This window comes from Nicotiana tabacum, chromosome 15, assembly GCF_000715075.1.
Source record: "Nicotiana tabacum cultivar K326 chromosome 15, ASM71507v2, whole genome shotgun sequence".
In the NCBI taxonomy this organism is placed as follows: domain Eukaryota; kingdom Viridiplantae; phylum Streptophyta; class Magnoliopsida; order Solanales; family Solanaceae; genus Nicotiana; species Nicotiana tabacum.
Genome location: NC_134094.1, coordinates 46,606,429 through 46,678,517, shown reverse-complemented (window position 1 = coordinate 46,678,517; position 72,089 = coordinate 46,606,429). Strand labels below are relative to the sequence as shown.

At 38.3% G+C, this 72,089-nt stretch overlaps 1 protein-coding gene across 7 annotated transcripts; it reads right to left on the bottom strand.

Moving 5' to 3' along the window:
- Positions 1 to 53,733: 53,733 nt before the first annotated feature.
- Positions 53,734 to 66,904, bottom strand: LOC107807431 (amino acid transporter AVT1A). 7 transcript variants are annotated; one of them, XM_075230815.1, is made up of 11 exons: positions 66,296 to 66,903; positions 64,030 to 64,313; positions 63,611 to 63,670; positions 63,456 to 63,523; positions 62,884 to 62,907; positions 62,614 to 62,794; positions 62,316 to 62,535; positions 62,102 to 62,237; positions 61,761 to 61,933; positions 54,781 to 54,884; positions 53,734 to 54,095 (listed from the first exon to the last, which is right to left on the bottom strand). In XM_075230815.1, the coding sequence occupies exons 1-10, from the start codon at positions 66,481 to 66,483 to the stop codon at positions 54,797 to 54,799; spliced, it is 1,422 nt and encodes a 473-aa protein (XP_075086916.1). In that variant the 5' UTR covers positions 66,484 to 66,903; the 3' UTR covers positions 53,734 to 54,095; positions 54,781 to 54,796. The 7 variants fall into 7 exon arrangements, with proteins under 7 accessions (XP_075086916.1, XP_075086913.1, XP_075086914.1 ...); XM_075230812.1 differs by having other exon boundaries at positions 63,456 to 63,670; positions 66,296 to 66,509; positions 66,610 to 66,902; XM_075230813.1 differs by lacking the exon at positions 62,884 to 62,907 and having other exon boundaries at positions 63,456 to 63,670; positions 66,296 to 66,509; positions 66,621 to 66,904.
- Positions 66,905 to 72,089: the final 5,185 nt, after the last annotated feature.

The following is a 72,089-nucleotide window of genomic DNA, read 5'->3' as shown; positions in this document are numbered from 1 at the left end:
GGAGAAGCAAAACTTGGAACTTGAGGACTTGAAATAAGTATTAAATCAAAATGATGAGACTATCCGCACCTTGAAAGATCAAATGAAACCATTGGTTGAGGCTCATAATGCTCACCAACTTGAGAGTGTTGAAAGATGACAAGAAAAGTTCAACTTCGAGGAAGAAAGTGAGCTTCATTTTGAGGAATCAAGAATTGAACATCCGCCAACCGACTTCATACTTGTTGGTGATGCCGAGAAAATTTTTGAATTAGATTCAATCGGTGTAATAAAAAATATGGTTAAAGTTGACTCTAGTTCGGGGGGGAAAAGGATGTTATGATTCGGGCAAAATTACAATTTGAAATATCTCATTCCAAGCATTTCTCAATATTAGAGTTGTGTGGTGATATTGTAACGACCTGGTCAGTCATTTTGGGTATTGTAGACCCATTCCCCTATGTATTGCTTATTCTGTGTTCATCTTTAATATTGTGACTTGCTGGGGTGGTTGGAATGGTTTCAGAGTGAATTTGATACTTAGTCCCAAGGTTGAAGGCTTAACTTGAAAGAGTTGACCGAAGTTTGACTTTTGTGTAGACGGCTCCGGAATGGAGTTTTGATAGTTTCGATCGCTTCGTATGGTGATTTTGGACTTAGCCGTATGTTCGGATGTTGATTAGTAGGTCCGTAGGTTGATTTGGTTCTTTTTGGCAAAAGTTGGAAAATTGAAGGTTTGGAAGGTTGAGAAGGTTTGGAAAATTGAAGGTTTGGAATATGTTCCTTGTGTCATTTGAGACTAGTATGCAAAATTTGAGATCATTTGGAGTTATATTGATATGGTTCGACATGAGTTTTAGAAGTTGGAAGTTCATTAGTTTCATTAGGCTTTAATTGGGGTGTGATTCCTGGTTTTGATATTATTTGATGTGATTTGGGGTTTCGAGTAAGTTCGTATTTTATTTTAGGACTTGTTGGTATGTTTGGATGGGCTCCCGGGGGCCTTGGGTGTGATTCGGGTGGTTGGCGGATCATTTTGGACTTTGGAGGGTTATTAAAGCCTAGGAGTTCTGGTGCAATCGCACCTGCGAGGGACTTGCCGTAGGTGTGATGCCGCAGAAGTAGCCATGTGATCGCAGATGCGGGCATGGCTGGGGCTGGTGAAGGTCGCAGGTGCGAAATATTTACCGCATGTGCGAGCCCGTAGATGCGGACAAAGGGATGCAGAAACGGAGGAAGGCTGGCAGAGCTAGGATCGCATATGCGAAAGGATTCCACAGGTGCGTACGTGCCAGCAGCGTGAGTTTAACCGCATAAGCGGTAGGTAGGAACTTAAGTGAAATGCACAGGTGCATGGTTTTGACCGCAAAAGCGGTACTGTAGAAGCAGAATTTTTGGATCTTAGGTGCGATTTCACTAGCAGGTTCTTATATTCAAAGGGTTTGAGTGTTTTCTAATTTTGGGAGATTTGGAACTCTGCTAAGGGCAATTTTTTATAGACTTTTTGCTACAACTAAAGAGGTAAGTGAGGTTTAATCACTTTTGTTAATAAATATTGATTACCCATTGATTATTACACCTACTTTATGCGAATTTGAAGTGAATTTTGGGGATTTTTGAACATGGTATTGGAGAGTGAGATTTTGCTATTTGAGGGTCCATTTATGGATGGAATCGGATGAAATTAGTATGTTGGACTCTTAATTAAATTGGTTTTTGGTGTATGTGAATTTTATCGGGTTCAAGGGTGCGGGCCCGGGGTTGACTTTTTAGGTAGACTTTGCATATTTGATTCAATGCTTTGGCCTTATTATTTGGAATTGTTTCCTACTTCTATTATTGATGGTATTAATTTATTTTGGCTAGATTCGAGCCGTCCGGAGATTGATATGCGTGGGAAGTGCTTGTTAGAGGAGTGATTTGGCTTGCTTGAGGTAAGTATGGAATGAAACTTGGTTGTGGCACTAGTTGCTTGAATTATTTGTAATAGCTACGTGCTATGAGTGGCGCATATGCGTAGGGTTGTGCCCATATGTGTGCACCGGGGTACTATTACATACTCGGGGCAGGGCTTAGGCTATAATACACCTTGAATTGATTGCTAAGCTTCATGATGTATTTTTTCTTCTATTTGTACCCCCTCTGTGAGCTATTTGTACCACGATTGAGATTACATTGAGATTATCCTCCCGATTGAACCTGATAAACTGCTATTTCCTTAGGAAATTGTTTGTTCTAGCTGTGATAGCACACATTGCACATGACCACACTATAGCATGTTGCTTTTTGTGTATTATGATCTGGACTAGTTGCCTCTAACCACGCCAGGCAGCTTGTGATTATTGGCACATGAGTTATTCGTGCGGTTGGTATTGTAGACACGTGAGTTGTCCGTACGGATCCAAATATTGATATTATTAGCATGTGAGTTGTTTGTGCAGCACGTGAGTTATTCGTGTAGTTGATATTATTAGCACGTGAGTTGTCCGTGCAGCGTGTTCATATGAATCCATCCCCTAGGGTCACCCTCTTATATTTCTCTCTAGATGGTGTACACGTGGATTTGAGGAAACTGATCAATGATTTGGTACAGATATGGAATTATTGAGGAAAATCTTGATAGTGTTGTTTTGGATTTGGCATTTAATCTTTACTTGAAATTTCCATGGTTAATTACCTGATTCATTTTTGTATCATCTTTATATGCTATATCATTGACCGGGCAGAGAACTTGAGTAATTGCACACACACAGAGATCGTTCTTTCTGTGCTCTATGACTTGATCATGTTATTGTTCTGTACTTGTTAATTTGATGAAATTGTACAGGTTATAGCAAGTATCATTTATAATTCTTGTTTCTTTTACCTCACAGAGGTTAGTTATGATACTTGCTGAGTACATTGGGTCAGTTGTACTCATGCTACACTCAATACTTAATTGTGCAGATCTAGGTGTCTGACCCAGGCATCAGTAACTGAGTCTTGTAGCAGCGCTGATCATTGATAGACGAGGTAGAACTGCATTTTCAACCATAGTCTTGATGTCTCTTTTCTTATGTGCTGTTGTCTTTATTTCAAACAGTATTCTATTTGATCATTTCAGGCTTGTATTTCCACATTAGAGCTCATAACTCTTTATTTACAATTACGGGGGAGTTATCATGTATTGGAACTATTATGTTATTTTGAGGTTTCAGACTTATGATATTTCTATAAATTCTGCTATTTTGGTTCTTTATTGTTATGTCCGAATTTCCTAGCAAGTGTGTTAGGCGTCAGCATGACTGCTTAGGTTTTGGGTTATGACAGATATGGGAATTGAATTACACAAAACAATGAGGGATTGCGGAGAGGAAAGGCATGGGTCGTACATTTTACAATTTGAAGGCGCAAGAAGGCAAAATGACATTCCTCAAATGAAAGCCAAGAAATGGAAAATAAAAATGGCATTTGGCTTGATCATCTACATACCACCCCTGCTGCTCATGGTAACAAACTTTATTCCAAGTTAGGTTCTCAATTCATATCCTCCGAGTGAAGAGAAAAGTGGTTAAGTTGGTAGTTGTCTTGCCACGACATTAAATGCGGCGCTTGATGTGAGGCAACCCATCATTTTCAAAACGATAAGTATCTTACCAAAACCTGGTTAAGGCACTAATTCCCTGAATTATTTGTTATAGCTATGTGTTATGAGTTGCGCATATGCGTGGGGTTGAGCCCATATGAGTGCACATGGGTACTATTACATGCTTGGGGTAGTGCATAGGCTATGATACGCCTTGAATTGATTGCTAAACTTCATTTTGTAATATTTCTCCTATTTGTACCCCCCTCCCCCCTCGTGAGCTATTTGTACAACATTTGAGATTACGTTGATATTATCCTCCTGATTAGACCTGATAAACAGCTATTTCATGATGAAATTGTATGTTCTAGTTGTGATAGCACACATTGAACATGCCTACACCATAGCATGTTACTTATACCAGTCCAGAAGGATGAGACATGATAATCATTGATTATGTACATGTATTCTCGTATATTGCTTTTTGTGTATTATGATCTGGACTGGTAGCATGTGACCACGTCGGGCGGATTATGATTATCGGCACGTCCGTGCAGTTGGTATTGTTAGCATGTGAGTTGTCCGTGCGGATCCAGATATTAATATTGTTAGTGCGTGAGTTGTCCGTGTAGTTGATATTATTAGAACGTGAGTTGTCCGTGCAGTGTGTGGATATTGATCCATCCCTCTAGGGTCACCCTCTCATATTTCTCTCTTGATGGTGTACATGCTGATTTGAGGAAATTGATATGTGCTTTGGTACGGTTATGAAATTATTGAGGAAAATCTGGCCAACATTGTTTTGGATTTTGCATTTCTTCTTTACTTGAAATTTTCGTGGTTAATTACCTGATTTATTTGCATATCATATTTATATGATGTATCATTGACTATGCAGAGAACTTGAGTAATAGCGTACACACACAGATGGTTCTTTCTGTGCTCTATGACTTGATCACATTATTATCTTGTACTTGTTAAATTGATGAAATTGTACATGTTATAGAAAGTATCATTTATAATTCTTGTTTCTTTTACCTATCCGAAGGTAGTTATGATACTTGATGAGTATATTGGGTTGGTTGTACTGATGCTGCACTCTGCACTTAATTATGCAGATCAAGATATCGGACCCAGTCATCAATAGTTGAGGCTTGTAGCAGAGCTGATTATTGAGAGACGAGGTAAAACTGCATTCTCGACCATAGTACCGCCATCTCTTTCTAATGTACCGTTGTCTTTATTTCAGACAGTATTGTATTTCGTTATTTAAGACTTATTTTTCTGTATTAGAGCTCATGACTCTATATTTACTAGTTCTGAGGGAGTTATCATGTATTGGCACTATTATGTTACTTTGAGGTTTCTGTAAATTCCGCTATTTTGGTTATTTAATGCTATGTCAGGCTTGCCTAGCAAATGTGTTAGGAGCCATCACGACTGATTAGGTTTTTGGTCACGAAAATTTGGTATTAGAGCCCTAGGTTCATAGGTATTACGACTCATGAGGAAGTTTAGTAGAGTCTGGCATATTGGTACAGAGACGTCTATACTTATCTTCGGGAGGCTACCGAACTGTTAGGAGACTTCACTATCTTGCATTCTTGTCGTTTGGGTTTGTTATTTCTGATGTTTTAAACTTGACACTTCTATTCTCTCATAGATGGTGAGGACACGTGCGACCAGGTCAGGCGGACGGCCACCAGTACCACCAGTTTGAGGCGTAGGAGGCCAGGCCGCGGTAGTGGCTGAGGTGGGGCTCGCACTATAGTCAGGGCAGCACTTATGGAGCCACCAGTTGCTCCAGCTGAGGAGCAGGTATTAGATATTGTTGAGCCGATGGGACTAGCTCTGGCACCAGCAATGCCTATTATTATTCCTGGACTTCAGGAGATCTTGGCCCAGATTTTGACTGCGTGCACGAGTCTGGCTCAGGCAGTTTTGATTCTAGCTGCACCAACCACCTCACACACTGGGGGAGGTGCCTAGACTCCCACCGCCCTGATACATTTTCGGTGCCATGGAGCTAGACGGCGCGTACCCCAGAGTAGCTGGCTTAGGGTCTTCAGACACTGGGGGTGTTACCGATCTAGCCGGTTGTCATTGCCCGTGCTGAGGTTTGTCCACCTATGAGTGATGAGGAGAAGAAGAGGTTAGAGCGGTTTGGGAAGCTCAAGCCTCCAGAGTTCAGCCAAGCAAAGTTAGAGGATGCTTAGGATTTCCTAGATAGGTGTCAGTGGATTCTTCGCACAACAGGTATTTTGGACACCAGTGGGGTTGCATTTACTTCTTTGCAGCTTACAGGGGAAGCTTACAGATGGTGGGAGACTTATGAGTTGAGCAGGCCAGGCGATGCAGCCCCACTTACATGGTATGACTTCTCAATTTTCTTCTTAGAGAAGTTTGTCCCGCAGACTCGCAGAGAGGAGTTGCATAAGGAGTTTGAGCAGCTATGCCAGGAGGGTATGACGGTGACCCAGAACGAGATGATATTTGCAGAATTGGAAAGTGATGCTATATGGTTAGTTCACATTGAGAGGGAGAGGATCAGGAGGTTCATTGATGGACTCAACTATAGTTTGTGTTTTAGTATAGCTTAAGAGGTTGAGACAGATGCTAGATTTGATCAGATGGTGGAGATTGCTAGACGTTTGGAGCAAGTTTGCAGGATAGAGCATGAGGAGCGGGAGGCCAAGAGGCCTCGTAGTTCAGGTGGTTTCAGCAGTGCCTCATCAGGAGGCCAGTCATATTACAGCAGAGGTCATCCTTCTAGACCCGTTCAGGCATCTCGCCATGTTCCTCGTGGTTCATCATTTAGACATTGTTCCTACAGTGTACGCCCAGCTCAGTCATAATTCAGTGCATTGGCATCACAGAGTTCTTATCATGCTTTATCTACATAGGGTTCCACAGGTAACTATTCAAATTATCATGGTCAGCAGCTTCGTCAAAGGAGAGGTTGTTTTGAGTTTGGGGACTTGAGTCATCTCAAGAAATATTACTCGAGACTATTGAGTAGGGTTCCATAGCAGGGCACTTAGCTTATCATTTCAGCACCCGCAGCTACACAACCCGTGTCGCGTCCTGTTTTCTTGAAAAAGCGGGTTTCGACATGCGACAACTCCTTTAAACGGGTATTAAAAGAGAAAAGTCGCCACCTAACGATTTTTAAGGTGCAATAGGTGAGGGATCAAACTACCTCAAAGAGAAAGGGTTAGGCAGTCTTCGAGGTCACAACTATGGTTCCCAGCCAAATTTTACACTATGTGAGGATTATTGAATTATAATTACCATATGTGATCATATCAATTAAAGAAGAGCGAGGAATCCAAAAAAACTAATTACAAGATGAAAGACGCATTAAGAGATTGCACATATGAAAGAAGTGGATTATACATTAATAAGTGATGGGTACAATCTTTTGAGTATTACAAGGTATAACCTAATTAAATAAATATGTGCACAAATAACAACATGTGTGGGGGGTCCTAAGTTTTTAGCCTAACGGATCACCACGTGCAACATAAATAATACTTCGCAAATCGCTTAGGTATAAGGGTTGCTCATATTATGGAGCGGGCATAGACTATCATCTCCTGTTATCCAATTACTATCTTGAAGTTGTTTACCTAAAAGTGTTCTAGTTCAATTCTAAACCGCGTCCTATACGTGCTTTACACGTCCCATGCCTATGGTCCAGGAGGCCTTTGGACATACAATTTTGGTGGTTCTAGACATTCCTTAGACTACTCAAAAATGAGAAAACTAGGCGCACAATAAAAAAACAAATAAGACTTCACGTAGACAACATAAAAGGGCTCAAATTTACCTCCTCGTGTAGACTTAGATGCAGGCAATTTTAGCAATCAGTTATGACTGAGTTCAGAATTTGTTGGCGGGAACCATAATTGGTAGATTTAAATTTGTAACATGCTATGTAGTTCAACCTTATAGGAATGGTTCCTATGTGATTAAACAATTCGGCAGTTAAAACAAAGTCCTATAGGCAGGATTTCTAGGCAACTACTTTTCGATGAAGTAGTTGTTTTTAATACATTGTTACATTAAAAGATCCTATAGTCATGCTTTCTAGGTGATTAATAGTATCATATACACATGATTTCTAAGCGATTTGCAACTGGCATTGAAGTCAATGAGAGCGCAGATTCGTTCATTATCCCTATAGGCATGCTTTTTAGGCGGGTTGTGAAATAAGAAGAGAGTAGCAGCAATAACAGCTTTAGTTACTTAAGTTGAGAGCCCACAGTCATGATATCTAGGTGAGTCACATAATTTAAAGAAGTCACCCAAAGCATGCATTTTCAGTTATTTGTATTGAACTCCTATAGGCATAACAAGTAAGTGCGACAAGTCCAATTCCAGATCTTATAGGCATGCTCTTTAACATTATAAGTCATTATATTAGCCCTAAGTAATGTTTCCTTAATGAATAGCATGTACACAGATAATTTCGAAGAATAAGACATGGAAAACAAAACAATTAGGATCCTATAGGCATGTTCTATACCCATTCATGCAAGAGATAAAATATCACAGTTTCCCCATTTCCACTAATCCCCCAACTGTTATTATTACAAATTATAACAGGCCCAAATAAAGAATACATTCTCGAATATGCCTAAGTTACAAACTGAAATAGACACAGGCCCAATAAACAGATCATGCCCAAGGGAAAATAACCTAGTAATGTTTCTAGTCCTTCAACAGGCTCACTCTTCACACAAACAGCAAACCCAGATCCAGGTATACCCCAAAGCATAAGAGTGTGTCAATTGCATGGCTCAAACTCATACATGGGCCCATACTAGGCCTAAATGGAGAAGTCACTTACCTAGCAGTTGCACATGAATGACTTAGCCATAAATTAATGAACTACACATGGCAATTAATTAAACAGCTCGAAAGCCTACTAACTGCAATTCCCATTAGGACATAGAGACAAGATTATATGACACATTGGCAAGACTCACCTAAGGCATATTCATACTTGCATTTTAGAAGCTAAGGTGACAGGATTAGCCATCAAGAGGTTACAAAATATTTTCGCATAAGATTACAAAACATGGCCAGGACTAGCCTAAGGCATTCTCATACAAGGGGTGTGAACATGAAAGCTAGGATAATCAATAGAGCTCAGTCCCAACATGATAAGTTTAACATGGAAAGACCAAAAATACATGTTCATGATTAACCATTTATTCAACATGGGAAAGAATTTAGCATGCTGAACATGGTCACAACATTAGATGAGTTCAAGAGGCATGTCGCTTGGGGTCAATAGGGTATGCATACATCTAAGCTAACACCAGTTGATATCATTTAGAGGATAATATTGAGATAGGCACTAAAAGCCTTAGGCAGCACTAAAGAATCTGTACAATCTAGAGAGTGCATATTTCAATTTACAAGCAGGAGGAAGAATGTTATGTTATTTAGTAGTTCAGGCAGTATTAGCACTTAGAAATCACATGATTCATGGATACACCAATAAGTTAACACGAAGATTGGCAGATGATCTTAGTGAATCAGACCCATATAGGCTTGCTATGAACGTATACAGACGAAATATCATCTGGATCTTAATGAGTGAAGCCGATTTCCCTTGATTCGGAGCTTGGTACTTGCAAATTACCCTGTACTAAGTAATACCATAATAATGTAAGTAACAACAAGGAAGAGCACATAAGGTAAGTGAATCATGGAATGATTCCATATTTAGGTCAAAATCGGAGAGGATTAGGGGAGGCGACTGCTAGGGTTTCACAAAAGAGAGAAGAGGAGGGTTGCATGTGTTTGGGGGTGGCGCTTTCCAGATAATGGGTTAGGGTTTCAAGGGTGTGGATAATAAAAAGAGGGGGAGGTTGTGGGCTGTTGATCTTGTAGATCAACTGCCATGATTTAATGAGAGGCGAATCAGGTTAGCGGATAGGTATAAGGTAGTGGGTCGGGGGTCGCGCAGATACTCAAGCTCAATGTACAACTCATCCCTAGGTTGCCTTATGAGGAATATGTCATTGTTCAAGCCATATGAGCCACATATACCGGAGAAAGAAAGAGTTGCTTAAGAAGGGTCTCAATACTAGGTTGCCTTACATTAGATATGATACCACGTAGGTAATTATTACGATGGTGTGTGCATAGGCACAGATGAGCAGATGTTATTCATTCGATTCAAAAGGTTCTATAAGAAATTCATCGGATATAGTCCCTTGTTGAGAATTTAGGGAAGCAAGTGGGATTTATTAATCCTAGAGTTATAACTCAATTCGAGGACATAATTATATATCTCAATTTCACAATAGGTTGTAAATAAGAGAATTTGTGTTAGAATGGATTCACGAATAATGCGTCTCGTTCAAAGAGTAGGTACATGCAACATTTTGTGATCCAACATTTTTGTTAAGACCATATTTATGTAGGCTCTTCAATATGGATGTACATATACAACAAGGTAAATAATGTGGTGTTCATAATGATGTACTAAGGAGTGACTCACTTGATAACTTTAGATTGACAGGACAATATCTTAATTGATACTCCTCTACTCCGCATACAAAACATACATTAGTACCATAGTGACATACCCCCAAATGACATCTCATAAACTTCACACAACAAGGATGGGGTCTGTTAAACTAACTCGCCCCACTTACCTGATACTTACCCTTTTTGCATATATCTTTAGTATTTCCCTTAGTCTCCCTCCAAGCCTTCATGGCGGGAGTAACAATATCTGCAACTGCTCATTGTATGGACTTTTGGAATTTTCCAAATCTACCACCCCTAACACGCTTCTGAGCATACTCACAACATGACGCAAATTATTTTCGCCCGCATATCGGACAGACCGTAATAGGTGTATCCAACCTAAGGGTATTTGTTCTTCTTATGCCCCCTCTTTCCACAACTATAACATATTTCAAGAATCATCCAACATAAACCGAGTGGCTAAACCCGAGTGGCTCTTCTTTGATATCAAACATTTCGGCTTATTAATGCCAATAATCCTCTTTCATTTCTTAGGTGCTCTCACCACATAAACTGGTGGCGGGGAAACATTAATAAAAAAAACAGGGACACTTCCCCTAGCAATCGGTTCTTTCATTCACTCCTCGCTGCCTCAAACTTGTGGGTTACTCATATGGAAAATGAGACATGATGAGGAAATTAGTTTCCTATCTTGAGCTCTATCGCACGATATGGAGTATCAAAGAAGTATGAAATTCCTAAATGTCCAAGTAGCCTCCCCATTATAGATGTGGTCGACAACACATTGATAAGAAGGACTCTACTAGACACAGCTCCGAGACATCCTAGGACACTTTAAAACCTTAGGCTCTGATACCAAGTTTGTCACGCCCCAAGCTCAATCGAGTTAACCCGGCCGAGCAAGCCTATTAGATTTTCTTCTACCCAAACCCATCCATGAATAAAGAGGAGATGCACTCCATTAATCAAACATTGAAAATATTTTTTTTTTATTAACAACTCCCATTTCATTCCATTAGCAACTTCATTCATAATTTCCAAAGTATTATAGATATAATGAAAAATATGTTTCCCAAATAAATATTATGAAATCCTATGGACGGTCTATGAAACAAATGGGTATATTGTGTTATGAAATCCTATGGATGGTCTATGAAATGCATAGGTATATTGTGTTATGAAATCCTATGGACGGTCTATGAATATTATGTTATGAAATCTTGTGGACGGTTTATGAAATGCATAGGTGCATGGTGTGTGAGAAGTATAGGTGTACGGTATGAATAAACACTATGGACGGTCTATGAAACGCATAAGTGTATAATATGATATGTGAACACTAAGGACGGTCTAATGAGACATATTATTAATGCAGACAATAGGTGCCACTTTCGTGTCCTTGTTAGAAAAGTCCGGGAGTCGAGATTGTCTCCGATGGAGAAGTATGTAAGTCGAGGAGACTACATTGAGGGGAAAAATGTTAAGGAAATAAAATATTCCCACTTGAGTGTATAGTTAAATAATTGTGGATCGAAAGGTACTCCCTTTATGTTACGATTTATATATGTGCAGTTATTGTCCAGATGCTACTTGAGATAATGTAATGCACGTAATGTTGAGATTCGTGATGTTGATATATACTGTGATGCATTGTTGAGTAATGGATATATTGTTAGGATTGATTTCTGAGATTCTCTGACAGGTGGATAGGCCCAGTTATAGGGAAACTCTGTCAAAATTTTTAAGGATTTGTAAAGATAGCCAAATCTTAAGGACCATAAGTAAGTTGAAATTTTGGAAAGAATGTATAAGACCGAGGTAGTCATAAGTTCCTATGTATAATGGTTGGAGGTAAAATGATGGTAACTCTATTCTTATAAGGGACTTGTAAAACATTCGAGGATGAATGTTCTTAAGTGGAGGAGAATGTAACACCCCGGAAAATTTCAAAGTACTTAAGCGTTATTAAGAAAGTCGATGTGCGCTAATTATATTATTTTATGTGTATACAAGGACTATTATATGAATGATATAAATTGATCATAATAATATATGTATGAAGTGCATTAAGAATGGTTTATGGTCTAAGAAGAGCCCCAAGGCTAAGGCAAGTTGAAAATTTCATGATAGAATAAAGTTTCAAGTGAGTTCGCACAAGACCTAAGTTCAAACAAGTATACCTCTCCAGATATGAAGATTTATATGTTGTATTGCCTAATAAATTATAGCCCTCTGAGTCCAGTTTCCAACACTTCAAATCGTTCGTCATTTGGACATTGCTACAAGAAGTTATGACCAAATTACCTAAGGCTGATAGAATGCGATATTTGCGACCAATTCTGCAACCATTATGTGATCCCAAAATGGTTATGCGACCGCAAACTAGTCGCATAATGGATCAGAACAGCCCAATTCTGGGCACCGATTTGTGCGACCCGCACACCAATTGTGCGGTCCATTGTGCGACCGCATAGCTAAGTTCGGATGGTTAATTTTTTTCTTTTCATAACCCGACCCCATTTTGATAAATAGGCTTTGGGGCTTATTTTGGGGTGTTTTTCTGAGGGTTTTAGAGAGAGGTAAGAGTATTTTAGAGAGATAAGGAGGGAACCTAACATTATAATCATCCAATCTTGCACCAATCTTCAAGAATCAAGGAAGCTAATCACAAGATCATCATCTAAGAGATAAGGTTCCATACCCTAGTTTGCAATTTTGAATTTGGGTAAAAGATGGTTGATTTGGAGTATGATTCTTGGGTATAAGAGCATTATTTATACATGCTTGTACTAATAAGATTTGTGGGAAGCTTGTTGAGCTCAAATAAGTAAAGAATGTGTTATGGAGTGAATGAAATCTTGTAGAAACCTTGTAGTTAAATTTGCACACCTAGTTTTTGATAAAATGCTCAAATGAACCGAGATCATGAATATCTTCCTAATAATGGTTCTATTTTGTTATGTCTCAAAATAGATTGGTATTGGTAGAATTTACGTAACGTTGTAGTAATTTAAGGAAAGCTCAAAGCAAGGTATGTTGGCTAAACCTTCTCTCTTGGAATCGAACTCCCTAATGTTCCCGTGAGTTTCAAAGTATGGGTTGCGTATTAAAATATTGTGGCTTGGAATCGTATTTCAAATGAAAGCTAGTATGCCAAATTGTGTGAGAAAATCTCAAAATTCTTAAGACTCGAAATTGCTCATATGTGTACCTAAAGTCTGGATTGGAAATGTATTATTGTTGATAACCTATAAAGGTGGTTGGAAATGAAATAAGTGAATTGAGGATATAAAGTGTGGCCAACGTGCCAATAGTCAAAGTTATACTTGAGGCCAATGGTGCCAATGAAATGAATTAAATGTGAGAAAGATTATGAAATGAGCTTTGACTCAACTATTCCAAAAATTGACTTCGATAATATAATTGGCTAAAAGCTTATGAACTCAAGTGATACCCATATGTGGTTGTTTTAGCTAATGCTATGCTTGTAAGTATTTTTCAATGTGTTTTGCATTCTTACATATTCGTGAGTGAAAATTGTGTATGATTTTAACTTGTGCTTCGATTGCCAATCATTTTACTCCATTTATTGGAAAGGAATCTATGGTGTTTAAAGCCTTCATTACTAATGAACTTATAGTTGCGGTCTCCGGAATATTCTACTTGTTGATAATTATGATGATGATCTATGAAAGGGAAGAAATAAAAGTGTGGAATATGAAATGCAGCCATTGCGCCATGAATAAAGAATCATATGTATGGCCAAGAGAGCCAATGAAATAATAATATTGTAAGTGGTTGAAAGTAAGGATTAAGTGATATGTGGTGTGAAAGGTTATGAAATGTACATATTTGTACTTTTGTTTCCAATGTGATATGAAATCCTGTGGACGGTCTATGAAACGCATAGGTATATTGTGTTATGAAATCCTGTGAACGGTCTATGAAACGCATAGGTATATTGTGTGATGAATCATGTGAATGGTCTATGAAATGCATAGGTATATTGTGTTATGAAATCCTGTGGACGGTCTATGAAACGCATAAGTATATTGTGTTATGAAATCCTGTGGACGGTCTATGAAACGCATAGGTATATTGTGTTATGAAATTCTGTGGACGGTCTATGAAACGCATAGGTATATTGTGTTATGAAATCCTATGGACGGTCTATGAAATGCATAGGTATATTTTGTTATGAAATCCTGTGGATGGTCTATGAAACGCATAGGTAATATGTTATGAAATCCTGTGGATGGTCTATGAAACACATAGGTATATTGTGTTATGAAATCCTATGGACGGTCTATGAAACGCATAGGTATATTGTGTTATGAAATCCTGTGGACGGTCTATGAATATTATGTTATGAAATCTTATGGACGGTTTATGAAACGCATAGGTGCATGGTTTGTAAGAAGTATCGGTGTACGGTATGAATAAACACGATGGACGATCTATGAAACGCATAAGTATATAATATGATATGTGAACACTAAGGATGGTCTAATGAGACATATTATTAATGCAGACAATAGGTGCCACTTTCGTGTCCTTATTTGTACAGGTTGTTTCAATTACATTATATTATGTGTTCCACGTATAGATCATATGGGTATTCTATTTTGAAAGAGTATTTCTAGCTATACATACTAGTGCTATTCGACAGTACTAACGTCCCTTTTGCCAGGGGCGCTGCATCTTTAATGGATGCAGGTGGTTCTACAGCAGGTGGCATTGATCAATGATAGCAGTCGCTCTTTTCAGCCGATTTAGTGAGCCCCACGTCATTTCGGGGTCATGTATCTTTTGTTTCTCATGTACTTTGTGGTTGAGGTATAGCCGTGGCCTTTTTACCGGCATTTCCATATTACTCTTCAGTTGTACTTAGAGGCTCCGTAGACAGGTTGTGGGAGGTGTATGATGTTGGGAATTAAACTATAAATGTTGCTACTTGGGAAACATGTCTTTCATTATATCTATAATACTTTGGAAATTATGAATGAAGTTGCTAATGGAATGAAATGGGAGTTGTTAAAAAAATATTTTCAATGTTTGATTAATGAATTACATCTCCTCTTTATTCATGGATGAGTTTGGGTAGAATAAAATCTAATAGGCTTGCTCGGCCGGATTCACTCGGTTGAGCGCTGGTTGCGCTCTCCGAGTTTGGGGTGTGACAATATTAAAAGCCAAAAGTCTAATCTGGTCATAAATCATGCATAGCACCTGCATATATGCTCGTCACCTCGCATATACCTCACTTTTCACATATACAATTAGACAAATAAGGTTTAATCCTAAGGGTTTTCCACACATATGATTAGGCAAGATACTTACTAAAGTGTGGCCAATGTGCCAATAGTCAAAGTTATACTTGAGGCCAATGGTGCCAATGAAATGAATTAAATGTGAGAAAGATTATGAAATGAGCTTTGACTAACTATTCCAAAAATTGACTTCGATAATATAATTGGCTAAAAGCTTATGAACTCAAGTGATACCCATATGTGGTTGTTTTAGCTAATGCTATGCTTGTAAGTATTTTTCAATGTGTTTTGCATTCTTACATATTCGTGAGTGGAAATTGTGTATGATTTTAACTTGTGCTTCGATTGCCAATCATTTTACTCCATTTATTGGAAAGGAATCTATGGTGTTTAAAGCCTTCATTACTAATGAACTTACAGTTGTGGTTTCCGAAATATTCTACTTGTTGATAATTATGATGATGATCTATGAAAGGGAAGAAATGAAAGTGTGGAATATGAAATGCGGCAATTGCGCCATGAATAAAGAATCATATGTTTGGCCAAGAGAGCCAATGAAATAATAATGTTGTAAGTGGTTGAAAGTAAGGATTAAGTGATATGTGGTGTGAAAGGTTATGAAATGTACATATTTGTACTTTTGTTTCCAATGTGATATGAAATCTTGTGGACGGTCTATAAACGCATAGGTATATTGTGTTATGAAATCCTGTGGACGGTCTATGAAACGCATAAGTATATTGTGTTATGAAATCATGTGAACGATCTATGAAACGCATAGGTATATTGCGTTATGAAATCATGTGAACGGTCTATGAAATGCATAGGTATATTATGTTATGAAATCCTGTGGACGGTCTATGAAACGCATAGGTATATTATGTTATGAAATCCTGTGGACGGTCTATGAAACGCATAGGTATATTGTGTTATGAAATCCTCTGGACGGTCTATGAAATGCATAGGTATATTGTGTTATGAAATCCTGTGGACGGTCTATAAAATGCATAGGTATATTGTGTTATGAAATCGTGTGGATGGTCTATGAAACGCATAGGTATATTATGTTATGAAATCCTGTGGACGGTCTATGAAACACATAGGTCTATTGTGTTATGAAATCCTTTGGACGGTCTATGAAACGCATAGGTATATTGTGTTATGAAATCCTGTGGACGGTCTATGAATATTATGTTATGAAATCTTATGGACGGTTTATGAAACACATAGGTGCATGGTGTGTAAGAAGTATCGGTGTCGTGTATGAATAAACGCGATGGACGATCTATGAAACGCATAAGTATATAATATGATATGTCAACACTAAGGACGGTCTAATGAGACATTATTAATGCAGACAATAGGTGCCACTTTCGTGTCCTTATTTGTACAGGTTGTTTCAATTACATTATATTATGTGTTCCACGTATAGATCATATGGGTATTCTATTTTGAAAGAGTATTTCTAGCTATACATACTAGTACTATTCGACAGTACTAACGTCCCTTTTGCCAGGGGCGCTGCATCTTTAACGGATGCAGGTGGTTCTACAGCAGGTGGCATTGATCAATGATAGCAGTCGCTCTTTTCAGCCGATTTAGTGAGCCCCACGTCATTTCGGGGTCATGTATCTTTTGTTTCTCATGTACTTTGTGGTTGAGGTATAGCCGTGGCCTTTTTGCCGGCATTTCCATATTACTCTTCAGTTGTACTTAGAGGCTCCGTAGACAGGTTGTGGGTGGTGTATGATGTTGGGAATTAAACTATAAATGTTGCTCTTTGGGAAACATGTCTTTCATTATATCTATAATACTTTGGAAATTATGAATGAAGTTGCTAATGGAATGAAATGGGAGTTGTTAAAAAAAACATTTTCAATGTTTGATTAATGGAGTACATCTCCTCTTTATTCATGGATGAGTTTGGGTAGAATAAAATCTAATAGGCTTGCTCGGCCGGGTTCACTCGGTTGAGCGCCGGTTGCGCTCTCCGAGTTTGGGGCGTGACAATATTAAAAGCCAAAAGTCTAATCCGGTCATAAATCATGCATAGCACCTACATATATGCTTGTCACCTCGCATATACCTCACTTTTCACATATACAATTAGACAAATAAGGTTTAATCCTAAGGGTTTTCCACACATATGATTAGGCAAGATACTTACTAAAGCAAGCCCAAATCAACCTTGTAAAATAGCCTTTCTGTTACATGCCGTAATTTCATATTAAAATGTGTCTTAAATGAATCAATATGATCCGTAGAGTTTAATGACCTTTACAAAGATAATGATGGGTTAAAACAAGTGTTGAGGAAGTATTGTGAGGGTGGAGGCTAAACGAATCATAGATGTTATAAACCATACTTTTGGGGTAAACATAATAGTGCTTGATAGGTTAAGGAGGTCATTTTTTAAGGTACTTGAATCTTATAATATTCGTATGTTAGGTTTTGAAGTCAAACAAGTTGTATAACAAAAGTCAAAAAAAAATTATTACAAGTTACGTTCATAATCTTACTGAAATTTGGGTCTAATGTTACTGAGTTTTTCACCCAATATACTTGGATTTATGGGGTGATCCACACCAAATTGAAGCTCTATGAGTCTAGTTTCCTACTCATTAAATCTTTTGTCAATGAAACATCATAGTAAAAAGATATTTGTATTTTTGCGAGATTGCGCAGACTGCGTAGGTGACAAAAGGTGTGTCAACTACTTGCTTAAATGAAAAGACCAATTATGTCCCCAAAAAGGGGCTAGTTGAGTCGTCCATAAGGGCCCTTTTAAGGGCAGGTTTCACTCATTATTCCACTAATATTTAGAGCCTAAAATCAGAGAATAAACCCCTGCAAACTTCTCTCAAAAATTTCACACAAACCCTAAGTGATTTCATGGGATTCAAGTGATTCTAGTTCCAAAGAACCCGAATTGCTTGCTAGTTTCCCTTTCTCCTTCTTGTAGCTGCATTGGGGACTAATTTCAGATGAAGAGAGCCTATGTTTCATGGGTTCTACTCAGTTCCAAGTAAGTTTATGCTTCTCCTTTCTTTATCTAAACTTTTGCGAGTTGTAGCTCGATCATAAAGGCTAAAATTTGTATATTTCGAAAGAGCTAGTGTGATGTTGTTGTTGTGTCATTTCTTGGGTGTGGTGAACTCATTTTTAAGTTGAATTTAAGGCTGGTTTATATGAGAAAGGGTTTAATTAGGTACTATTGGTTGTATTGCTTGATTTGAGAGAAGTAAAGTCAGAATTTTTAATAAACTGAAAAGTTAGTTTTAGGTTGTTATAGATATTGAGTTGTTATAAGGTCATATAGTGTATTGCGACTGGAAATCAGTAGGAATAACTTGAGTATGCCGCGGCTGCTATTCTGTTTATTGTCGATTGTTGTAACGTGTGGATTGATTTGGAGTGTTGTGTGTGTGGGCTGTTTTGAGGTGTCCTTGGACCTTGTTTTGGCTAGTTCTTGATGTAGTAACTTGGACATGTTGTTGTTACTATTGTTCTAGTTATTTTAATAGTTGTTTTGAACTAGAGGGAAGTGAAAAATATAGGGGAAGTGCTGCCCAATTTTCTAGAAATGAGCTACTTAAAAATGTGTTTTAAGCTCTTCTGTAACTTAACCATAGTTCTAATGTCTTAATATAGGTTGATTTCTTTGGACAACACATACATATTGAGTCATGGATTAAATGTGAAAGGTAATGGCTATCCCTTTTCATTCACTGGCATGGATCTGCAGTAAGTGCGAGTTGGATGAATCTTATACGAGAAACGTTCATTGTAGAGCTTGTGTCTCAATAGGTGTTACATCTTTCTATATACTTCCATCGTATCTTATTGAGAGGGGTTCCCATTAACTTTATGTTATTCAATGATGTTGGACAAAGATTGAGAGCTACATACGTACCTCCGCACATTCTACTATATATGTGATATACAGCATTGTATACATATATTTTGCATAGCCTGGCCACTTGGTTAGTAAGATATTTTTTTTCCTATCTATTTTGTCGGTGAGAGATACTATTGCCTGCCCTTATGATCTGTGAGAGTTTATATTTGCCTGGCCTTGCGGTTAGTGAGAATTTACTATAAACAGACCACTTGGTTAGTGAGATATTGCTATGGCCTAACCACTTGGTTGGTGAGAGTAACTATTGTCTGGCCTTATGATCAGTGAGAGTTTATATATGCTTGGCCTTACAGTCAGTGAGAGATACACCAAGACCTATATGTGGTTGGCTAGCTATGATATTACTATATTGCATTGTGTTGAGTCGGGATAGGTGAGTATCTCTCAAAGCATTCTTTGTCTCCATTTTACTATGTACTTCAGTTCAGCTTCAGTTTTCAGTTATTCTATTGCCTTACATACTCGGTACATTATTTCGTGTTGATGTCCCTTTTGCTGAGGGCGCTGCATTTCATGCCTACAGGTTTTGATGGACAGTTGGATAGACCTTCTTAATAGACAGGGCTAGACATCATCTTGATTGGTAAGCTCCACTTCCCCGGAGTTACTAGGTCTTGACTTTGGAGTACATTTTGTATATATAGACTAGAATGGCAAGTCGAGGAACTTTGCTGACCATGATACATTTTTGTTATCTCTAGAGGCTTGTAAACGAGTCATGTATGTTTTGTATGTCAGTATTATGGCCTTGTTGGCCCTCTATAGATGTTCAGTTTGGCATTGCTGGTTGTAGATAATTATGGCGGCCTCATCGGCCTACATAGTTATGTATGGATGTTTGGGTATGTTTACCCTTCAACTGAGTTAGATATTATCTTTAGAATATTTTAGTGTACAGCCTAGTCAGCCTTAGTTGGTATTGCCTGCTTGTAGGTAGGCCTTGTCGGCCTAAGTTGAGGGTTGCCCCTCAGGGTTTTGAAATGTACGTTTGGGCCTAGTATGGCACCGGGTGCCGACCATGCCTCCCCAGGTTCAGCGCATGACAAACTTGGCATCAAAGTAGGTCTGTCCTAGGAAGTGTACAAGTTGTGTCTAGTAGAGTCTTGTTTATAGGCGTGTTATTCATTACACTTATAAGCAGGAGGCTATGGGGTATTTAGGACTGTCACTCTTTCTTCTTACTCTAGATCGTGTGGTAGAGCTTAGTCATAAGAATTCAAACTCCTAAATTCTATTTTCTTCTTAATTCAGTGATGCCTACATATAGAAAGAAGGCGAATGGTAAGAGATTGAATTTGGTTGTGGAAGAATTGAGTCACAGGAACTCGATTTTGCATCATGCTTATGATGAGTAAATGTGAGGTCTTTAGCAGATCTTGTGTGTACTAAGATGTGTAAGCCTTTTGATAAGGAGCCCTAAGGCATGAATATCTATCCACCCATGTGGTAAAAATTTATGAGAGCATTTGAAGGTAGATACGAGTTTCAAAAAGTAAATGATATAAGGTAAAGGAGGGACGAGGTACCCAAGTAGAGAAGATTATAAGTAGTCAGAGTTCAAACACAAGGAAACAAGCATTACGATTATGTTTTCAGCAATGATAAAGGTGTAGTTACTAGCACCCACTGGGCTTATGACTTATAGGCATCAACAGACGTAGCCTTAGAAAAGAATGGAAATTTCAGGCTCTAGTGAGGGTAGAGTAATCCTTGGTAATGGATATTTTTTTTATTATAATTAAACGATATTATTGAATGGTATTACAAATATATTGATAGTTCCTTTTTATGAGGCACATAGGTGGGGTACTCCAGAATTGTATAATCGGGTATGACTTCTCGAGTGATTAGAAGTTTTGGAGATTAGGTAATTGAATTTGTGTATAAGGGATACGTATTCACTTCAATGTAATTCGTGCTTCCAGTGAAGAAGTGATATTAAGCAACCGAAGAATAAGGCCGAATGAAGCGGAGGAACCTGGAAGCAAAAGAATGTCTCGCTTGAGCCCTCCAAAGGAAGATACGAGATAGTAATGTTAGTAAAGAATAGATAGGATATTTGAAATGTTATAAGTAGATACGAGAAATTATTGACGGTTATAAGCTAAATTATGGTAGTACGACAAGGTTCGTAAGCAAGAAGAATAGAAAGCAAGAGACGTGAAGTTTTTAATTATATATTAGGTATAAGTCGTAACCACGAGAAGTGAATTATCGACTTCAATAAGAGGTATCAAAAGACAAATCTAGCCTCTTTATTAAGAAATACCAATATTGTGTAGTAACCTAAGTTAACGAGATGCAAGTTAGAAATTCAAAGAATTTCCGTAATAGTTGGCATTGTGACATTTACAAAGTAAATAATTAGGCAGTAAGAGGGTGAATGATAATGGAACAACCTTTAAAGGTTAGTAGAAAGAGATCTCCCTGAGAAAAGTATCATGAGCAAAGTTAAGCTCATCAAGGTCGAGCATGCTAGTTATGAGTATACAACACTACATGCATATAAGTGATCCAGTTGCTTTAGTATGGAAAGATTACCCCAAGGCAAGTTATAAGCCATCGGAAGTGAAAAGAATAGAAAAATATGAAGAGATAATGATATGACCTCTACAAGAGTGGAATTCAAGAGAATAAGATGTTAATTACTCTCCCAAGGGAAGATGGTACAATAAAGTATCGAGGTAGAATCATGCGGTTCACTTAGTGATAGAGCGGTAAGAAGGATTACGACAAAAGGTTTGAAACGAATGAGATTGTATTTACTCAAACCCTACAAATGCATAATGACTCTAGAATAATGTGTAAGTACAAACAGTATAGAAGAGGCAGCAATGACTTCCTGGCTAGAGGTGCCAATTGATGGTAAATATAATGTGTTGCTCGATTTAAGAGAAGAAAAGTCGGAAACATATTTTTTAATAACCTGAAATATAATTTTTAGGTTGTTGTAGGTCTTGGGCTGTTATTAGGTCATATTTATAGTGTATTGTGACTGGAAATCAGTAGGAATAACTAGAGTATGTCATAGTTGCTATTCTGTTTATTGTTGAATGTTGTAACGTGTGGACTGATTTAGAGTGTCGTGTGTGTGGGCTGTTTCGAGGTGTCCTTGGACCTTGTTTTGGCTAGTTCTTGATGTAGTAAATTGGACAGGTTGCTGTTGCTATTATTCTGGTCGTTTTTAGAGTTAGTTTGAATTAGAAGGAAGTGAAAAATATAGGGGAAGTGCTGCCCAATTTTCTGGAAATGAGCTACTAGCTTAGAAATACGTTTAAGCTCTTCCGTAACATAACCATAGTTTTAACGTCTTAATATAGGTTGATGAACTATGGGAAGCATATCCATATTGAGTCATAGGTTAAGCATCAAAGGTATGTAATGGCTATCCCTTTTATTTTATTGGCATGAATCCGTAGTAAGTATGAGTTGGATGAATTTTATACGAGAAACGCATATTGTAGAGCCCGTGTCTCAATAGGTGTTACATCTTTCTGTATAATTCAATCGTATCTTATTGAGAGGGGTTCTCATCCGCTTTATGTTATTCCATGATGTTGGAAAAAGATAGAGAGTTACATAGTTACCTCTGTACATTCTACTATATACATGATATACCACATCGTATACATATATTTTCAATAGCTCGGCCACTTGGTTAGTGAGATATTTCTATAACCTGACCACTTGGTCAGTGAGAGTTACTATTGCCTGACCTTATTATGAGTGACAGTTTATATTTTCCTGGCCTTACGGTCAGTGAGAGTTTACTATAGCCTGGCTACTTGGTTAGTGAGATATTGCTATTACCTGGCCACCTGGTCAGTGAGAGATACTATTGCCTGGCCTTATAGGCAGTGAGTGTTTATATTTGCCTGGCTTTACGGTAAGTGAGAGTTTACTATTGTGTGGCCCCTTGATTAGTGAGAAGTACACTGAGCCCTATATGTGGCTGGCTAATTATGCCACTTGGTTAGTGAGATATTGCTATTACCTGGCCACATGGTCAGTGAGAGATATTATTGCCTGGCCTTATAGGCAGTGAGTGTTTATATTTGCCTGCCTTTACGGTAAGTGAGAGTTTACTATTGTGTGGCCCCTTGATTAGAGAGAAGTACGCCGAGCCCTATATGTGGCTGGCTAGTTATGATATTACTATATTGCATTGTGTTTAGTCGAGACAGGTGAGTACATCTCAGAGCATTCTTTGGCTTTCAATTTATATGTACTTTATTTGAACTTCATCTTTCAGTTATTTTATCGCCTTACATACTCGGCACATTATTTCATACTAATACCCCTTTTGCCGAGGGTGTTGTATTTCATGCCTCCAGGTTCTGATAGACTACTAGATAGACCTTGCTAGTAGATAGAACCAAACATCAGCGTGATTTGTAAGCTCCACTCCCTGTCACGGCCACCATGGGGGTCCTCATGGCACCTAGTTCCTAAGACAAAGTAAGTCTATCACATCACGATACCAGGCCGAATATAACAACTTTAAAATTTAATAAAAGCTACAAAATATAATAAAGCTGCCAAACATGAATATAATAAGCAACTTCCCAAAATCTAGTTCTATTGAGTCTTAAGCTCTATAAGGAATACACAATAAGTCTCAAATATACATCACAGTTTTGGAAGGTATAAACAGTAGAAAAGAAGTAGAATGGTGACTCTGAGGCGTGCGAGCGAAATAGCTAGTATACCTTGAAGTCCCCAACAGCTCGGTACCACTATCTAACGACCCGCGCAATCTGAGGTGCCTGGATCTGCAAAACGAATATGCTAAAGTATAGTATGAGTACACCACAATCGGTACCCAGTAAGTATCAAGATTAACCTCGGTTGAATAGTGACGAGGTTTAGGTCAAGACACTCACTAGTCAATAAACCTAAGCAAGATATCAAAGACTGGCAACATAAAGAATATCATAAGGAAATAACTATAAATCTCATTAAAACAAATAGTAATAATTTAATACAAATAAAGGCTCAGTTTCAACAATGAGTCATCAAATGGAATCGTACACGTGTGGCACCTCGTGCCCACATCATCAATCACCCTCGCACAGCAAAGACCTCATGCCACAACATAAGTCACACCCCGCACGGCAAAAGACCTCATGCCACAATAGAAGTTATACTCACACGGCAAAAAACTCGTGCCTCACTCGCACAGCAAAGACCTCGTGCCCCAACATGTACAATACCCGTGTCAGTTACCAATAACATATTCAAGAGGGAATAACCAAGAATAAATTAAAGTAATGGATGATAACAACTTTCTTTTTATTTCAATTTGTTACGCTTCCAACAACTCAATGGAATACAAGATAACAACTCCACGTAGGTAAATCCATCTTGGCAACCAAATCATCAAGTAATAATAGAGGCATAGATTGGCACATTAGAAATCACACAACAAGATCAAAAAAATACATGACACACATAAGGAAGTCATAAGAACAAACGAGAATATCCTTTTTTACCACCACACTAACATCGTCAATAAAAGCCCCCATGCCATCACATATCATCCCCACATTGCTACTCTTATCTCACCACGTGCGCAATAGTAAAGTAAATACCTACCTTGTCTTGCTACACGCATATTAACAAATCAGCCCACTTTGTCTCGCCACAAGTGCAAACCCGATATATAGCCCGCCTTGTCTCACCACATATGCAATATCAATAATAATAATAATAATAATAGTACGGAAGAAACCTCGTGCTAACACCAGAAAAATCCTCTCATCAAGTCCACATATGCCATAATCACAACAACATAACATGCCAACAATTGTCACAAGGACATAAATTCACAATCTACCAATTTAGTGCACAAGGACAATTCAATAAGGAAATGCGGATAGGTGTCTAACATATAAACATGAATACTAACTTAAATTAGCAACAATCTCACAAACGCCCAACATGGCCAATTAAGGAATTACAATCCTAAAATCTATAGCATGGAACATAAACTCAAGTAAACAACCAAAGTGAAAACACGTAGTGCAGAGATCTCTTAATCAAAACAAGGCAATAAGAGAAACCTCGGGTCAAATTCGATCATAAATCACATATACGACCGGGTACAACTCGTCACCTCGTGTACACGTCGTTCACAAATATCACAAATAAGAAATTAAGCCAAATTCTAAGGGGTAATTCCCCCGCACAAAGTTATGCAAGATACTTACCTCAAACAAGCTAATTATTTACTCTAAGAAGCCCTTCCAGTATGAATCAACCTCTGGATGGCTTGAATCTAGCAAAAATAACTTAATAATATCTATAAAATCCATAGGAAACAAGCCCAAAAAATAAAGCTAAGATCTTGGTTCAATTATGCAAAGTCAACACAAAAGTCAATCCCAGAACCCAACAAAACTCACAGCAAGTTACCATTTGGACATGTAAGCAGGTCCTCTAGCAAGTTTTGCCAACAAATTTCACCATGATTTTCTTTAATACAAGTTGTCATGATAGGCACACATGAATCATTCTATCTTAAATGTGCAGAACAACAGAGTATCATGAACAAGACTGCCAACTAGAGTCATTTAGGCAAACATATCAACATGAGAAATATGAGAAGAACCCTTAATGAGTATCATTCATTTCTAAACAATGTAACATAATATCATAGGCATGAAGATCATATTACTACGGGTGTGAAGGTCTTAACAGGATATCAGGAGAAGTTCAAGGACATGATTCAGTCAACTTCGTCAACATGACAATATAAATGTGGCTACTACTCAATCAACAAGGATAGACCACATGTAATTACTAACATAGTGTTTAGTTCAACTAACATGAAGGCTCAACAAGATTGATCATAAGAGCAATCAACGGTATAGAATCATTTTAACTAGCTAAGTAATGAGAAATAAAGTTTGATAACCATCATAGACTTAATAATAATACAAAGATAACCATCAGGAAAGCGTCATTAATTTTAAAACAAGGATAACACAAATACTAAATACAATAAAGGGTCACATATTACTGACTAACATCATGAACAACAGAGAACTAATAGGTAGACATAATAAATAGAGAGCCACATAAATAATTGAAGAATGAAAGAGGGAGGTCAGTGTTCAGTGACCTTCTTCAGAGTAGCAAACCAAGTAAGGATGATTTGTAGCCTTTTAAGAACCCAACCTCACAACCAACTTACGGTAATCAAAAGTGAACTAGAAGGAAAGAGAAAAAAATTAGAGAAGAACCTCCAAATTCTTAAACTAATGATAAATTTCTTAGATTGTTTAGAGTAGTTCAATGTGTTCTTTCAATGTTTCTCTGTGTGTTTGGTGAGAAAAATTAAAGCTCTATTTATAGTAGCATTGAAGCCTTAGGGATTCATTACAGAGATAGTGGAAAGTAATGATTGAAGGATTATGAAAGCAAAATGGTAAAAACTAAAGAGATTTGAGGGAAATCAGAGTCGTTTTTACCTTGGGATGAAGATGGTGGAAGAAGTCGACCGTTGAAGAGCAAAGGGCCATCAGTCAAATCCCCATGTCCAGAGATCACTGCGTTTGACCTCTGGACAAAGAATAGCGATGATTTGGTCAAGATTCATAGCCTCCATATGTTGATTTGAACGAACAGGGGAAATAAATGATGATATTCAACGTTGCATCTTTTCATCTAGGGTTTCGGGGATTTGTGATTCAAATTGTGATGATGGAAAGGGAAAAAGCCGGCGAGATTCTCGATTGAATGAGACAATAGGGATGTTTTTTGGCTAATTAGAGTAACCTTGCACGAATTTGTGTAAGGTTTTAGGACTGATGGAGGTCTCTAAGTTGAGAGAAAATAGAGAGGAAAGGGAAAGAGAAGCGGCCGTTCATAGGGGGAAATGATTAGGGTTAGAGGTATTTCTCTAGTTAAAATGAGAGACGGGAAGGGAGCCGTTCGATCATTTTGAGCATCGAATCCGGATTTTCAGAGGTTAAAAATAGATAAAAGGTTTGATATGGAAACAATGAGAGTTGTTGGATCCTTTTGGTCCAACGGTTGATATGAAGCACTAAAGGATTTAAAAATAAAAGAAGTTGGGATTAATTATGGACCATTGATGGTTTCAATCAATGGTTCAGATTATTTGTGCTTCTTATGTGAGTGTTTGGAGAGGGGTAACGTGGTATGTGGCGATGATTGAAAAGGAATGACATGGATTGCCAACTTGGACGGAGATGGGGTTGCCAGACCGGGTCATGATGCCTTGGGCATGTGCTTTGGGCCAAAATTAGCTGGATAGGAATTGAAATTAAATCATTGCAATGGTAGCCTATTTATGTTTTTGAGCCCTTTTATAATAAAATTAAATAGACTTAATTATTCCCAACGGTCGTCAACATATCCTTCAAAATCTGAATGGTCCGCCCGGATTGTCCATCCATCTGAGAGTGAAATGCAGTGCTCTACTCAATCTACATTCCCAACTCATGCTGAACGGCTCTCCAAAAGTGCGATGTAAACTGAGTGCCCCGATCCAAGATGATAGAAACAGGAACACCATGCAAGCGGAGAATATTTCTAATGTAGATATGAGCCAACTTCTCTAAAGTGTAAGAAGTCATGACCGCAATCAAATGCATGGATTTGGTCAGTCTGTCCACAATGACCCAAACATAGTCAAATATCCTAAAAGTACCTGGCATTCCACCACAAAATCTGTGGTAATGCTCCCACTTCCACTCTGGTGACCTCTGAAGTAAATCACCCGGTCTCTGATGCTTATATTTGACCTGCTGACAATTCAAACATCGCGACTCCTGTCCAATAATGTCCTTCATTATCCTCCGCCACTAGTAATGATGCTTCAAATTGCAGTATATCTTCATAGAACCTGGATGAATAGTATACCGCAAACTGTGAGCCTCCTCAAGAATTAATTCCCTCAAACCATCTATATTAGGAGCACAAATTCGACCCTGATTGCTCAGTACACAATCATCACCAATGTCTACCTCCTTAGCACCACCTCGCAACATCGTGTCCTTAAGGACAATCAAATGGGGATCATCATATTGACGAGCGTTAATGCGCTCAAACAAGGACAATTGTGCAACAACACACGCAAGCACTCTATTGGGCTCAGTAATATCCAACCTCATAAATCTATTGTCCAAATCCTGAACATCCATAGCCAAAGGCCTCTCCGCAACTGGAATAAATGTCAAAATCCCCGTACTCTCTGCTTTCCTACTCAAGACATCTGCTACAACATTCGCCTTCCGTGGGTGATACAAGATAGAGATATCATAATCTTTAAACAACTCCAACCACCTACGCTGCCTCAAATTCAAATCCTTTTTCTTGAACAAATGCTGAAGACTCTGATGAGCAGTGTAAATCTCACAAGACACGACATACAAGAAATGCCTCCAAATCTTGAGTGTGTGCACAATAGTTGTTAACTCCAAATCATGCACCGGATAGTTCATCTCATGAGGCTTCAACTGGAGCAATGCATAAGCAATTGCCCTACAGTCCTGCATCACCACACCCCCAAGGCTAACGCGCGAAGCATAACAATAGATAGTATATATATATACCCGATCCTTAGCGTAATACTAAAACTAGAGTTGTAGTCAAAGCATTCTTGAGCTTCTGAAGCTATCTTCACACTCGTCAGACCATCTGAATGGAGCGCCTTTCTGAGTCAAAATGGTCAATGGAGTTGTAATCGATGAAAATCCCTCTACAAAGTGACGATATGAGCCCCTTATCTATCAACTCTTGCAACTTCTCCTTTAGCTCTTTCAACTCAGCTAGAGCCATATGATACATAGGAATAGAGATAGACGGAGTGTCTGGTGCCAAATCAATGCCAAAATTAATATCCCTATAAGGTGGCATGCTCGGTAGATCTGCAAGAAACACATTCATAAACTTCCTCATTACTGGAACTGACTCAATAATAAGGGTATCAGCACTAGCATCTCCTACAAAAGCTAGATATGCCAAACATCCCTTCTCAACCATCTGTTGAGCCTTCTAGGAGTGTGACCAAGATAACCCCTCCATTCCAACCTTGGAAACCCTGGCATAGCCATAGTCACGGTCTTAGCATGACAATCAACAACAGCATGGTAAGGAGATAGTAATCCATACCCAAGATCACATCAAAGACCACCATATCTAACAATAGAAAGTCTTCCCTCATATCAAAACAATATATAGCGACCACACAGGACCGATAAACTTGATCCACCATAATGGAATCCACAACCAGTATAGATACATAGATAGGGGCATCAAGCGAATCACATGGCATTTCTAGACAAGAAGCAAAATTATAACGACACATATGAATAAGTAGAGCTAGGATCAAACAATACCAAAGCATCCTTGTGGCAGACAGAAACAATACCTATAATAACTACATCAGAAGTGACGTCCTCAGGCCTCCTTGGAAATGCATAGAATCTAGCCTGACCTCCACTAGACTGAGCTCCACCTCTAGGAAGACCATGTCCTATATGACCTCCACCCCGGGCTGGTTGAGCGGGTGGTGTAGCAAATGGCGCAGGAATCATAGTCTGACCTCCCAAATACCTTGAACCACTATGAAAAGGAGGATAGTCTTTACTGGAATGCCCCAAGTCTCTACACTCATAGCAACCTCTAACCAGAAATGACATTGGGGCCAGAGTCAGACCCGTTAACCATAATATCTACTATTAGAGCCCGATACAAATGAACTCTGAATAGATGGAGCACGATGAGAACTCTGCACTAGAAGTGCACTGAATGAAGACTGTGCTGGAGCTCCTCGACTAGATGCTAGTGCATGATAAGTTGGCATGCTCGAATGGCCTATCCCAAATTGACCTTTCCCTCTAGATAAGGAACCATTGAAGTTACCTAAATATCGAAATCTCTTGTTCCTACCTTGCATCATCTATCTAGTCTCACCGTGGATGCGCTCAATATGATGCGCTATCTCCACAGCCTATTAAAATGAAGTCCCCATCTCTGCCTCTCAATCCATAGCAGGGCGAGTACCATGGTGAAGACCATCAATGAATCTACTAATTTTCTCCTCCTCGGAGGGAATCAAAATAACAGCATGATGGGATAACTCCGAAAACCTCATCTCATAATTAGTAACTGACATCTGACCCTGCTGTAGATACTCAAACTGCCTCCTCGACTCATCTCTCCTGGGCACAAACTTCTCAAAAAAGACACCGAAGAACTAAGCCCAAGTAAGAGGAAGAGAACCAACTGTTCTACCTTACTCATAGGTTTGCCACTACCTCTTGGCTGGCCCTCTAAGCTGAAACATGGTAAAATACACTCTATTGGACTCCACGAGTCCGAGATTCCGAAGAACCTCATAGAAACCATCAAGGAAATCTTGGGGATATATTGTAGGAGAACCATCAAAATGTGGAGGATCCATCCTCCAGAACCTCTCCAACCTCTTCTGCTCATCTACAGACAAAGCAGGCTCAACAACTTGTCCGGAAACAACAACTTACTTTTATGCAATAGCTGGAACCACTCCTAGTGTCTGAGAATCTAGATCAATCTGCTCGAGGGTATGAGTAACTGGAGTCTGCACTCCGCCCCCTGACTGAGAAGTGGCCGGTGTAGTAGGAAACACCCAAGCCTGAGCCAAACCCTCGAATAAACCAATAATACGAACCAAATCATCCTAAACAACTGGCCTAGCAAATAAACCCTAGGGAACCTAAGCTGGTCCCACCAGCTCCACAAGCTTCTGGGCCTGCTCATCTACTTAAGATACTGGTGGATACACCGAAGGTTCCCTGGCACGCCCTCTAGCTGGGCCACGCGTTCCCCTCTAGTTGTGCCCATTCCCCTGCCTCTCATGGATCCGGCTCTAGGGACGGGCTCTGGATTGCCAGCTGATGCGCGAGTCCTCGCCATATGTAAGAGAATATATATATATATATGGCTTAGACTCGAATCGATCGAATCAAACAATAAGGAATGAAAGAAAGGGAACTTTTTCCTAATTCCCTATAGCCTCTTAAAGATACATACAGACGTCTCTGTATCGATCTGCAAGACTCTACTAGGTTTGCTCGTGATTGTGAGACCTATATGTACCTAGTGCTCTGATACCAACTTATCATGACCAAAAATTCTATCAGAGTCATGATGGCACCTAACAATGCTTGCTAGGCAAGCCAGCAACAGATATGCGAAATTAAACTTCAAAAAGATAAGAAAGTCTCAAATGGCAGAATAGCATAAATAATTGAAGTCATAATGACAATACAACTGAAACCACCAAAAATATGGTGTTACCTAGTGCATGAGCTCTATAGAGTACTAAATATAATACTATTTGAAAGATTAATAGTAATAACATAAGATAAAGGAGGTGACTTCAAGGCCTGCGAACGTAATTAGCAGTGCAACCTTGAAATCTCCTAGCAAATCTAGATAAACAACTGTCACGACCCAAAATCCAACAAATGTCTTGATGGCACCTAACCCAATCCGCTAGGTAAGCCAAGCAACAGTTACAAAATTCAAATAAAAATAATAAGAGATTAATAAGTGAAATGACTAAATTTCTATACAATAACCCAAGGATTGGTAGTACAAGTCATGAGCCATTAAGACTTAGATTTGCAAAGCTGGTTTGATAATAAATACAACATTTGTTTGGAATATACATAAACAAAATACGAATCTAAAACTACCAAGGACAAGTGGTAGCTATGTCCGAAAAAGCATGTGCATCTTCAATGCCAGCTCCCGCTATACATCAGCATCAACTCCAAAATCTGCACAAGGTGTAGAAGTATAGTATGAGTACAACCGACCCCATATACTAAATAAGTAACAAACCTAACCTCAAGCTAAAAGCAGTGACGAGCTCGGAAAAATGGCCAGTGTTCAACACCAAACAGTCCATATTGACACATGATATAATGATGATAATAAAAGAGAACAACTTGAGAGATATCATGTTCAACGCATTCACAAATACAGAAAATTATACGTGCTTTTCAAGTATAACAGTCAAAGTCCCAAATTATACCACCAAAATAACTAAAACATAAATTTATCAAGAGAATTGTGATTTCCATATTAACAACAATAGGTAAAACATTTCACTTATCATCTAGCTTGAGGAAAAGACATATATGTACCTACATGTCAAATATACATGTCAAATCAATAACGCCATATTACCATCTAGCAAGAGGAAAAGACATATTATGCCTACATGTCAAATATACATGTCAAGTCAATAACATCATAGTGAAGCTATCAAGTATACTCACAATTAGCACGCTCACGATGCTTGGCACAAATGCCCCTCACCATCACACACACAATCACATTCAGCACTATACGGGTACCTGGCACAAGTGCCACATACCAATGCACATATATATCTCTGTGTTTGTGCTTACTATGACTACCAGACTCTGGAGGGCGGATCTTTACCCAAGCGCTAATCAATAATCAATATCACATAGCCCATCATGGGGTCTGGTGCGCACGACGCCCCTATACCAAACCACTTAGCCCAATGTGCGGCCTATCATACGCGTCACCTCAATATCAATAACACTCAATACAATACGGGGCCTCGACGCAAGCGTAGCTTTACTATCAATCACCACGGCTCTATGACATACATCAGCCATCAATTTGCTCAATTCTCCATATGCCAACAACATCTCACAGAAACATAATCCTATTATACAACACATAATATAACAATGTGCCACATATTCTGCTCAAACTCGTGTGACGTACAAGGACACCAATAACATGTGAGATAGAATATTTAAAGTGTATAGAGATAGAGATATAAGATGCGGATATAACCATCATGATTCAATAGTATGACTACGGCTAAGGCAAATAGCTCAACATGGCAAAAATAGCCCTATCATGTCTCAAACTAAGCAGATAGCCTAGACATAATTTCTAGCATGAATAATAACTCACGTAGCCATACAAATAGAGAAAACATGATATAAAAGAAGCATGATAGCTAAACAAGGCATATAATAGCCTAGGAACTACTTCGATCATGAATACCTCGGTGCACGTACACACACCCGTCACATAGCATGTGTGTCACCCCCAACACATATCAAATATCATAGTTCTTAGGGAAATCAAAATTCTAACCAAAAGAAACTCAAAAAACATGAAATAATTCCATAGGAAACAAATCAAAGCGATAAAGATCGAATCTTTAATCAAATACTCAAAGTCCACCAAAAAGTCAATTCGGGCCCATACCTCGGAACACAAAACAACTCACAAATTCTGACACTCATTCGAATACGAGTCTAACCATACTAATTTCATCCAATTCCGACTCTGAATCGATATTCAAAACTCGATTATTCTCTTTAGAAAATATTTTGACAAAAACCTCCAATTTCTATTTTAGACTCACCAATCAAATGCCAAAATCGAATTTGGAATCATGTAATATAATAAAATTCGAGTCAAGAATACTTACCCCAATCCAAATCATGAAGATCCCCTCGAAAATAACCCAAATCCGAGCTCCCAATCTCAAAATATGATAAAATGAGAAAAACCATCGAATATATAAAAATAGCCCAGGCATCTCCGTATCTGTGGACAAAACAACCGCATTTGCAGCGTCGCATCTGCGAGTTCCCCTGAAGCCCTGACTAACCACATCTACGGACACACCCTCGCATCTGTGGACTCACATATGCGGAAAGACCTTCTCATCTGCGCACTCACCTAGCCTCCGCTAACATCGCACATGCGGACACCCTAACGCACATGCACCATCGCATCTGTGCACCTCCCTTGGCAGGTGCGATTGCACTAGGCCAGCCAACCTTCAGCCAAACTAGACCATCTTCCAGGTGGCCCGAAACCTACCCGAGCCCCTCGGGACCCCGCCCGAGCATTTCAACAAGTCCCAAAATATAACACGGACCTACTCGAGGCCACAAATCACACATTATAACATCAAAACCACGAATCGTCGATCAAGATCAATCTCTTAAGTTCATAAACTTTAAACTTCAAACCAAGCATCCAATTTCAAGCCAAAACAATCCTGAATCCAATCAAACATTGCATATAAATTCCAAATGACATAACGAACCCATCCCAACTCACGGAACAACAATCCAAACCCGATAGCATCGAAGTCGACTCCAGGTCAAACCTATGAACTTTTCAAACCTTTAAATTGCTAACTTTTACCAATTAGAGCTAAAACCTTCTACAAACATCCAAATGCGAATCTGGCCATATGCCCACATCCAAAATAACCATCCGGACCTACAAGAACCATCAAAACTCCAATCTGAGGTCAAATACATAGAAGTCAAACTTAGTCAACTCCTCCAACTTAAAACTTCTAAAATGAGTATCATTCTTCCAAATCACTCCCATACTACTCAAAAAACAAAACTAACCATACACGCAAGTCATAATACCTCATATGAAGGTACTCAAGACCTCATACCACAAAATGAATGCAAATGCTCAAAACGACCGGTCCGGTCGTTACATTCACCCCCACTTAAACATACTTTTGTCCTTGAACGTGCCAAGAGTCGTTCCAAAACCATCAAATCACTGCATAAACTCACCGTACACATACCTATGGGTTATCCCACATCACCCCAATTCATATAAGCCTAACAACACAACCTAGCTGAAAAACCTTGCTTCAACCTTAGTCTATAAAACTTAGAACCCAATTTCCAACATCTGAAATTCATTATAAGACCCGATTCATGCATCTATACACTGTATAAGACTGAAAAATATGTATCAATCCATAACCATATTCCAAGATATAATCACATGATATACTATATAACTCACGTACTCATATTAATACCTTAAGACCACAATAGTTGCTCATCACTAAACCCGGTACCAGCGACATACCTCATCTCAAATGAAAACTGTGTTCTGAAACATCTTAAACTGTCAAGGAGGAAAGAAACAGGTAGGAATTCATAGCCACTCCTTAGATCAATAAGTCATGGAGCTCTCTTACCCAATAAGAACCATAGCCAAAATCTAAGCTGATTACTGACATTATTCCTTCAAACATACCTTAATCAAATCCAATAGCACTCATTCTAGGTCCGATAACCTCATCTCATCTAGTACAAGCTACTCGACGACATGTCACACCAGCACCACCTTGAGCCACATAACATTCAATCTGTACACCAAACAAGAAACAACTTAAATGTACCTAATGATGGAAAGAGAATCAAATAAGAGAACCGTCCCGCAAGCTCAACAGATACCACCACAAAGCGCAATGATATGAACCCATCACACAAAGGAGAAACAAAACACATGAAATAAGCATAAAGGATCATATCCCAACATAACTCTGATGCGATGTGTGACCCAATCCAAAACACATCGGTCAACATGGAATACCTCGAGCCATGATGCTCACAAACAACAACCATATGCATATCAACAAAAAACACGCGAAGTGCATGACCATAACCATGGAGAAACAGACAGCACATTACACCACCAACAGGAAGACCATAACCAAGGCGCCACTGTTCATTCAACATCCCAAGAGCCATCTCGCTCGAATTCCTCCACAAGGCCCAAACAGAACCGTATCATGTACAAGTAGTAAATGGTATCGCAACTCATCGTACCATAGGAGTGTAACACATGGAACATATAAGAACACAAATAAGATCAACTCTAACTGATGGCACACCCTTCAATAATAGTTGTGCTGAGTAAATAAATTTGTCCCGGTGTAGAATACACATTCTTATTAGACCTACTCGTGGCCTCTGAATCAATTCTGATCCTCCAGAAATAGGTAGATAACCTCCGAAAAGTTCACAATGACCTATCTATAACACATACAATCAACTATCAACCTCTTAACATACCTTCACCATTCGCAATCAAGAAATAATCTGCCTCTGAGAACCCTCCTAGTCTTTAAATCCCTAGAATACAATAATCTCCATGTCCGATCCCAACTCCATCACTTAAATGACTGACATATCCCTCTAACACAATCATCTCACGAGAAATACTTCCATAATTTTTTCTGTTCCACATAGCAAAATCTGAACATTGGTAGTTGATCAATTAGGCGATAACCATAATAGTCAAGCATCTGCAAGTCAAAACATAGTATGCCTTCTAAAATGCGCACCCTTCTCAGGTGATACCAGATAGTGTAATCATTCTTCTAAAACATTTGAAACCACCCATGCTAACTAGAGCTCATGACCTTTCCTTCGAAACTGAACTACAACCTTGTACATGTAAATCTCAATCCCTCACGACATAGCCCATCTATCATGCCATCACATGAAAACACGAGAATCCCCTTATCAAATCCAAATCACCAATAGAATAGACACCCCATCAACCAGGAACCTTCCACTTAACCCCCATCCAAGAGAAAATTACAACACACAACATACTCCTCAAACCTGTGGAAAACATCGTCCCAAACCATGATTGAACCATCGGGAACTCTTCGAAACCCATCTGCACAAAACCATGCCATCATAACTAAATTTGTCTAACTCAACTGAGTCACGCAGATTGCCAAGACCAAGAGTATTTCCACAGAATACCTATAGAGTTCCACCACCAAAGGAACCGATCATTTCTATTACTATGTTGATCCAAACCACCACCTAACTGACCTATTTCTCCAACCCATCTCGACTTGCCTTCAAGTTAACACTTCTCCTAGCCAGTACACTATGATCCTTAACCTAAATCTCCCTCCCAGAGATCTTAGCATGAAACCATGCCGTCCTAAGGCCCATAAGCCACTGTTTTATCTCTTAAGCACACAATAGTACCACAACCACAATGCCCACTCTAAAGAGACTTTCCATGAATCTGAAGTTGTTTCTTTAACCTCTCAACTGTTGAAATGTAGAATCAATAATGACATATAAATGGCGCAAGTCTCGACACCAACCAATGCAAATCCCAGATCTTAGCCATATACAAATCCAGGTAAACCTCAAATGCCACATTCAAATCTTGAACCCATTAGAACCTTCTCGAGAGTCACCTACTATACTCTAATCTCCAATGCACTACCAATACAATCCGAACAACTTGTGCCTCATTAGCATACAAACACCTAAAGAAGTAACCCCCGCCTTAAGCAACCGAGCGGATCCCTTGTCCTTGCGCACTACGTCCACCACAAATAACAAACCCGAATAACTCCAAGATTTCCATATATCCATAAAGTGTAATACATCATGCATCCAGAAACTTCCTTAATTGAATCATCCTCGAAATCAACCTCTTTAAGTCGTAACTAATCCACAAGTATGCCTCAGACCAAAACTAACATAACACATGACCATACAATCTGATCGTCGATAGCAGACTCCCCTACTTGGCTCGAAGCCATAGAACATAATATTCGATAACCCATAATACCCTTACTCCATATATTTCATGATCCCAAACTGTAATTCAACTAAATTCTTCATAAGCTCATGTAGCACTAATCATAAAATACCTCAAATCTTCTGCTAAGCGCATATCAATCCTCGTGACAGTCGTGCAACCTTCATCAGGCGAACTAAACTCAAATTGCATCACATACATCCCACTGGGTAGAAAGAAATCTCTTTACAGAAACATCATAAGGATCACACAACCTTAGAACATCCTGCAGGAAGTTAACCCATTTGCTTAGCCTCAAACTGACATCTCTCTATGAACTTTCATAGCCACACCCATTATGCAATCACTTAATCCTCCCGAGTCTAAACTCGTCAACAAGACATAAGAATCTACTTTATTCCACGAATGTAAAACTAAAATATCCCTCAACACACTCGAAACTCGAGACTGTACAACACATAAGAATGAAATCAAGTACCCATAATACTTTCACACCCAAAGAAAAATTCTTCTCGTCGCATCCAAATCATCTAACCATAGTCCTCAGTCATATAATACTCATCATATAGCTATCCAACAACTCATTGTTCCATCAACCCCACTCTTAGGGGTACTACCAAACGTATGAGTCCAAATACGTTTACTCACACAACTGAAACCACCGAGCCCAAGATGCAATCTGAACCTGGCCTCAAGTCCTCCAGACTGGCCTATCTCCACAACACAGAGAGCACATATCGTACCTCATCTGTGACATCATAAACCGTCAATGCACAACTAGTACCGATTGCTCAACATAATATACGAGTGGATGGAAAGAAATCAAAGAGTTATGCTCCAAGCTACATCAATGCCACACAATAGGAAATAAAGATGGGAAGTTTCCTACATGCCATGTAGTCTCTCGAGGATAGGTATGGACGTCATCATACAGATCCGCCAGACTCTACTGAACACTTGCTCATGACTCATAGAACCTATGAACCTAGAGCTTCGATACCAATTTGTCACGGCCTAAAATCCACCAAATGTCATGATGGAACCTAATCTAATCCGCTAGGCAAGCTAAGCAACAGTTACAAAATTCAAATAAAAATAATAAGAGATCAATAAGTGAAATAACTGAATTTCTATACAATAACCCAAGGATAGGTGGTACAAATCATGAGCCACTAAGACTTAAATTTACAAAGTTTGTATGATAACAAATACAATATTTGTTTGGAATATACATAAACATAATATGAATCTAAAACTACCAAGGACAAGTGGTAGCTATGCCCAGAAAGGCATGTGCATCTTCAATGCCAGCTCCCGACATACACAGCAACATCAGCTCCAAAATCTGCACGCAAAGTGCAAGAGTGTAGTATGAGTACAACCGACCCCATGTACTCAATAAGTAACAAAGCTAACCTCAGGCTGAAAGCAGCGATGAGCTCGGAAGAAAGGCAAGTGTTCACAGACAAATAATCCATAAAGACACATGATATAATGATGACAGTAAAAGAGAACAACTCGAAAGATATCATGTTCAAATCGTTCACAAATACGGAAAATTAGACATGTTTTTCAAGTATAACAATCAAAGTCCCAAATCTTACCACCGAAATCACTAAAACATGAATTTATCAAGAGAACTGTGATTTCCATATTAACAACAACAGGTAAAACATTTTATTTATCATCTTGCACAAGGAAAAGACATCTTTGTGCCTACATGTCAAATATACATGTCAAGTCAATAACATCATAGCGAAGATATCAAGTATACTCACACTCAGCAAGCTCACGGTGCTTGGCACAAATTCCCCTCACCATCACACACACAATCACACTCAACATTGTATGGGTGCCTGGAACAAATGCCCCTCGCCAAAGCACACACACACACACACACACACATATATATATATATCCTTATGCCTGCGCTCACTGTGAATACCAGACTCCGGAGGGCCAGATCTTGCCCAAGAACTAATCAACAATCAATACCACATAGCCCAGCATGGAGCCTGGTTCACGCGTCGCCCCTAAACGATACCACTTAGCCCAATGTGGGGTCTGGCGTACGCATCACCTCAGTATCAATAACACTCAGCCCAATATGGGGCCTCGATGCAAGCGTCGCCTCATTATCAATCACCATGGCTCTATGGCCTACATCAGTCATCAATCTGCTTAAGTCTCCATATGCAGCATCTCACAAAAGCATAATTCAATTATACAACACAAAATATCACAATGTGCCACATATTCTACTCAAACTCGTGTAACGTACAAGGACACCAAAAACATGTAAGACAGCATATTAAAAGTGCTCGGAGACAAAGATATAACATGCGGATATAACCATCTTCACTGAACAGTATAACTGTGGCTAAGGCAAATAGCTCAACATGGCAAACACAGCCCTATAATGCCTCAAACAATTAAGCTAATAGCATAGACATAATTTCTAGCATGAATAATAACTCATGTAGTCATACAAATGGAGAAAACAGGATATCAAAAAAGAATGATAGCAAAACAAGGCATATAATAGCCTAATTACCCGGATCATGAATACCACTGTGCACGCACACCTGCGTGTCACCTAGCACGTGTGTAACCCCCAACCCATCTCAAATATCATAGTTCTCGTGAATAATTTCCCTCAAATCAAAGTTTAGATATGTTACTTAACTCGAACAAGCTAAAAAATACTCTAGAAATGCCATCCCGTGCAAATCAACCTCCGAACGGCTTGAAACTAGCCAAAAGAAACTCAAAAATACCAAAAACTGTCATAGGAAACAAACCCAAATGATAAAGGTTTAATCTTTAATCAAATACTCAATGCCAACCAAAAATTATATCTGGGTCCGCACCCCAAAACCAGACAAAACTCACAAATTCAGACAACTCATTCAATTAAGAGTCCAGTCATACTAATTTCATTCCATTTTGACTCCGAATCGATTTTCAGAACTCAATTATTCACTTTCGAAAGGTTTTTGAAAAAAACCTCCAATTTCTCTTTTAGACTCATCGATCAAATGCCGAAATCGAAGATGGAATCATGTAATATAATCAAATCCGAGTCAAAAATGCTTACCCCAATCCAAATCGTGAAGATCCCTTCCAAAATCGCCTAAATCTGAGCTCCCAATCTCAAAATGTGGTAAAATGAGTAAAACCCTCGAATATATAAAATATGCCGAGGCATCTCCGCATCTGCGGACCAAACAGCCGCATCTGCGTCAAATACCTCACATCTATGAGTTCCCTTGAAGCCCCGACAAACTCCATATGCGGACACACCCTCGCAAATGTGGACTCGCAAATGTGGAAAGACCTTCGCATCTGCGCACACACCCAACCTCCGCTAACATCGTACATGCGGACACCCTAGCGCATTTGCACTTTCACTTCTGTAAGCAATCTTCGGATTTGCGGAATGTGCTCCCAAGCTACCTCTTACACTTCTGCGCACCAATTACCGCAGATGTGCCATCGCATCTACGCACCTCCCTTCGCAGGTGCAATTGCACAAGGACTGCCAACCTTCAGCCAAACTCATCCATCTTTCGGGTGGTCCGAAACCCACCCAAGCTCCTCGGGACCCTACCCGAGCATACCAACAAGTCCCAAAATACAACACAGACTTTCTCAAGGCCTCAAATCACACATAATAACATCAAAACCACGAATCGTCAATCAAGATCAATTTCTTAAGTTTATAAACTTCAAACTTCTAACCAAGCGTCTGATTCAAGCCTAACCAACCCGAAATCCAACCAAACTTTAAACACAAGTTCCAAATGACATAACAAACCCATCCAACATCCGGAACAACAATCTGAACCCAATAACATCAAAGTCAATTACCGGTCAAACCTATGAACTTTTCAAACCTTCAAATTGCCAACTTTTACCAAATAGAGCCAAAACCTTCTAGAAACATCCAAATGCAAATTCGGGCATACGCCCAAGTCCAAAATTACCATCCGGACCTACTGGAACTATCAAAACTCTGATCCGAGATCAAATGCACAAAACTTTAACTTGGTCAACTCTTCCAACTTAGAGCTTCTAAAATGAGTATCATTCTTCTAAATCAACCTCAAACCACTCAAAAAAAGAAACCGACCATACACACAAGTCATAATACCTCATATGAAGCAAATCAAGATCTCAAACTAGCAAACGGAATGCAAATGCTCAAAAAGGTAGGTCGGGTTACATCAACTCACTAGCAACCTCCGCTATCAACGACACCTAGATTTGTACAAGAAGTGCAGAGTGTAGTATGAGTACAACTGACCCCATGTACTCAGTAAGTAGCAAGTCTAACCTTAGATAAAGTAGTGACAAGGTTGGAAAAGTCTGATTCTCACTTTCAACAACTAACAACAACAATAACAACAGGATAATGGAAGATAAGGAAAACCAACTCAAATAATAACAGGCTCAACTCTAACACAATAAGAGGAGAAATAGGCATTCTTTTCATGTATATTAGTCAAGGAACCAACTTCTCCAGAAGAATCACTTAGATATGGATTTATCAAGGTAAATTGTGATTTCAAGATCCAAACATCAAGTAGAGACATCAAATACCAATTAGCATGAGAAAAATACAACTTTATGCCTACATGCCAAAATTAGAAACATCACAATTAATTTATCAACTATACAAAATCTCATCACGCTCATAGTGTCTGTCACAAGTACCCCTTAATCATGCTCTCAACACTCTCACGATGCCAGGTATAATACCCCTGAATCATCACAAACACACACTCAACACTATACAGGTTTCTGACATAGGTTCCTCACTAAGCACATCTCGTGTGCTTGCACTCATAGGGCCCAAAGTAACATGGGTTATCACCTACCTACGGAGGGGTGGATCCCAGTCCAAGCGCTGATCGGAACAAAGCCAATGATCAATATCACTCATCCCATTATGGGGTCTTGATGCAAGTTTCACCTCAATATCAATATCAGCATGGCTCTATGGCCCAAGATCAGTCGTTAATCTCCTCAAGTCTCAGTATGCCAACATCTCACAATATCATACTCAAAATACATCACGAAACATACTGGTGTCCCATAACTCAGCTCAAACTCGTGTCACACACAAGGACACTAAAAACATAAGAGATAACATACAAAGAGTGCACGGAGACAAAGATATAATAGGTGGATAAAATATCATGACTTAAGAATATTACTATGGCTAAGGCAAATAGTTCAACATAGCAAACATAGCACTATCATATCTCAAACAGATAAGCAAATAACTTAGACATAATTTCTAGCATGAATAATAGCTCACATAGTCAAACAAGTGGAGAAAAATATGGTATCAAAGAGGCATGATAGCAAAATAAGGCATATAATAGCCTAAGGTCTAGCCGGAATATGAATAACTACGGGACACATATACACTCATCACCTGGCATAAGCGTCACCCCTAACATAGAACAAGCATCATAGCATACGGGAAAATACCCACAAGGTAAGCCTAGGCAAAATACTTACCCCGAATGACCGAGAATCAATACTCCAAGACTCCTTTACTCTCAAATCGGTCTCTGAATGGATCAAATCTAGTCAATACAACTCAATAACGTCAAATAAAGTCATAGGAATAAATTCCAAACATTAAAGTTCAATCTTTAGTCAAATTTCCAAAAGTCAACAAAAGATAATCCGGGCCCACATTGTCAAAACCTGAATCTAGAGGTAGATCTGGACTATCCACAACCCCACGAGTTCAAATATATTATTAGATTCTAAAACCAAGTCCAAATCGACTCCCAAATTTTCAATACTCTCAAAAATTATAGATAAAACCCCGAAATTTCATAATATATGTGTAATAATCCATAGGGAAATAAGATATATTATTAAAATCAAGTAGAAATCACTTGCCCTCTTGCCTTAAATGAAAATCTCCTTCACAAATCGCCCATCTCCGAGTCTAGGGTTCAAAATATGAGAGAATGAGCTAAAATTCCGAGATTAGAACTTAAATTAGTTTGTCCAGTGCTACCCTTCGCGATCACGACAGGCTCCTCGCGATCGTGAAGGCCAAACTAGCCACATTCTCAAAAATCTCTGTGCGAATGTGGAAGAGACCTCGCGAACCTGAAATTCAGATGCCCCAGCCTACGCGAACGCGACCCCCTAAATGTGATCGCGAAGGCTATACTCCAACCTACCTCGCTGCTCTGCGAACATGACACACAGGCGCAAACGTGAAAAATAACTTACCACAACTTATCGCGAACACGAATCTCTATTTGCGAATGCAAATAACAAAACCAGTCAGCTCCAAATCCTTCGCCGCGATCACGAGACTTGCTCTGTGATAGCAAAATACACCAGACACCAACAAAATCTGCAATATCAAACATGCTCGAGGTGGTCTGAAACTATCCCGAGCCATCCGAAACCTCGTCCAATCATACCAACAAGTCCATAAATACTACCCCGGATCTATCCACAACATATAAATACCTATGAGATCATCACATCTATGAATCATGGATCTAACCACAATTTGAATTTCTCTTAAGTTCATAAGCTTCTAAACTTCCAACCAAACATCTTATTCATGCCTTACCACTTCGGATCACCACCAAACTTTGCACACAAATTTTATTCAACAAAATGAACCTATTTCAAGTCTCGAATCACAATCGGAACTCTATAAAATCAAAGACAATTTCCGGTCAAACCTATGAACTCTCAAAACCGTCAAATTGCCAACTTTCGGTAAATAGAACCAAAATTTTGTAGGAACCTCCAATCCAAATCCGAACATATGCTCAAGTCCCAAATCACCATACGAACCTATTGGAATCATCAAATCGCCATTTTGACTTAAGCTTCCAATAATAGAATTAAGTATTCTAATTAACTCCCAAACCTTTTCAAAACCAAACCAACCATCCCCACAAATCATAAAATAATAAACATGCATATGAAAAGTATCAAATAGGAAACTGACACTCAAATACATAAAATAACCGGCCGGGTCATTACAATTATAGACCAATTAGCTCGCCTCAGTATCTAAGCCTTTAGAATGCGCTTTAACATAATTTTATGATATTCATATGCTTTGTTATTAGTTAGCATACTTATAATAAATATGCACTTGTAAAATAAACTTAGTTTGGCTTAACAAAATTTCATGAAATATTAGGCTATTTTTATTTAATCTCTTAAATATTTTTATATTACCATATTCGAGAAGATCAATTTGTATAGCAATTCTTTGTTAGCTAGCGGTATGATTATGCAACAAATCAGTTCTTTAGTGTTAGGTTAAATGTTTAAAATTCAAAATCTAGGACGCTTTATTGTACTACGTACTCTCTTAATTTGGTAGCAATTTCTCACATTTATTCGTTCACTTTAAATAAAAAACATTCATATTTTAGTGATTCATTAGATTACAATCGCAAGAAATTGTGTTTGTGCATTCTCTAACCTTGACTTGTTCATTATAAATTATTTTTTATTAATTACCTACTTTAGTCAAATACATACATTATTCACTTATTTACTTACACCACCAATTCTTTTAAAATATCAAATTGTATTCTTAATATTTTTGTTCCATTAATTTCACACACGATCCTCCCATGTATTTCGTTTACCTACTTCACTATATATACAACATGTAAATATTCATAATTGATTATTTCTTTCATCAAATTCTTTTCATAATTGTTTTATAAATATTGAACCAAACATTCTTTACCTAAAACCCTCATTTAGTTAATTAAGTCCAACCCGAAATCACACTTTAGCGGATCTTGAGGGATGCCTAACCCCTTCCCCTTGAGATAACATGAACTCTTACCTAGAATCTCAATAGTTTTCACACCCCGGCCTTGAGGAGGGGGACCGAAGCTCAACCGAGATATCCTAATCGAGCAAGCCTACTTGATACCTATTACCCAGCCTTGCTCGTGAATTAATCAAAAATAAACTACAAGAGTTAGAAAAACGAGAGGATAAAATGTACAACACTAATTTTCATTACTTAAAGAAGTTTCATTGATAATTACCAAAATATTACAAGTACATGGGTAAAAGTAGAAACATCCGACAAAACGATTTTTTTAGTTTGTTTTTTTCATACAAGGCATGACCCGCAGTATATCTACAGAGCCTCTAAACAAACATGAGGGTAATATGGAAGTAGCCGTGACAAGGCCCCAGCTATACCTCAAAAATACAATGTACAAGAACCAAAACGACATAAGACCCCAATATGGAGTAGGGCTCACCAAATCAGCTTAGAAGAGGGTACACCTATCAAGAACCTGTGCCACCGGCTGAGCAACCACATGCATCTATTAAAGATGCAGCACCCCCGATAAAAGGGACGTTAGTTCATATGGAATAGTACTAGTTGTAAAGCTAAGTACCCTCATATGGAATGGAATGCCAATGTAAGAAAAGAAAAACATGGAAGCAATAATAAAATTAATAATATTTAAATACCAAGTTAAAACATAATCAATTTTTAAATAAGCCTTAACATTTTTGGTTGGAAGATTATTTGTTACTGACACACCACCATGCACGTGGCATGGAGTCCGATCTTGGCCCGATCGGCTAGGCCGTCTCATCCCAATGTATGTGGGTTGATATAGAAATACGAAATCACCAAGTTTGCGGCATGACATTCGATCTCCGCCTGATCGGCTAGGCCATCTCACCACAATGTCGTATGGGTCGATATGGTCTTTGCTAGCAATCAATTCATCCCAATCAATGAAAAATAATCTTGACATAATACAAAGGGGATATGTCCCTCAATCATCTCCTACATCGGTACGTATAGTTTCGGGCTTGGACCTTTATAACCCACCCTTCCTCGGTGACCTAATGATATTACCAAAAATATTTTTATATAAAAAGAACTATATAGCTCATAGCCTTTTATAAGATCTTTTCATTTCATTGGCACTTTTGGCCATACATTATAATCTTCATTCTTCGCACAATGAAGAATGAAGATTGGTTGTCTTTCATTTCATAACATATGCATTGACTCATTGAAAACCATAGGGACGTATTTATATCATTGGAAGGATATAACTTTATGTTCATGTGCATTTGAAAACTAATGACGTTGAGAAATTTTGAAGGAATAGAGCATGACATTAGCAAATAAGAAATATGTAGAGTTTCATGCGCATTTAGTAATTCAATCTTTTAAAGCATTTCAATCATGTAGTTTCGTAGCATAAAAGTCATGACTTGGGAAGGAACACATGGGTAACATATAATTACTTGTCGCCCATAATCATGTTCTAGCAATTTGGAAGCTAAGGCATGGAGCATGTGGAAATCATACTTAGGAAGATCATGGAGAACCTCATAGGAATCGATTTTATAGGAAGGATCTTAACCGAACATACCTTGATTAAAATTTTCTTAGGATCACTACTGTCACGCCCCAAATTCAGTGAGCGCGACCGACGCTCAACCGAGAGAACCAGGCCGAGCAAGCCTATTAGACTTCCTTCTACCCAAACTCATCCATGAATAAAGAGGAGTTGTACTCCATTAATCAATCACTGAAAAGATTTTATTAACAACTTTCTTTTCATTTCCATTAGTAGCTCTCCATTCATAATTTCCAAAACATTACGAGTTTATAGAATTAATGAAAAACATAATTTTCAAGTACCAACATTTCTAGTTCAATTCCCAACATCAACCATAACCCACAACCTGTACAAACAAGGACAACAAAAGGGGCACCTATTGTCTGCATTAATAATGTGTCTCATTAGACCGTCCTTAGTGTTCACATATCATGTTATACACTTATGCGTTTCATAGACCGTCCATAGTGTCTATTCATATCGTACAGCTACACCTCTTATACACAATGCACCTATGTATTTCATAGACCGTCCATAAAATTTCATATCACAATGGATTTCATAACACAATGTACATATGTGTTTCATAGACCGTCCACAGGATTTCATAATACAATGTACCTATGCGTTTCATAGACCGTCCACAGGATTTCATAACACAATATACCTATGCGTTCATAGACCATCCACAGGATTTCATAACACAATGTACCTATGCGTTTCATAGACCGTCCACAGAATTTCATAACACAATGTACCTATGCGTTTCATAGACCGTCCACAGGATTTCATAACACAATGTACCTATGCATTTTATAGACCTTCCATAGGATTTCATAAAACAATATACCTATGCGTTCATAGACCGTCCACATGATTTCATAACACAATGTACCTATGCGTTTCATAGACCGTCCACAGGATTTCATAACACAATCTACCTATGCGTTTCATAGACCGTCCACAGGATTTCATAACACAATGTACCTATGCGTTTCATAGACCGTCCACAGGATTTCATAATACAATGTACCTATGCGTTTCATAGACCGTCCACAGGATTTCATAACACAATATACCTATGCGTTCATAGACCGTCCACAGGATTTCATAACACAATGTACCTATGCGTTTCATAGACCGTCCACAGGATTTCATAACACAATGTACCTATGCGTTTCATAGACCGTCCACAGGATTTCATAACAAAATGTACCTATGCGTTTTATAGACCTTCTACAGGATTTCATAAAACAATATACCTATGCGTTCATAGACCGTCCACATGATTTCGTAACACAATGTACCTATGCGTTTCATAGACCGTCCATAGAATTTCATAACACAATGTACATATGCGTTTCATAGACCATCCACAGGGTTTCACAACATATTGGAAACAAAAGTACAAATACGTACATCTCATAACCTTTCACATTACATATCACCTAATCCGTACTTGCAACCGCTTACAACATTATTATTTCATTGGCTTTCTTGGCCATACATATGATTCTTTATTCATGGCACAATGGCCTAATTTAATATTCCACACTTTTATTTCTTCCCTTTCATAGATCATCATCATAATTATCAACAAGTAGAATATTTCGGAAATCACAACTTTAAGTTCATTAGTAATGAAGGCTTTAAACATAATCGATTTTTTTCCAATAAATGGAGTAAAATGATTGGAAATCGAAGCAAAAATTATAATCATACACAATTTCCACTCACGAATGTGTAAGAATACAAAGCATAGCATTAGCTAAAACAGCCACATATGGGCATCACTTGAGTTCATAAACTTTTAGCCGATTATATTGTCGAAGTAAATTTTGGAATAGTTGAGTCAAAGTTCATTTCATAACCTTTCTCACATTATTTCATTACATCGGCACCATTGGACACAAGTATACCTTTCACTGTTGGCACGTTGGCCACACATTATATTCCCAATTCACTTATTTCACTTCCAACCATCTTTATAGGTTATCAACAATAAGACATTCCGAATCAAGACTTTAGGTACACATATGAGCAATTAAGAGTCTTAAGAATATTGAAAATTTCCCACAGCATTCTAATACGCAACCCATACTTTGAAACTCACGGTAACGTTATGAAATTCAATTCCAAGAGAGAAAGTTTAGCCAACATACCTCAATTGAGCTTTTCTTAAATTACTACAACATTCCGAAAATTCTAGCAATCCCAATCTATTTGAGACATAACAAAATTAAACTATAATTAGGAAGATATTCATGGTCTCAACTCATTTGAGCATTTTATCAAACATTAGGTATGCAAATATAACCACAAGGTTCTCCTACAAGATTTCTTTCACTCCACAACCCAATACTTACTTATTTAAGTTCAACAATCCTCCCACAATTCTTGTTGGTACATGCATGTATAAATAATACTCTCATACCCATGAATCATACTCCTAATCAACCATCTTTTACCCAAATTCGAAATTGAAAACTAGGGTATGGAACCTTACCTCTTAGATGAAGAACTTGTGAGTTTCCCTTGATAATCTTCCAAGATTTGAGCAAGACTTGAAGAATAATTATTGAAGAACACCTTCTCACTCTAGGGCACTCTCTTTCACTCTAAAATATCAGATTATGTTTCAAAAATGGCCCAAAGAGTGTATTTAACAAAATAGGGTCGGATTTTAAAAATCCAAAAATAAAGCTCCGGACAGGTTCTACGGTCGCATATGCGACCGCATAATGGTTATGCGGACCGCATATCGGTCGCATAATTGGTGTCCAAAATGACCAAAAATCTGCCTGAGTCTACGGTCACTATGCGGTCCGCATAACAGTTATGCGGTCGCATAGTCGACCGCATAATTGCTTCCAACAGACCCAAACAACTGCGTCACTCTGCGGTCCGCAAAGTGATTCTGCGATCGCATAATGGACCGCAGAAATACACAGTTCCGTCAAAAATATTTCTTTACTTTCCCGTGCATTGTTCAACCCAAAAAGTCCGAACCGCGGCGAGTCCGGCACCATAAAATATTATTTTCTTTGTAAATTTTATCGGGCTTTACACTTAAGTTCTTCAAAAATTTTCGGGGTGTTACAACTACAATATTCCACTACTCTTAGTAACTTCAATCTATAGCAACATAAACAAATTGAACCATTACTAGAAAGATATTCATAGTCAAGGTCATATAGGAATTTCATCAAACACAAAGTGTACATACTTGACTACAACTTCCTACATTGGGATTTCTTTACCCCACAACCAATACCCAAGTCAACAATTCACCTATAATAGTTTAGCAACCTTCATACCACCTTCATTGGTACATGCATGCCTAATGACTTACTCCCAACTCAAGAACCTCACCTCCCATTCATCACATGCGCCCCAAAATCGAGGTTAAGGGTTTATGGCTTCCGATCACAATCCCATAAGACCCAACATAAAAAAGTCTTACTTGAACTCATTACAAAGTATTGGATGAAAGCTTAGGGGAAAAATCTTACTCGGTTAGTTGAAGATCTGGTGAATATCTTCCTTGAATCTCCAAGATTGAGCAAGAAATTGAAGAAAAACGGCTTGGAGCTTCTCCGTCTCTCTCTAAATTTCTCCCCTCTCTTCAAATGATCTGACTCTCTTTCTAAAATAATTCTTTAAGCCTTTTTTATTAATATAGCGTCGGGTTTGAAAATTCCAAAAAATTCCCGATATCAAATCTGCGATCACGGAATGCACCATAGATATTCTATACGGTCCGCAAAATGGACCTCTAAATATGGCTTGGGTCTCGTCAAGACCGCGACGGATCTGTGGTCAGCGAAACGATTCTGCAGTCCGCACATTTGACCGCGAAGTCTTCTTCCAAAAGTTTTCATGCTGATTATGTGATGGATACGCGGTCCGCGAAATTGCTATGTGGTCCGCATAGCCTACTCCTAAATGACCCTCAAAATTAAATTGCTTCTAACTCCGCGATGGTTCTGCGGTCAGCGAAACCGATCCGCGGTTGTAGAATCGCAATTTTCTGCAAATTCTTCCACCTATTTCATGATGCAAACTATATACAATCTTCCGTACACATTATCTTGACGTTGGCACTATAAAACCTTAAATCCTTGGTGAACTTTTACGGGGCCTTACATAACTGGAGTTTAACATATATTATTTTAAGTTAATATATCCTTGTATACCATAAATGCTATGTGGCGAATTCATAATTCTAATTAACCTTGTAGAGTATCATACGTTAGTGTTCTGTTTAACTCGTGTAAAATAGGGTGAAACCGGTAACACAGAAGATTTTATTCATTACTAAATATTAACATTATTACACAAACCAAATGTCCCATTTCAATCATTATGCCCTTGTACTATACGAAATTGAGCACATTTGCCATTTTTTAATACTTTAGCTCAAATATGCCCTTACCGTCACATAGTTGGTCTATATATACCCTTAGAGTTACACAGTTGGCCCATATATGCCCTTTTCGAAACGGATTTCACCCAAACTAATTAGCTCTTTCTTTAATTGTATTAAAGTGTATTACAAAAACTATTTTCTTTTTATTAGTACTTTTTTTCTTTACCTTTCTCTTTTCTTTCTTCTCTTTTTTTTTTCTTTTTCTTTCTCCTTTATCCGTTTCCTCCATTACTGATGTCTTCTCCATTTTCGTCACCAATTTCACTTGACAAAACTCATGAATTCTAATTACTAAGAAAAATCTCTCATAAGGTAATCAAGTTCCAATTTCACTGGCCCTCTAAATAAATGAAATTAAATTATTCCAAAAATTATGGTTTAAACTTTAAAATAATAAAAATATCTCAACCTTTAACAATAGTCAAAAGATCAAAATATTTAAATTATTTTCAGAAAGATAATTTAATGATTAAAAACCTAGAGTTCAAGTTGTAGTGTTATAAATTTGAGTTGTTAGTCTTTTTTCATCTTTTATCAGCTGGACATTTTCTATTTTTTTTATTAACTATGTAAATTAGGGGTGTACATGGAACGGGTTGGTTCGGTTTTTATCAAAACCAAACCATACCAATTATATCGGTTTGGATTGTTCGGTTTTGTTGGATTTTTCGGGTTTTTTGTTACATTAATATTATTTCAATCTTACTTTGTTAAATTTTTTAGAACTAAATATTTGTTCAGTAAAAATTAAAAAATTGGCAAATATATGATCTATAAAAATATTCTTATGGGAGAATTTTCATAGTAATTGGAATTCATGAGTTTTGTCAAGTGAAATTGATGACGAAAATGGAGAAAATATCGGTAATGGAGGAAATATGATAAGGGAGAAAGAAAAAGGAAAAAAAGGAAGAAAAGAAAAAAGATGAAAGAAAAGAGTAAGGTAAAGAAAAAAAGTGCTAATAAAAAAGGAAATAGTGTTTGTAATACACTTTAATACAATTAACGAAAGAGCTAATTAGTTTGGGTGGATTCCGTTTCAAAAAGTGTATATATGAGCCAACTGTATAATTCTAAGGGCATATATGGACCAACTATGTGACAGTAAGGGCATATTTGAGCTAAAGTATTAACGAAGGGCAAATATGCTCAATTTCGTATAGTATAAGGGCATATTTGGACCTTTTCCGTTCCTAAAAACAATGGAGTTGTGTGCAACATAACTCTGCATAGTAGAGCTACTTTGGGCACATATTTTCCCAAAGCAAGCCAAATTATTACAAACGTCTTCCGATTAGTTTTTACCCAAAAAAGGCCCGGACTTGTCTACTAGGATAACTGCCTTCGTGAAGCCAGGTGGAGCTGCAAAATGTTGTTTTAGATCTGCTTTGGACAACTTTAACCCACCCCTTGCCAAAAGATGTGCCCCTATGTTCCCTTCCCTGAAGGTGTGAAAAATTGGATCCTCCAGCACTTACATTAATAACCTGCAATTTTTCCCTAAAGGTAGAATTGTTAATAGGGAAAACTCACTTTAATTCTAAAATGCCTAAGCGCATACTTATTTTGTTGAATGAAAGAGAAAAAACTATTTCTGCCAATTCAAATAACCTACTGTTTTCACTTTGTTCTTTTTTTGTTTTCAATGTTTAATCATAAGCTTTCACAAAGAAAGAAACTCTTTTCTTTTTTGGTGCGGTTATGTATACATATTTTTTGTTTTTTTTGGATTTTATACACGGTAAATTACTTGTAGCTACTTTCTAATTTACCAAAACTGTAAATGAACTCCTCATCCTGTTTGAAAAATATATTGAACCTACTTGCTAATTTATTTTCAGTTACATAAACTGCATATGGCATTATTAGGATGACTGAGGAGTTGCTTACATAGTTGTTCTTTTTAACATACTCGTCCTTTTTTCCCAAGCTGGATGGATAATTATTAAATGTTTCAATGTGCAATATATATATATATATAGAGAGAAACTACCCCTTTTTGTCCCTATTATCCATCGGCAAAAAATTATCTAATACAGTAGTAATATTACTCACAACGAGTACCTTATGAAATTAATGACTAAATGTATGCCTTGGAAGGGTCAAACGAAAAAATATAAAGTGAAAAATATATTGGAACAATATTTTTCGGCAAATTGAGTAATAGATGTCATTTCATAATGGTTGGCATGACATAAGTATAAGCTAACCAATCCAACTAAAAAGCAAAGACGTCAATGCCAAGAGTAACAAATTTTATGGAACTCCAAATTCTATGCAAATATCCAGGAAAGACAATGCCAAGACGGCAGAAACAATTTAGCAACTGATTAAAGAACGTGAGCTCTATGAATCATTATAATTTTTCTTGCTCCGTACTTACTAATATGTAATACAACTACTAAGGTTCCCTATAGAATTTAATTTGTTTTCCACCAGTAACACACTTGTAAACAACACTTGCAACTTCCCACATAATGCTTTATATGGACATGTTGCAAATATTTCAGTATTCCTCAGCAAGTCGTGACAGAGAAGTGTATGTTCCCATGAACGCGCTGACAATCCCCAATAAGACAATGGCTACACTGAGTATGATCTGCATTTGCTAAAACCATAAATTAACGAAGAAATAGCAATTGACCAAAAGACATTTAATGTTACTAATCAACTTTATAGGTAATCGGAAGTAAACTCTAGCTAGTTGAATTTGCAAATGGTGAACCACCTATTAGCTCATCTTAATTCTATTTAGAATCATCATACTATTATAACATAGACTCAGTTGTCCAAGAAGAGGAGCCAACTAGTATGATGGGGATAACCAAAGTCAACAAGACCTGCTATGTCTCATGGTTTGTGGGATCTCAAAAGAAGGAAGGGATATAAGGGGCTCTAATCATGCAATCTAGGCCGTTTCAGCACCTATTAGCAAACGGAAAAAACATTTTTGAGCTGAATGGCTTGAAATGGATTGGCGCCTGCAAAGGAATCCTTTAAGACATGAGTGCCTCTGTGTTAGTGAAGATCTACCAGTATCCATTGAAGTGAAATCTGCTTGTCACGCAAAAGAAATTATGTACCAAGTCTCTCCAAGAATTTACTAGAATTAGGAGTTTGGAATTTTACAACAGCAGTTGACCCCAATGAACTTGCCACTAAGTTCTGCTTCCTACAATTCTACTCTGATGCCGCTATTGGAACTCAAGAACAAGAATTTCTTAATTAGCAGTCGGACAAAATTGGAAGGCTTCAAAGCATGACAACACCTGAGCAATGATTACCTGATTATTTGTAGCCTTATTCCCCAAAATTTTCAGAAAGCACAAAGTTGGTATAATTACCGCCTGCATCATCAATCAAACATGTGATACCAATTGATATCTCTCTAACAAAAAGCATTCAAACATTTACAAGTGTTTGTGTGTGTGTGTATATGTGCGTGCGTGCAAGAGAGAATAGAGAGTGTGTGTGTTTGAGAGAGAGGGTGTGTGTGTGTAATTTGCTGAGATCAATTACTGAAGCACCTCAAAAGTATCAATGTAGCGGAAAATATCCATGTCTCAATTTATATTGTAATAGGATTCATGATATAGTTCATAATGCATACATTGCATAAAAAAGGGGAAAAGACATAAGTTGCACCATGTAGTTGCCCGGACAAGTCAGTTATCCACTTAACCTTTATGAACGACCTAATACCCCCATCCTTGTCGGAAAAGAATTTAATATCTCCATGAAAGATGATGTGGTAAAGAAAAAAAATTATCTTCATAAATGTGAGTGGAGCAAAACACATGTTAAAAACTGATTAAATTATATGTGTAAAATTTTATTGGACATTATGCACCTAATACACTTAATTAATTGTGGGCGCTCTTTTCTTTTTCCCTTTCTTTTCCTTTTTTCTTTTTCCTTTTGTTTCTCCGACTTTTCTTCTCTCTCCTTTTATTTTTCTACCCCCATAATCTCCATATTTGTCGATCCTTCCTCCCTTTTCCTTCAGTAATATATACTTTAGGATAAATCACACCACCAGAAACTGCCTAGAAATAACCTTATGTCACTTATACTAACCAGCATAATTGATTTAGAAGCTTCGTGACAAGCAAAATAGCAAAGGTTTAAGCGTACTTGAGGCTAGTGGAGAACAAAGACGACGAGGAGAAGAGGAATATGGGGTGGTATAAGAACGTTAAGAAGGAGGCGAAGTTAGCGGATACGGCATCCAAGACTGTAGCGTCTGGACGCATGTATGAAGAACTGGGGCCAAAGGCAGGGACAAGAAGTTGTACATGCTATCAAATGAGGTACATCAAAGAAGAGGAAGACAAAGTATTGGTGGAAGAGACTTATTAAAAGACGATCGCAGTCATACTTTCATAAGCTCTTGAACAAAGAAGAGGATAGGAATATTGTGTTTGATGATTTGGAGCACTCTGAGAGTCATCTACATTTTGGGTATTGTAGGCGTATTAATGTTGCAAAGGTTGAGGGGGCTATGCATAAGATGGGCAAGGGAAGAGCGTCTGGGTCACACAAAATCCCGATTTTGGAATAACGTGGGCGAGACAGTCTTGGAGTGTCTTACTGGGTTGTTTGTCATTTTTAGGATGAAGAAGATGCCCGAGGAATGAAGGCGGATCACGATGATTCCGTTGTACATTAATAAGGGTGATATCTAAAATTTCAACAATAATAGAGGTATCAAGTCGTTGAGCCATACCATGATAGTTTGGGAGAGGGTGGTGGAAATGAAGGTAGGGAGGAGTTTGTCTATTTCTTATAACCAGTTCGGATTTATGATGGGGAGATCGACTATGGAAGGTATTCACCTTGTAAGGAGATTGGTGGAGCAGTAGAGAGAGAGAAAGAGGGACTTACATATAGGGTTCATAGACCTAGAAAAAGCTTAAGACAAAGCCCCTAGGGAGGTTCTATAGAGATGCTTGAAGGCTAAAAGTGTTCATGTAGCGTACACTAAGGTGATTAAGGACATGTATGACGGAGCTAAGACCTGAGTGAGGACAGTGGAGGAGATTCGAAACACTATACAATGATGACGAGGTGCACCAGGGATTAGCCCTTAGCCCATTTTTATTTGCCTTGGCGATAGATGTCCTGACGCGTCACATTCAAAGGGGAGGTGTCGAGGTGCATGTTATTTGCTGACGACATAGTATTGATTAACGAGACACGAGGCGGTGTTAACGCGACGCTGGAGGTGTGGAGACAGACCTTAGAGTCAAAAGATTTCAAGTTGAGCAGGATCAAATAGAATATTAGGATTGCAAGTTCAGTGATGTGGCGTATGAGGCGGATGAAGACTGAGGCATGATTCACAAGTCATCCCCAAGAGAGCAAATTTCAAGTACCTTGGGTCAGTAATCCAAGATGATGAGGAGATTGACGATGATGTCACACACCGTATGGGAGCGGGATGGATGAAGTAGAGGCTCAATTGTTGTGTTCTGTGTGATAAGAATATACCACTAGGACTTAAAGGTAAGTTCAATAGAGTGGTTGTTAGACCTACCTTGTTGTATGGGGCAGAATGGTGGCCAATCAAGAAATCATATGTCCAGAAAATGAAAATGGCAAAAATGAGGATGTTGAGATGGATATGTGGGCATATTAAAAGAAATAATATTAGGAATGAAGATATTCGGGATGAGGTGGGAGTGGCATCCGTTGAGGACAAGATGTAAGGAGTTAGGCTGAGATGGTTTGGGCATGTGAAGAGGAGGAGCACAGATGCCCCGATAAGGAGGTGAGGTTGGCCTTGGTGAGCATGAGAAGAGGTAGAGATAGGCCGAAAAAGTATTGAGGAAAAGTGATTAGCAAGACATGATAAAACTTCAGCTTACCGAGGACATGACCCTTGATAGGAGGGTGTGAAAGTCGAGGATTAGGTTAAAAGGCTAGTAGGTAGTTGAGTGTATTGCTTTTCCATACCAATTATATTAGCATTATTCTTGTACTTCCTTATTCGTAGTTTACTTTTACTTCCTGATATTTCTTTCGCTTTGCTTATTCTATTATCGTATTATTGCCAATGCTTGTTGCTACTGCTTCTTTTTCATCATTCCTTGAGTTGAGGGTTTATCGAAAATAGTTTCTCTATCTTCACAAAGTATGGGTAAGATCTTCGTACGCACTACCCTCCCCCGACTTTGTGGGATTACACTGAGTTTGTTGTTGTTGTTGTTGACTATTGAAAACCCATGAAAATGCATTAACAAGGTAAAATTCAAATTAAACTATATTATCCCACCGGATGTTTGCCAGAAAAGTTTCTCCGGCAAGCTTCCGTTTTCTCCTGTCAACCTCTAACCACATTCATATCTCTCATCTCAACCTCCTTTCTCTTGGTATTACAATGCCAAAAATCATCACAATTAACTTGCATACTAATTTATCAAGTTGAAATATTGGGGTGAATGATGGTACTGAATGAAGGGAGTCTAGGGGAAGAGATTTTGACAACAAATATAACGAAGGTGACGAAAATTAAAAAAGAGAGAAATTTCAAAATAAAAAGAAAAAAAAGGGGGAAATTTCAAATTGAATCTAATGTGGGAATACGTGGCGAAGACATAGGGAGAGTGTGCAACACCATCCACCATGCGACTGATTGTATATATCTCAAAGAGGTATTAATTCACTTCGGACAAGAATAAGGGGGTATTAGATCGCTCTTAAAAGTTAAGTGTGTAACTGACTTTTCAGGACAACTGTAATGTGCAACTTATGTCTTTTCCTTGAAAAATATTCATCACCAACTTAGCTTCTCATTTAAAATATAGCAAGATAACAAGCAACTCTAGAGAAACACTTTCCTTAATGGGCATGTTCAGAAAGGAAGGTCATTTGAAATACAACTTATCCAAAGGGAAGTTACATCTTAACAAATATTCAATGCTTTAGAAGTATCAAACCACTCCAGCAGCGAAGTTATCACTTACATATATAGATGACTGACCAGTTCGCCAAAGAGAGAGAGAGAGAGAGAGAGAGAGAGAGAGAGAGAGAGAGAGAGAGAGAGAGAGAGAGAGAGAGAGAGAGAGAGAGAGAGAGAGAGAGAGAGAGAGAGAGAGAGAGAGAGACTGACCAGAGCAACCTCTAAAGCTTCGACAACGAGCTTCTCCATGAGTGCCTGTGTAGTCTCATAGACAATACCTGCATTTTGAGAAGGACGTTTCAGTATAATCTAGCCATAAAAAGATAGAGTAGAACGGATGAAAAATGATTTTAAAAGTTCTGTACATCTTCCACACCAAACGTCACTCATGAAACATACTCTAGTGGTATAACAGATACATTTAATAGGACAGATCTAATTTAGCTGCAATAGGCCAACTTCACGGAGGGAATTCCAAAACTCCTAACTGCTCCATTTTTAGAAAAGCAATAAGTAGTAAATATAGATCACTATGGGGAGAATTTCCTCTTACAAGGATAAACAAGATACTTACCTTCATCCAGCAAGCCTTAATTAACAACAAACCATGTTTCCTTTCAAATCCAACTAGAAATGACTCAAGTCTCCAAAGTAGTAGTAAAATTGCTTTTCAAAATCTCCTCCTTTCGGAGTCTAGGGCTCAAAAAATGAACGAATATGTAAAATCCCAAAATTTTCAACTTAATAAGTTTGCCCAGCACTACCTTTTGCGATCGCGGTCTACTGCTTCGTGATCGCGAAGAAAAACTTTACACTCGTCTGGAAAGACTTCACCGCAAATGCGGATAAACCATCGCGAATGTGATGACGAAAGGACCACCCTCTTACGCCAATGCGTTTGATTTAAGAGCTACGTATATGTAGGGTGATGAGCATATATGATTAGCTAGGTTATGACCATATCAGGTAAATGTTTGACTTATGATTATTTCTTGTTTGGACTATGTGGACTCCTTATTCATGTTTTGTTGATTCTTTGACTACGTGATGACTTGAAGTTGTGGCTTAGAAGCATGCTTAAGGTAATGACTTGTTAATTGGGTATAAATGATTAATTTCCATGTTGAGATTCTTTATCGAGCCATAGTCATATACTTATTTTATTGATTCATGATTCAGTGTTTAAATGACTTATCTCATTCAGGATAAATATTAAGATAAAACTTTTGAACGATGAAATTGCTTATTGAATTGTTGAGAAAAATTGAATTATATGATAAGCTATAGCCATATTTTAGCCTTATGTGCTTTTATCCGTATTTTTATTATTATGACTTGGTTCCTTTTTATTATGTTGCCTCATACATATATCTATGAGTTTGAGAGTTGAATATTGTAAAAAAATGAGAATTTTGGCACCATAGATATTATGAGCGGGTATCAGTTATTGATAATGTTGTGTGGATCGGGTGGCACGCTGCCACGTGTTTATGCTCTGATCGGTTGGCACGCTGCCACGGGTATGTGTGTGGATGGGGTGGCATGCCGCCACAAGTACATGTGTGAATCGGGTGGCACGCCACCAACGGAATATTTGTGGATCGGGTAGTACGCCACTACGACGCTTGGATATGGATCAGTCCCTCCGGAGTCAAGTGATTACCCATGTTACCTTGGGTCCTGTGAGCGCATACACTTGATATGTGCTTAGTGATGGACTTATGTTAGGCGCCCGTATACTGCGGAGCGTTTGTGTGGTGATTCAGGGGCATTGTGCCAGACACCATGAGAGTGCTAAAAGTATGATTAGGGGGTACTTGTACCAGACACTATGAATGTGCTGAGATTGTTAATACTTGATGATTTAACTGCGATATTGTTAATTTGGGAATGTGTATTTGACATACAGGAATAGAGTAATATTTTCCTCGTGCTATTTGGTCTTGATGTTTCTACTTGATGTTTAGAGCTTGAAATCACAATTTACATTGAAAATCTCTGTCTAAGTTATTTATATGGAAAAGTTGACGCCTTGACTGATATTCCTGAAAAGCATGTCTAAATTCGAGTTTACTGTGATTTTTTTGACAAACGTGATTCATGATATTATGCTTTATTTTATGTTATATTCATGATTCATATGCTTATTGAGTTGTTAGTAGGTGTCAGAGTCGACCCCTCACCATTACTTATTCGAGACTAGACTTACTACTTACTAGGTACTGTGGTTTGTACTCATACTACAGTTTTGCACATTTTTATGCAGGTTCTGAGAGTGGTATTGGCGGAACCCTTGAGCTGAGTATGAGTGTTATTAGAAACTTCGTGGTGAGCTGCTTGGCATGAATGATTCGTAGCACATGGAGTCTCCTTTCCCTACTTATCTATTTCTATCTATGTATTTCTTTTTCGGATAGATGTATTTGTTCAGTTGATTCTAGTTGCCACCATCATCAAAAGTTTATCAATTATTACTTCAGAAATAGCCCTGTACTAAATAAATAGTTAAATTTCAAAATCTCAATAAATTAATTCTCCATTGTATGAGGATACATAAACTAAGGTTGATAGAATTCAAAGAAAAGGAAACCAAAATGTGTTGAGGGGTACATTTGCAGGAACAACTTTAATGACAGGCCAGGGAGACCAATCTGAGTATAAGCTAAAGGATTCATAGTAGTCGCTGCATAAGAATGTAATATGAAAACAGTAGGTATGTAAGCAGGAAAAGAATCTTTATAAGAGGCAATCTACCATAATAAAGCATAGAAGATGGAAATAAAAGATCAAAGTGAAACGTTCAAACAACCCTAGGCCATTCAAGTAACCAAAGTTGATCTTTACTTTTAAGATTTCTCTTTTAAGTATCCTGGACTAGAGAATCATTTTATGATTCCTAGGAGTAACAGAATATGCACACAATATTCTGTTCATTGATTGTATAAAGGGCATCCTAGTACACAAAGTCTCTCGTGTTCACGCAGTGTCTGGGGAAGGGCCGTACTCCAGGGGTGTGATGTAGATTGCCTACCATAACACAAGCGTTAATGGTTGATTCCATGATTCGAACCATTGACCTATAGGCACAATGGAGACAACTTTACCACTATTCCAAGACTCCCTTTTTGGTTCATTGATTGTATACTGAGTGATATTCGGGTTCAAAGAAAATCAGAGTACGCCGTACTTTTTGATATAATAAGCAGAGATAAACTGGTAAACTACCACAAGCAGCACAAAAGCAGCCATGCGCACATATGTGTCAACAGGCAGCTAAACGAAACATAACAATTGCAAAATTGATTACGAATAGTGCAGTCTGAATCAATGAATAAGAAAGAAGATTAAACGGTTTAAAATAACTTACCAAAAAAGGGAAGAAGAAATGCAACACAAAGTGTAGATATAACCAATGCTGTCCTTAGGACAATGAAAAACCAGTAACTAGTAGCCAAAGCTGCAGGAAGCAACTCCTCAATACTTCTAGCTAACGGGTTCAGTAACAAGGAGTATTTGTGAAAAGTTAAGGAACTCAACTAGAAATTGATAAGAACATTGACAACAATGAAAAAGCTTCTTCAAAGAAAACTTAATCTCATAAAAGGATATTTGGTAACTGGAGTTACTACCTGCAAATGAAATGAAATAAATTAAATATAAAACGATAATGACAGCTCTAAGGGAGGAGAGCAAACAAAACTCACTGTCGTCCATAATGCAACATTAGAAACAAAAGCATGTTTTGGCAAATTCAGAGTAATCTGTGAATGCGTAGATTGACCAAACATAAGAAATCCCATGATTGCAGCACCACCGTATAAGAGAATACACAAAGTAAAGCTGCACAATACCCAAAACCAAAAATTATACTGGCTGTGAAAAAAAAGTGATCAATAAAAATCATAAAGCGCTCTATACCACACAATGACTGCTGTTGTAAATTTGGTTTTGTCGGCCATAGATTGATAGATATTTGGGAAAACAGAGTGCCCTGAATAGCAATACCCATAGACACCTATTGCAAATGGAATACCACTCCAATTTACCACTGGAGCCGTCTGACGAAATCCAATTTGATCTACTGTCCCAAGTAAGAGAAGACATACGACCACTAGAGCTGTCGAAATGAGGCCTCCGACTGCAAAAAAGGGCAATGTAGTATTATGGTCTGATAAAGAACTAAAAATTGGTAGCCGCTGTAGAACTTTTTTGAAACCTGAAAGGTAAGAGATCAATCGTAAATCTTTCAACCAAACTGTGGGCAGAATGATAAGAACACTAATGATTGCAAACAAGTGCATGGAGTCCAATCGAGAACCAAACAAGTTAATGTGTGCTCCAGGGTATAGCCGCGTGAGATTATCCCCTTCAAGTATGATAAATTCTACACAAGAGGACTGCAAGTCAAGAAAGACTTATTAGGAATTGAGCAATGTCAAATGAGACCAAACAATCTGCAAATCCAGCTGAGGAGTGCATCTCTTACATATAGCTCCATGTACAAAATAATCTGTACCAAAGAAAGAAAACCACAGGGTTAACATGCAGTAGTTTAGAGACCACCTTTTCATTATTGGCTATATATAATTCTTACTCCACATATTTAATCCTTTCCACTTCATTGACTTGTTTTATTTTTCTATGTTTTTATTCTTTCCCTTCCCTCTTATTTCAGTCACCCGAAATGGCCAAGATTCTTTATGCCCTCAGATCATTAGTCGAAGCAATCTCAGACGAATACTTATAGTTGCGACTTCTGAGGACTTGTCAGGTGATTTTCTTTAAAAGCAAAGAAAAGGCATATTAATACAGGCTATAATTGCTGAAAGTAGCAAACATTTTGTCGGGCTAGTAAGCCACCATGTTTACATTAAATGAAAGAAAAGAGATATCATGGTCTTTGACATAGTAGCCCCTAGCCCACTAGCATATAACTAGGTAATTAACTGTATATATCAAATGAAATAATACAAACCTCATGGTCTTTGACATAATAACCAAATATCTCCTTAGCCCACTAGCCTATAATTAGGTGCAAAGCTGAATTTATGAACTTACAGATACTAGAATACGTCCATATTTTCCAAATGCAGCTTCTCCCATGTCCGGAAATGATGTAATTCCCTCTTTGCTTTCAAAGCAATATCGCATAAGACAAGCAGTATAACAACAGACTAATGCAAAAAGAACAAGCACTGCCATGCTTGCCCAACCTGCTTGTTTCACTGTATAAGGTGTAGAAAGAAGTCCAACTCCAGCCATGACATTTGTCCCTGTTACATAGCATGAGAAGCCCTTGAAATTCCATAAAATAAAAACAATTCAATTAAGCAAAGAATCACTGGAATGTAATCATGACCAAAAAGTTAAAGAAGAAAACCACTATATTGATAACAGGTGCTGCAAATGACGCAAAAGGAATTGACCGTTCCCACTAAGTGTAAACTTTTTATTTCATTGATTTTGTTCTATTTTCCTTTCTCTTCATCTTTTAACCTTGTTCTATTGTTAACTATATATCCTCTCTAGAATTCTTCCCTGAGCCCAAATCATGATCAGAAATTGCAGATAGAATAACCATCCAGAAACAAAGGATTTTGCATTCCCAGAATATTACAGTGATGATTCTAACCATTGAATATAGTTTGAACAAGGCTACATCCGTGGCTAATTGGAAGTTCTCCAGTGATTATATGTGATGAAACCTTTTCTGGCCATGAAACTTGTGATCTCCAGGGCACATCAAGGTCGCTTTTCTGGTGACTCTTCCCATCAATAGACAGCAAAGGGGTCTTTACACTCCAAACCAAGTTATTTTGACTAGAGATATCAGAAGTTGAAAACTTAAAGCTGGCTACACGCTGAAAGGATCCAAAGTTTGGTGATGCAGCAATTGTGTAAACATCCATAGACTCCCTGAAAGAAGAATTGGAAATGGAAAACAGAAGAGAATTAAGGCCCGAATAGTTTCAAACGAGTTGAACATAGCTAAACACGTGCCTGTAATCCATCAATCATAAATTATGCCTCTAATTGATGTCACCTGAAGTTACCATATGAATTCTAATTCTAGTACAAGCAGTAGCCATATGAGCGGAAACAAGGAGCATCCAGCAATAGCTTAACACAATGATCTAAATATTTTGATCGAGGTTTTAGTCTGTTCTCTTTCACTTTTTCTAAATTTCATTTATACCTGGCAACATCCCAGAGCAATACAAAGATCAGAATCAATTTATCTTCAAATTTCCCACTGTATAAAACCTTAGTCTAAGCAAAACTTAAGAATGTCACAACCACTAGGAAACACCTTGGAGTTTTAATTCCAACTCATGGGACAAGCCCTACTCAGTAACCTTTCTGCAATTCACTATGGTTGCACTGAAGTACTTCACAACAGTCCATGGCCATCAGCGATTTCTCAGTTCCAACAACACAAATATGAAATAGCTCATACATAAAAATAGTGACAATAAGGAGGCATATACAATTGGAAAACTAACTTTTGTAAGCTATACAACATTTTGTAAATATGAATACTTGATCTTCTACCTTCCCATGGAAAAAAAAAAATGAAACATAGCACATATCTTCTAATTAGTTGGAAATTCATAGAAAACAGTTCAATGTATACCTAAGCTACTACAATTACATCATTTGTAATTATCACCACAACATTGAACACTTCAGGTTTAGAATATTAAATAAATTTTAAATAGATATTGATGTTAATAGCTCTGTATCAACATATTTAACCTTCTATTTCCCTAGAGGAGTTGGGTTAGCCCTTCGGGCAGCTTTCAAGGAGCCAAAATACTACTTATGCCCTCCATTTACTACCTCGGTTCGTCCCCCCAAACGACCATCAAAAACTTCTTATCCCCTTGCAAGAGTCCATGGAACGGTGATGAAATAACAGCAAATGAGCTAATAAGGTCCATCAATTGAGGATTTCAGAGTAACAGAGAAGAAGAATATTCCAGAGAGAGAAAGTAGAGTCGGCTAAAAGCTCTGAGAAGAGTAAAATCATAGTCTTGTTGAATTTTCCCTTGAATATTGCTACCTGTCCCACTGAAACCCCTAAAGTTGACTAATTTCTGAAGGTTAAATGTGCCAGTAACCATAACTTGGAGATCTCGCCTCGTCGTTACATCACCAAGGATGTATAAGATTTCTATGTCTGTATCAGTGAAAGCTCCATGATTGTACCGTAACAGTAACTACTAATAGTTTGTCATTCAGAGCACTAATGACTACTGATAGCACGTCACATGGAGGGGCAAGATAATATTGTCCTTGCGAGTGTTGAATTGTGTGACAACCTCGTATACATTTATTTACTTAATAATGTATTTAACACGTCCCTTCACCTGATTATTTTTATAAGCCAAGCACGAAGAAATTCTTTCTTATACTAGATGGCGCCGAGACTTGAACGCTGTACTTTTTCATGCTCTAATATCATGTTGAATTGTATGACATTCTAAAACCTTAACCTATTAGATAGAATACATTTTATTTACTTAATTATGTCTCTAACAGTGAGGTTATGGAAATGCATCTCAGCCAATGCATCTCAGCCACATCAAGGTTTGTCAAACAATCTAGGCTGCCTCCGAATTTAACTAATTTTGCGCAGTTATTATCACTAGCACAGCTGTTTGTCGAGCCCACTACAGCCATACGCTGTATATGCCCATCAACTGATATAACTAATAAGTAGTGAATGCTCATCCACTTTTAGTATACCAGCTGAAAATAAATCACAAGTACGAATATAAAATTGGGACAAGCTAGCAACTAATAAATTAAAGGTCCAACTGGGAGAGACACAGTACAATATACAGAAATTGATTTAGTTCAGGAACATGTATATGCAAGAGTAGTGTCTTACTTACCTGACACTCTGTGGCCACTGTTGAGAAACAAAAGAAGAGGAACGAGAAGGCCTCCCTTCTCCTTCTTCATGTTCATCATCTTCTGTCATGTCTTCCTCTGTATTAATATGACCAGCTTCAAGATTTTCATCTGATTCTTCCAAGAAAAACTCATCTTCCTCGTTTTCCCCGTCTTTGTTCCGCGCCATAATTATTTGCTACTCGCAAAATAAAACTAACCAATCAATCAGAAAACAACAAGAATCATAAGTCCAGTTAGAGAAAGTCTTTTATATATATATATCCAAGAAAAGAAAAACATTATGAAATAGTACATAGAAACGACCAAGTGTTAAAGATTGATGGGTTGGAGGATTTCAAGGGTTTTTGGTGGCTGAGATAGAGGAGGAATCACGAGAGGTGCTGAGGAAGAGACACATATACACTGACGTGCTGCTCCAGCTTAATCAATGAAACTAGTTAATATTAACCTTTTTCCTCTTACAAGTGTAATTCAAACTTCCATACTACAGTAGTTGTTAGGGTGGCTAACCGCTAACTTTACCACAATTTTTGTACGTTCATGATCATCATGTGCCTATTAGATAATATTGCGAATTGGGACCGAGATTTGTTTATCAGTTATCAAATAAGACAAACAAATTACAACTACCCGTTTGAATATACTGTGGTTATTCACCCGTGCTTGTTGTATGGGTAAAAATTACCTTCTCCAAGTAGCCTGATCAAAAAGTCCCACGTGGCAATTATGATCTAAAAATCAAGGGATGGGACCCGTTGCCGAGTTCGGAAGGCTTGAGATTATGGTCATCGAAAGGTCATGTATTCAAAAGATGGAGGAATGAATTCGGAGATTCAGGCAACTGTTTACCCGTAAAACGGTACAGTTGAATTTATGCGTGATTTATAAACAAGTGAATTAATTTAATTCAAAAATAATAGATGAATTAGACAGAAATATAAGACTTAGCCTTAAAATTGAAATAGACGACATCTTGGTTCCGGGCGCAGAGCTACCAGGAATAATAAGAACAGCACAAATAAGCAAGAAAGTAAAATGTTATTGAGCTTTTGATAGAATATAGTGTATGCTTGTGAGAAAATTTGTGTCATTTATAATGATAATAAAGCTCTCTATTTATAGTTGCACCTAGGGAACAAGGTCCTAGGATCAAGCTCCTCTTTAATGATAATTATGAGGGCTATTGAAGGATGTGTAACTGTGGGTAGTGAATGTCATACTCTCTGTAATGGATCATGCACTTAATGCTGTAGAATATTCTTCATTGAATGCTACCGGATGGCGTTATTAATTTTGTCGTTATGAGTATCATTGTCTCCGATGATAAGCGAGATCATTGCCTTCGAGTTTAGATATCTTCTCATTCGGTTATACGTGTCGCTTTCTCATGCGATCATTAAATATGAACATATTTTACCCCATACAGATAGTCCCCCTCCTTTTCGGTGGCATAACTTTATGTCACCGGGAACTTGGTAGAAATACCTTTTTGGCGTGAAATTCTCTGACCTCCTCTGAAAAGTTTCTGATGGTTGTTTAAACGCACGTCTATCCGCATTTAATGCCCCGAACACGCGTCATCCCATGATTTAGCATCACTTTTGCCGGTTATCGAGGTAATTATGGCCACGATTTTAGCCGCCTATACCTTTACTTATACGCATCAAATCTCTTCATTTACACTTCATAATTCTCTACACTTTCTCAAACTCTCTTTACTCAACTCGTACTTTGTCTTCAACCTTTCTTTAACCTTTTTCTTGAGAGAAAACCTTCCCTCCTTTCTGATAAAAAATGGCCTCTTCTTCCAGAAACCCTAGTTCTTCAAAGAACAAAGGTAAAGCTGATGATGCTGCTCCTCCTACGGTGAGTTCCATCATCCGAAAGAGTCTTGTCACCGCCAAAGACTTTGAAGAGAATTATCCTTCCGCTCACCCTCGTACGTGGGCCGTTAGTGTATATCCTTCTTCCATCCATCCTTCCAGTATTCCTGTTGTGAAGGAAGATTCCCACTGTCAAGATTTAGATATTATCGCTCCCGATCTGACGGAGCGGATAACCTTACCCAGGAAGGATTTTACGTATTTTTACACATATCTGTTCACTTTGGGACCGTTCTCTTTGAGTGGAGAGCTTGACTCCGTCAGCATGGAGTTCTGCATCCGCTACCAGGTGTGCTTGGCACAAGTCCTTCTATGTGGAAGACAGTCGTTTGTCTTCGGCGCCTGTGCTAGGAGACAGGAGAAGATATAACCCTAGCTCGATTGATGAACCTCTATTCCCCCAAGATCTTTTATGGGGAAATGATAAATTTCAGCAAGCGCGGCCACCATGCTTTGCTATCCAGCATGAATGATGACATGGATGGAACGGTTCGTTTCAGTCGCCACCAGTGATATCATTCCGGCTGCGGCTTCATCCTTTCCGTAATTATTGAACCACACTCGTAAGTTCACCATTTGTCTTTTCTTCCATTAAAGACCATTCCATATCGTTATTGACCCTTCTTCTTTCGCTTATTTCAGCGACTCAGTGGGTTCCACCTAGGGTTGAAGGCTTGGACCAGTAGGTCCAGAAAACTTTGGACGTTACTATGCTCGAGACCTGTACGTGGAAAGAATTGTCCCTTAAATATGGGTGGAAGACCAAAAATCATGGTAAGCCAAACTCATCTTGTTTTGTGCTTTTCGTATAAGGAAGTTGTTTAACCTTTCTCTCCTCTTGGATTCAGGTCTACCCTAGGGCTCAATTGTCGTCCTCGAGAAGGACAGCTTGGCTAATCCTGCTGATGCGGCGAGGCTACTGCCGGAGGCTTTTATACAAACAGGTGTCTCCGGGCCTACTTCTGGTGTGAGTGCTTCTTCACGGAGTCCCCAGCAGGAGAACAAGAAACCAAAAAGAAGACGTTCCTCCACAGCTGGGGAAAAAAATAAAAAGGCGAAGAACGCCGCTCCCGAGTTGTCTTTGGAAGTTGTGCTTGTCACGAGCCAATTTCTTCTATAGGCCGTAATGGCCCCAACATCGCCGTTAGGCAAGCCAACACTTAATTATTTATTTTATCATTTTTAAAATCATAAGTCACTCTTGGATGACGAGGTTAGTGCATTAAAATAAATCGTAGTTACGTAAAGTTTCGTTAACATAATAAGTGAAAGTGAATCAGTGTAAAACAATCCATAATAAGTTCTAGAATACTCCAAAAACCCGATATCATAAGATCATGAGCATTTACTAAGTAGTGCAATAATATTACAACATCCGTCTAGAATGTAAATGAGATAGGATAAATTAAATAATACGATGAAGACTCCTTGGACTACGATGCGTAGCCTGGAATGTAGCTCCCATAAAATCTCCTCAACAGCTGCGCCTACGCGCCAAGATCACCGCCATATGAACCTGTCAAATCCTACACATTTAGTGGCGAAGTACAACATAAGTACGTAAATCAATGCGTATCCAGTAAGTATCTAGACTAACCCCGGAGAAGTAGTGACGAGGGGTCGACATCGACACTTACTAGAGGTCCAATAAAATAATATAATAAATCATAAGCAGATATGAAGCACAGAGCAATAATGGGCTAAGTTTGTAGGTTACAAAATCTTCCAAATAATTCCTTTAAAGTATGAATTTCTCAATCTTGTATTCTGCCTTAACGACTCAAAATGTCAACTGCCAATATCAAATGAATAAGGCATACCATATAAGATGTCGGGCATCAGCAGAAAGATAATCTCGTGAATGTTCGGACTACCAGTGATATAACACACGATTATACCGAGGTCATTCGGCCCGATTCAGAATAATATGTACACTGCCGAGGGTCGAGCGACACGAATCATAGATGCATCTATTATACTCCCGAGGCGTTCCCGTTCCACAAGAAAGGAAGCAATTTATCGAATTACGAGACACGTGCTTACAATACAGTACATGAGCACAAAGTGAACATAATCTTTATCGTTACTCAAATAACTAGCCAACAACTCAAGGTGATAAGGCTCGATCTAGTATACATATATTTATTTCTAAATCAATTTCAATTATAACTTCAAGTAATTAAGCTAGCAGAACGAGTTCAAATAATTCAATTATTGCATAATAAGGTCCTAAGTCTACCCGGACATAAACATGCTTTAGCTACGTACGGAATCTCGTCACCTCGTGAGTACGTAACACCCACAACTAGTATCACATAGCAATTACATCACCTAAGGGTAGTTTCCCCTCACAAGGTTAGACATGAGACTTACCTCGCTCGGAAGTTCCATAACCGACTCCAACGCCTCTCTAACTCTTCAATTCAAGTCAAACGATCCGAAACTAGTTAAACAATGTGCAATTCAATCAAAATATACTCCAATACTTATAATTAATCAATTTATAATAATTTCCAACTCCACTCTAAAGTCAATAAAGTTAACCACTAGGCCCACGTGTCCGGATTCCGAAATTTTCGAAGATAAACTTTATCCATAGCACTACAAACTCAAATATATAATTTATTCCAATTTCTATGTCCAATTTAGTAGTCAAAATCCAAAAATACCAATTTTTAGGTTTTCTACCAAAATCCCAAATTTCTACTAATTTCCATGTTCAAATCCATATATAAATCATGTATTTAACTCACAATATGTGGGAATTACTTACCTTGATATAGATGATGAAAACCTCCACTTAAAGCTCTCCAAAAATCGCCCAAGCCAAGAGAGAATGAAAGAAAATGGGCCAAATCCCGTATATAAATCGAATCTGCCCAGCGCTTCCTCGCACATGTGGAACGGTAGCCGCATCTGCGGCTCCGCACCTACGGAAGATCCATCGCAGGTGCGGCTCCAGCTCAAACCAACAACACTTGCTTATGTGCCCCGAGTAGCGCACATGCGCTTCCGCTTATGCGGGCCTCAAACGCTTTTGCGCTCGCGCACCTGCGTGACCATGTCCACTTCTGCGGCCCAGGCCTTCTTGGCCAACCTCCGCTTCTGCACCTCTTCTCCGTATCTGCGGCTTCGTAGGTACAGAAATTTCCTCGCACCTACGCTCCTACACTTCCCCCACGACAATTGCACCTGCGATGGAATCTTCGCACCTGCGTGACCGCACCTGCGGCCACTCCTTCCTTAGGTGCGATGGCATCAGATTTCAGCAGCATCAGCATGTCCTAAATTACAAGTTTCAATCCATTCTCAATCAGTTTCAAACCCGAGGCCCCTAGACCCTATCCAAACGTACCAACCAGTCCCAAAATATAACAAAAATCTACTCGGGGTCTCAAATTACACCAAATAACATCATAATTGCAAATCGATTATCAAAACCTTTCTTTAAACTTTCAAACTTTTACACTTCGACGAACGCGTCTGAATCATACCAAAATATTCCGGAATGACGCCAAACTTTGCGTGCAAGCGCTGAAATCCTATGCAAAGACTCGAAATCACAAACAAACATCGATAACACCTAAGTCCACCTCAAACCAAACTCAGGAAATTCTAAAACCTTCAAAATGTCAACTTTCCACAATAAGCGCTGAAATGCTCCCGGGTGATTCGATACTCAACCCGAACATACGCCCAAGTTCAAAATCATCATACGAACCTATTGGAACCTTTAAATCTCGATTCCGAGGTCGTTTATTAAAAAGTCAAATCTTAGTCAATTCTTCCAAATTAAAGCTTCCGAAATTAGAATTTTCTTTCCAAATCAACTCTGAACTTCTCGAAATTCAATTCCGACCACGCGTACAAGTCACAAAACATGAAGTGA

What these genes read in the sequence shown, in the direction of transcription:
- LOC107807431 (XM_075230808.1), bottom strand. Translation starts at nt 66,483, where the DNA reads ATGGCGCGGAACAAAGACGGGGAAAACGAGGAAGATGAGTTTTTCTTG. An exon ending in ATGGACGTATTCTAGTATCT is followed by an intron (nt 62,908 to 63,455) that starts GTAAGTTCATAA and finishes TCTTTGGTACAG; the next exon opens with ATTATTTTGTACATGGAGCT. An exon ending in ACAACAGCAGTCATTGTGTG is followed by an intron (nt 62,238 to 62,315) that starts GTATAGAGCGCT and finishes GGTATTGTGCAG; the next exon opens with CTTTACTTTGTGTATTCTCT.